Here is a 72,089-nt window from a genome sequence, read left to right as displayed (position 1 = left end):
TTTTTAATAGCATAGTTTTTGTATCATTTCCCCGGGGAATTTTATATTTGGGCACAGGATGTTCTGTCTGATGCAATTGCGATTTACAAAACTTGAAGCTCATGATGAAGATACAGAAATATTTTCATTCTTACCAATCTCTCAAAATTACGAGATTGTTTCAAATGCTCAACTGTTTTGTGCCATTATTACGCATATTGGTACTTTTTATGATTTTGAATGTTAATATTAAGTTTATATATTTATCTTTGTATCTAAGCAGGAATACACATTTTATGAATGCAAATTTTAATTAAAACAATGTATACATTTCAATTGCAATCTAATTTTCATTAAGACATTATGCATGTTATATATGGTGTCATTTTGCGACGAGCATGCTAATAAATTCAACATTTTAGCTTCTGATATTCATGCTAAAATCTTGTGATTGCTTTTTATATTTTACAGAATTACTTCAAGATTTATTTCTATTGTTAATTTCTATATACATTATTTATTTCCATTATTTCTAAGAACATATATACAATCTACACTGAACAATGTATAAGAGCACTTTTAAAAATGTTCTATTATATTCAATAAATTACAAACAATGTAACAATTACAATTATTGCAATTATTCTATCAGACATTTTATAATGCTGATAGTGCTTAAATACATATTTTCTCCTACTACACTGAAATTTTATTTATTCAAATCAGCTATAAATAACTTGCGTAATTAGGTTAGCAGCTTTCAGAAAAATAAGCCACCACACATTGTATCCTGTGAAAAGCTTCAGTAAGACTTCTTATTTTGCCGATGATATTTTTCTGTTATAACGTTAATACTTAAATACCGATTTTTAAATTTTGTAGAGTGTTACATTTAAAAATATAATATTCTATTCACTCATAATAAGAATATAACGTTCTTATTACAGAAAAATATAAAGCTGTATTTTAACTCGTTCGGGACCCTTCAAGTACTGAACTCTTCACTGATTTTCTTTGCGCTTCAACCTTTGTTATTTTATAAAATGATCATGTCAAGGAGCATTCCAACAGATCTAGTACGGAATGGCCATAGTAATTGTCTCCAGGACGTTGAGTGACTAGCACGAAACTGGCAAACTACGAGGTAGCAGCACAGTATTTAAGTTAGAAACAATTATAGCCTTGCAATACGGTACTTTGAGGGAGACATCCGTTCTGGCTGCCCCCTTCAGTTTCATCAACATTTCCAGTTAAACTGCACAGTGTCTATTACGGTTCAGACTATTAGGAAGAGCTTACGAAGTGAACTGTTTGGAAGAGAAAAATCCGTAAGAATCGACTCCTCTATTTGTTAATTTGATTCTTTTAAATCTCTTTTAATTCTATCGGTGATTAGGGCAGCGGAATCGCGATCGGAGGATGGCGGTTTCGATTCCCAGACAAGGCGCTGTGTGTCTTTATTGAGCGAAAACGCCTAAAACTCCACGAGGATACGGCAAGGGTGGTGGCAACCCCTGTTGTACTCTTTCGAACCAACTATCTCTCACACTTTCTTCCTGTTTCTTGAGTAACGCTGCGATAGACTGGCGTCCCGTACAGCTGGGGTGGAGGGACACATACGCCATAGAAACCGGGAAAGCAGACACATGAGCCTGGCTAGGCTTGAAAAGGGCGCATAAATACAATAAAAACTTATTCTATCGCTGTTTTTGCCGTACCGCTTTGCTACTGGAAGTGCAGAAATCAGCACCAGTTGTCAAACGATGGCGGAAGACAAACGCCAACACAAAAACACACACACACACAATCAGGTAAGCCTTTGCCATATATATATATATATATATATATATATATATATATATATATATATATATATAACAGTAATGGTAAGACAACAAAAGAACGAAAGATACCTCGATATTATGTAAATAGAGGAATTTATCTATAATATAATATGTGGTGACAATTATTCACTTGCCATAATAAAACTCCGAGTTTCGGATGTCGAGACAGAAAATCTGCTTCGGCATCTCTTCAGTTATTGAGGCAATCAAAATATGCTATGAAAATTACCGGTAAACAAAGGGTAATTACTATGTAATTGACCGTTATTAAGACAAAAGAGCTATTAGAATGACCGTTAAATAAGGGGAAAAAAACCGAAGAGGAGGAAGTAAAAAGTAAAGGAGTACAAATGCTCATAGCAATCGCGTATGTGCGCATGTACATACATACTCATGCGCGCACGCACACCCACGTACATGTGCCTATATGCATATGCTCTTTCACACACGCATGGAACACACACATGCGCACCCACACATACGCCAATAGATGCACATATATATGCAGCCATACATGTAGAGGTATACATATCCACACACCCGCGCGCACACACGCACGCGTGCACATACCCATACGCGCAATGCCATACTGAAATACACGTCTAAAATGCGCGCATGCTTTATGCTCACTCACACTCGCGTGGAACACACGTATGTACAGCCACATATTTATGCAACCATACACATGTACATGTATATATATATATATTATATATATATATATATATATATATATATATATATACACCCGCACACACGCAGGATGTACACATATGTATATCTGCACACACGCAGCTTCATCCTCTCACCCCCTCTTGATGTGACTGCCCCAAGACCCAAAAAGTATGGTACAGTTCCTATATACTTCTGTGGATGTGTGTTCGCCAACGGTGTTACCATCGTGGTAGTTATAGTTGTTGTTGTTGTTGTTGTTATTGCCATCGTTACCACCGCCGCTGCTGCTGTCGTTGTTAATCGTGTGTTGACATTGTTGTGTCCTTCCATGAAACTTCTTGTGTGTGTGTGTTTTTGTGTGTATGGGTTCGCTTCGTATGTTGTGTGTATCCTTGCCCTTTATATAGATGTATTTATTTATTTAGCCTATCTCTATATCTTATATTTATTCCAAGTGTGTGACAAACACATTTTATAATTGCGTATTTTTCTATTTATATATTTATTTATTTATTGTTATACATCTACCTTTATTTCTCATAAGTATCACAGGTAAGTGCATATTTGGCTATTGTGTGTGTATTACCCTGTATGTTTCTAGGTATAATTTACAATTTATTATTTTTTTTAGTTTTTTGGTCTCTCTTCTCACACATTGTTTTCAGTTATGTGGTGTGGTGATGGGTGTTGCTGTTCCATTCGTGTTTCCTATTAAGGCTCGGTCTTTCTACTGCTATGTGCGTAATCTATGTGATCTGTCTAAGTGTCGTGTCAGTTCTATGTGACGATAACACTTTAACCTCTATGCTATTAATCAAGACTCCCTGTCGTGCCTGAGGATGTTGGTAGAGCACTGACGAGCAAACGCACAAACAATGGCACAAACTGATGCGCACATGAGGATAAACACCTCAGAAGAACAGAATGGAGTAAGTGGAGCAAGAAAGCAGACGAAAACGAAAAATGTCGCTGGAGAGGTCACAGATGTGTGACGAAAGATTTCCGGACAACGGACATGAGTTAAAATAATAAAAAATAGGAACAGTAATAAACGAGTGAAGAAAAGACATATAATGCGAGTGTTTATTTGGCAAGACAAGAAATGATGATCCCGAAATACAACAATATCGGTTTCAACACACGATTTCACTCCAGAAAACTTGAAACGCAAATTGATAACCGTATATATATATATATATATATATATATATGTATATATATATATATATATATATATATATATAATATATATAATATATATATATATATATATATATATTATATATATATATATATATATATATATATATATGTATATATATATATCACCATCACCGTCACCGACCAGGCTATCAGATGTTGCTAGACATCGCTGGTCACAATGCTCTTCGCATTGTTTTTAGCCTTCAAATGACGCCACCCCGCTGGCTAAGCGACCAGGCCTATATATATATATATATATATATATATATATATATATATATATATATATAATATATATATATATATATATATATATATATATATATATACACATATATAACATATATATATAATATACATATATATTATATATACATATATATATATATATATATATATATATATATATATATATACACACAGACACACACACACACACATATATATATATATACATATTATATATATATAATATACATATATATAATATAGTAAATAGTAAGGGGAGAATGCATACTTTTTAACTGGGAGCTCAGATGTATGTAGTAGTTGTAATATACATAATTAGCAGATGACATGTGCAGTCATGAATATGAAACCATGAAACCAATAGATGGTTGCATAGAGACGTTACTATTAATTTCTCTCCCTCTCTCTCTCTCTCTCTCTCTCTCTCTCTCTCTCTCTGTATTGTTTTAAGTACCTATGTAATCGTGAACAGACATAGACTCCCTCCACTGGGAACTCCCATCTTTGACCAAGTGCAACATAGAGACATGGCAGCTGTAGATTGAGAGGCAAACAGACAGACATTTGTTTTTATATATAAAATAATAAAATTGAATTTAATTTATCATTAATGATGAAATTATTTAATTGTTCAATTTATTGTTTTTGTTTCAATTTCCAATTTATATTTATACATATTGTATATATAACGACATTCTTTCAGCTTCCATCGACCAGATTCCATCACAAGGCTTTGATTGGCACAAGGTTATAGTAGGAGACACTTGCCTTACGTACCACGAAATAGGATTGAACCCGGAACCATATGGTTGGGAAGCAAATTCCTACAACAATGTCACGTCAGTCCTATGTGGTTTTTATTTTGTTCCAGACATATAATTGTAGCAAATTTTTGGATTTGTTTCTGCAGTTCTTTCTTTTACTATTGTTTAAATTATGAGTGAGAGGCTCAGATGGAATGTTAAATATTGTAAATTCTTCATTAATCAAAATTATACTGTAGCAGTGATAATGTTAGAGAAATGAAGACAATATAGCCATGACAGAAATAATGTTGACAATCTTCGGTTGATTACCAAACAAACATCCTACTTAAAAAGGTAGACTGTCTACCACCTTTGCTAAAGGTGCTACTTACCACTAAAATATTATTTACATCTTTTGTTAATAACTGAATATCTTATCCGTCACTTGGAAGCGTCTGCGACCTGGAAGTATGTACTGCGGTTTCGTTGATTAGTTTAGGTACTTATGTAATCATGAGCAGACATAAACATCCCCCTGGGAACTTTCACCTTTAACCAAGTGCAATATAGAGACATGTGAGCTGGAGAGAGAGAGAAGAGAGGGAGGCAGAGCGACAGACAGACAGACAGAAAGAAAGAAAGAAAGAAAGAAAGAAAGAAAGAAAGAAAGAAAGAAAGAAAGAAAGAAAGAAAGGAAGGAAGGAAGGAAGGAAGGAAGGAAACAAAGGAAGGAACGAAAGAAAGAAAATAAATATAGAAAGAAAGAAAGAGGAAAAGAGGAAAGAATGAAAAAGAAAGAAAGAAAGGCAGAAAGACAAAGAATAGAAAGGAAAAGACACTGAGAGCTACTACTCAATTTCAGCTGATATACTAGAAAAAAACCGAAAGACGTGTCTTACCCCGGGAAACATGCGTTGCCCGCACCAGGAATTAAAAGCACAAATATATTATCGTGAACCGAATAACGTAGAAGACTCACTACTGAAGACAAAAGTCCGCGCTCCAAATTCGTCAGTTTCTTTCTGCAGGTTTTATGCAAAAATGTGATTGATTTTATCCATGAGTATGTGTGTGTGTGTGTGTGCGTGTATGAGTGTATTCATATATTAGTTATAGTTGTATTTATACATGTTTCAAATATGTTTGTTTATATGTGGACACTGTTTAGTGAGAGTATGGGTAGGAATACAATGTTAACAGTGTTTAGTGTCAACACATATGCATACGGAAAAATTAAGAAGGGTGTATGTATATATATATATATAAGTGTGTGTGTTTGTGTGTGTGCGTGCGCGCACGAACAGTCCACACACATGCACACGCACACATACATGCAAGCATAGTTACATTCATACACAGACACATTGTGTGTGTGTGTGTGTGTGTGTTTAAATAGGATTTGATAACAGTATTTTCTATTTTCCAAATTTATTCTATCATATTTAATTATATTTAGTTAATTTTATCCATTTCAGTTCAATTATTTATAGTTTGTTAATTGAAAATTTTCATTTAATACAGACGAAAATATTTCATCTTTTACAGGTATTAATAACATGGCATTTATCTTTCCTAGAATTATGTAAATGTAAAATTCTAATTCCAAGTTTCGGATTTTTTTCTTTTTTTTTACTCTTTTGTTTTGTAAGTCAGGTGATCCGAGGCTGTGTGTTGAATCCAACTCTATTTACTTTGCGGAAAGCCATCTTAGTCATTTTAAGAACTTAGAAATACGTTATATTCATTCTCTTTTTATTTCTGAAGTATCAGCGACCAAGGCGCAGATGTGCTTCAAACATTTTAACACGAAAATAAATGAGGAACGAATATCACAGACTTTTGTTTGATATTAATTGGCTACGATGACTCTTTCACGATGTAACTGTCAGTTCATTAGTTGCAATTGTTAAAATTAATAAAATTTAAAATTATTTGTTTTAGAAGATGTCACAGATTTGTATATTAATGTGTGTTATTTAAATTTATGAAAGAGGCAAACTGATAGAATCATCATATTGTCGTGAAAATGAGTGACGGCATTCGATTCGGTATTCGATCTTTATGTTCTGAGCTTAAACCTATCGAGGTTGACATTACAGTTCATCCTCCAGTGTCGATAGAATAAATAACCAATGGATTACTAGCTTTCATGATATTGTCTTTTCTTAGTCCTGTCAAAATTTGATGTCATATGCCTAAATCCAAATCATTGATTTTATTTAATCAATGATATATATAAATACATTGAGAAATATTAGACTCCCAAGAAACAAGTGATTTACCTCAGCAAACAGTTTTCTGTCGCACAGCGAAGTAATTTATTCCACTATATAATGTAAGATTTTTAAAGTAAAGATGCATGCAGGTAGGCACAAAGGCCCACGTGGAATGTCCTGACGAACCATTCTTTTCGAAATCGTTAATCCTTCAACCCAAACTGCCAATTTTCTTACTGTTTTTAAGTTGTCGACTAGCACCATATATTTTTATCAGTATCGTAGAGCCTCCGACGTTCATGCATCTGATCATCTGACCTCCTGACTAAGCCATAGGGAACAACACAAATGCTTATATTCTCTTGATTGTCCATAGAATTCGTTGTTCACCATCTTCAAAGGAGAATACTTTGATGATTGCACGTACCGATCCTTGACGTAAACTTTCGATTATAGTGGGACTTGTGAATTATTTGATGAAAAGACAAGGTATTAATCTGCATGGCTGTCTCTACACTCCCTTCTCGTGTTAGTTCTGGGGATATTTCACATTCGTATCTTCACTCTCTTCCAGCAGTTGGATGGCACTGGATTCAAATAAAGTTGCCTACAAAGGTAAACAGTTGGTAGCGATACTCGCCACTATTACAGCGTCTTCAAGGGGGCCTTAGCTGATCTTTGAACTACTTCTTCGATCAACCAGCCGGGGTTAACTATGGTGTAGCAGACTGTAGAACTTCATGCAGATGATAGAAGTGAAATCTATATATCCATGCTTTCTCAGGTGACGCGGCTAAGTAGTGGATTCAGTGTTATTAGTGTTTGTTCAACCAAGTAATTCAACCTGTGTAACCTATTTTGCAAGTAGAATGACAGAATCTTCTGTAGACATTAGATGCGTTTTAGACTATAATATGTCGATTGTAAGTGGTACATTTCACACATTCATATAGAACAGATGATACACATATTTTTCCTGATGATTGACAAACTAGAACTTGAGTATAGAGGCGGAGTAGTTTATTTGGAATGACCCCATTTTTGATACTTCCAACGGTTGCAAGGGCCTGTGTGAGGGATTTATGAATTTATGTAGTGAGAATTTATTGGAACTACAAAGATTTGATTAATTGTTGCTGTTGAAACGAGTAAATCGAAAGGGAAATGGAAAATTGTGCATACCGTTAACAGACAAGCTCATTTTTTATAAATGCTAACAAACAGATCCATCCTCATATATGTTGTTACAGTTACCCATTCGCTGGCGGGCAGGACAACTTCTGAAATGCGAGCTACCAAAGTGCAGTCATCAACATACTATACTTTCATATTCTGTTTATATCTAAGACAAGAAGTAGCTTGAAAATGTTTTCAACTTATAAGTTCATAATTAGTCTAGATGCATTTTCCAGCCTTCTGTATAAACACATGACTACATAGATTAGAAATTATTTATTATGTAGTACAAAAACATGCAATCCTGACTGAGTCCTGGTCTTACGCTCATAGTCTCAGATCTCATCTCCCGACCATCCAGAAAACCACTTGGCTCAAAAATAAATTAGGCGCCTTGTGAATGTGGACATGATACCAAATTTTCTGAGAACATCGTACAGATGGCCTCTGTTACGTTTGTTACAAGCTTTTCATAGTTCCACACAGTCAGTGAGTAATTCCTAGCATTCTTTCTTACAGTTCTGAACGTACCTTACGCAGAAAATTGGATCTACAGCACGTTACCGTAGTGGTGTAACGTTCTCCAAAATGGATCGATGTAGTATTTGAAATATAACTTTATTAAGGACTTTTCAACCCAAAGAAACGTAAGTAAAAGCAACACAGACACACATACAAAGGCAAATGACCTCTTAGAAGGAGTAATCCGGCTATTCAGACTCTATGTATACCTAGTTATTTCCAGCATCAGATATTCAACAAAGTTGTTATTGGACTAATGGTAACCAACTATACTATCTTTCAAAATTTATTGTAGAAATATTTTTATTAAAATTGCTAGTAGAGTGTGAGTCTACATGAAAGAGCAATGATGCAGGATCACACGACTGTGTCAATCTCACTACTATTAAATATATTTACGAGTATTTCTAGTCAATAAATCACAGACTTTGTTTCACAGAGAACACCCAGTGCTAGTAGATTCGAAAGGGATGGCCTCTGTATAGTTAACAGACCACAATCAAACAAACTCGTCCTCAGTTGCAGAAATATTCAATGGATAAAAGAATGACATAATAGAATATATTTGAATGGGAAAGAATAGCAAAAAAGACTTTATTATCATATTACGATAGAGTGGTATTATACACATGATGTTAAATACTGAACATAGAGTGCACATAAGATAGGTAAGCAATAAACGAACACATTAAAGTGACGAGAAAATATTATTTATGTACAGCATATTGCTCTCCTGCTACTACTCTCTTAACCTCTGTATCACATTCCCAGTCTTTTACTCGGTCTTTCTCCTTTAGTTTCTCTTCCTATACACACATATATATATATATATATATATATATATATATAATATATATATATATATATATATATATACATACATACATACATATATACATACAAAGATATATATATATGTATATATGTATGTATGTATATATATATATATATATATATATATATATATAGACACGCGCATATATGTGTGTATGTATGCGTATGCGTGGATATGTATGCAAGTAGACGTATTTTACCAAATTGTGGGATTTTCTTATCTTCACTGTCCTCTACACAGTTTAGACTTGAACAGCGTGGTAAGAAAACCTTATTGTTAGCCTTAGTTCAATCAGGTACAAGTACCATTACAATCAGCAACCCGGTTGCAGATGACTTGTCAAACCATGTGTGATACCGAATAGAATACGTTTAAATCACTGTCTTAAAATATAATAACATTTCTATCCATAGTGAATACGTTCTGGTAAATGTGAAAATTCTGATCACTTTTGTGTTTCGCCAACAGACATCATCTACTCGATTTAGATGTGTATTCTTAACACATGCGATTCCTGAATGTAAGGGAATTTGAGAGTTATCACCATGTTTCGACCTCATTGAGTTACTCCCTGCTGTACTTTATACGTATAAATTGACATACATCACAAATTAAATTTCAATAATATAGACCCAACACCTGCATATTTGAGCAAGTCTCAGTTATAGACACAATGTAACAATGGTAACACATCAGACTTTCGATGAAGTGTATAGATCCTGGCGATGAAGTCTATAAATCCCGACGATGATCTGTATATATCTCAACAGAACGCAACTGATTATATAGTAGTCTTTTGGATCCACTTTGCATTTTTGTTAATTTTATGCCCCCGTCAATATCGCAGTCGATCACTGAGCTTCCCTGCAAAGTCATCGGATTAAATGTACCCAACGATATGCCTCCGGCTCTAGGCTTTCATCTTCAGGAATCACACTACCCAAATATCTAAAAATATTTACCATGTTTACAGCTTATTTGTACTTAGGATGATCAGAGATGCATGTTCCAACACATTGGATTTATGTTGAATCAAACCGTCAGTTCTTCTAGTGGGATTTGAGAGATTCTTATGTCTTGGTTTGTTTTGCTTTGTTTTTTTTACATTTTATGACAGTTTTAAAGTTATCACCACACATTCAGTAGCTCGTTCCCCCAAAAGATATGTTATAGGTAACAAATATTACTATTACATTGATGTTAACACAAATCATTGATATGTACGAGCATAAACTTCACTTGTGATTTCGCTCAACATGTTTTCAACCGCGAAACCCAATAATAATAAGGCTGCGTTGAAGTAATTACATAGACCTGTCTTACTCACTAAGAAAAAGTCCAATCTTTCTACCCCATGAGATCTCCGAGTAGTTATAGCATCAAAGATCTGTTTGTCCCTGTTCACAAATTTTTCCATACTTTGGAAATCCATCTTGACACAATGGAAATTTAAACGCGCTTTCCTGTACACAAACACTGAACTTTTTCGCATAGAAAATGTCATAAAATTCTAGACAAGGAAACCTCCACTGAATTTCAGGAAGAATTCACTCGGATAGATTCTTGTAATTGCTTAAACAATATTTTCTCCGAGCCTTTGAGAAGGCAAGTTCCATAGTAATCTCTACATCCTTATCAGTAACCCTTCCGCTTGTAAACGGTGATTATGTGTGCAAACTTGACATGTTAGAGATGACTAACATTCCAATGTTTTTTTTTTGTTTAATTCAGGATGCGGGCAACTAAAGCTCCTATGTTCTATGTTTTTTCTCGCTGTCCTCAAGAGTTCTAACATTCCAAGATATAATAAAAAGTTTTGTTTCGTTTTCGATTTGCTTAATCTTCTGGTGTTGGGGTGAATGAAGGGAGCAATGTGAGTACGCAAATATTACGGTAGTATTTTCTTAACCCCTCCTGCTTAGGAAGAATGTAGTGCAATTCTAAACAAGACCGATTTGTCGTGAAAGGACGACACGAATTACACAATTCGCATATGTTGTGTAAAGTGGTCATCTACCTTTCATCATCTATGTGCGAAGTTCAAGCTAAGAAATTCCAGTGACATGCTTCACCTGTTCTCGTCGCTGTCTGTTCATCGTCATAGGGTTTTGTGGGGTTTTTTGAGGTGGAAATAAACGGATGTTGGTGGTATTTGCTGATAGTGTTTTACTGACCTACCTGTACATGGCTTTGTGCATAGTGGTCATTGCTTGTGCAGCATAATGCATACTATTTCTATCCATCTGTACTGGTGCAGAGTGGGCAACGAATGATTACTTACCTAATTTCAGTGGAATACATCCACTGGTTTTCAAAATAGGTAAATAATCCTTTGAACACACGGTCGGCACCGACGCCTGCTGGGTGTGGCTACTCTGCATTGATAAAGGGCAAATACTCTGAAACATATCTGCAGGTGTCTGACCAGCAAGGGGAAGCGGCTGACCTCCCCTGTTCGAAGGTTATAATGGACACAGGTTCGTGTGTGATATAGCTAACTAGAGGCGATGGCCTCTTGGAGCTAATCAACGGCAGCTTTAATTTTATATTTATGGACTGCCATATTAGCTTGGCGATAACTGTTAATATATATTTATATATATAGATATATACATACTCATATCCATATATACATCATATATGTATATATGGGATTAGTCATATATATATACATACATATATATATATATAAGAAACAAAAGACGAAGACAGGTGATGTAGAAAACCAGCAGATGCATTAATATAACGCTTGGGAAGTGAAAAAGTCTTTCACGTTTCGAGTATATATATATATATATATATATTATATATATATATATATATATATATATATATATATATATATATATATATATATATATATACGTATATGTATATACATATAAATTTATATATATATATGTGTTTGTGTGTGTATGTATATGGAAGAGCGTAGACTCGAAACGTTAAATACTTTTTCACTTCCCAAGCGTTATATTAATGCATCTGCTGGTTTTCTACATCACCTGTCTTCGTCTTTTGTTTCTTTTTGTGAACTCCCTATATATATATCTATATATATATATATATATATGTATGTATGTATGTATGCATATATCAGTAAACTTCCACTAAATCGCTTATTGGGGGCCTATGAATTGAAAGATTAGATTTCGTTAGATTAGATTGGGGTAGGATTATATAACAATAGAAACTCTAAATGCATCAACCAACATGCTTATCACCTCATTTTGTTAAATCTACAAACGGCAGAATTGCACCAAAACAAAGTAAATACGAATGAAAATCAAAGGAAATGGGAATACAGGCAAAATATCTATTGAAGTCAGTGTGTATTTACTTACAGCAGAAAATCAGTGAAGTTTTGTATTGTACAAGTATTATATCTCAATCTAGTAGTAATAACAGATTGAAGATTATCGGATTTGAGATGGCCAATGAATAGCAGTATTTAGAGAATTCAACGAGTGGCATATTTTATTTGTAACATCATAGAAGACTCGAGTTCATGTGAGGAAATGATCAATAGGTTTCTTTTGAATAAATACAAAGGTTTTATAAGCAAGAAGAGAAAAATTGGATGAGGACATTCATGCGATTTCCAAAGGGAATGACGATGTATGCGAAGTGAATTAGCTTCAAAAGAAGTGCAATACGATTCACGAACTTAACTCCTCTAGAAGTTAATACTTACTCTACGGCGCTTTCTATTATATGAATAAACTGAAAGTTAAAATCTGGTTGAGATGTTGGAAAAGACGACAACTAATTTAACAACTGCCCCATCCATTCGGCAGTATTTATACACATATACATTATAACGTGTGTCCAGCGTAACAATTCCCCCTGTCTAAAGGACGGCGAATACTCGAAGCAGTGAAAATTTGAGTCGTAATTTAAGAAGCTTTAGTTTTTAATAAAACATACAGACTGCTCTTTATGAACTTATAACTAGACCCGTTGTTAAATTCGGACAGTCTATTTCTGGTACTGTTTACCACCCCCTCTCTCTACTTGTATATATATATTTCAAGGGTTAAGAGGTACACATAAGAAAATATATGTTGAAAAAAATAAGGAACAGGAGAAAATGTTGGAGGACTTTGTCTCAGAAAACAGAACGAAGATACCTTTTCATACTGGAATGAAACGAAATAAAAATTGAAAAATATTAAATTTTCATGATACACAGTTCTACATATGCAGGGTAAAAAAAAGAAAACTTCCAGCTTTACCATTATTGTTTAACATTTCAACAACAAATGCTCGTAGTATAGAGATATAGGCAATGAGCTCACGATGAAGAATTAGCTATAGGAATATATACATAGATATATACAGCCTTGGCCAAAAGTATTAGGCAACCCCAGTGTTTTTGGGTTCTGCTATCTCAATGTTAATGAAACTCATGCACATGGTAGATTATGGTATATTTCACAATATACATTATTTTTAATATCTGGTTGACCCTCCTTTAGCATTAGTTACCGTTTTTATACGATTAGGCATTGAATCAACTAGTTTTTTGCAGGTGCTAGGCGCAATTTTACTCCATTCGTCTCTCAACTGATGGTAAAAATGCTCTTTTTTTAATTGTTGTGTTCCTGACAGCTTCATCAAGAGTTCTTCATAAGTATTACATCGGATTTAGATCGGGAAATTGAGCTGACCGGACCATGGGAATAATAATTTGTGCCTCAAGCCATTGACGAGTATTCATTGTTAGATGACATTGAGCGTTGTCCTGTTAAAAGATACTCCTGGATGCAATTTAGCAATTGATGGCTCTAAAACATCCGATAACATAGAAACATAGGTAGCTGAATTTATCCTTCCCTGGTATGATGACATTTCTCTGGGCCCTGTGGCAGACATGCAGGACCACACCATGATAGAACCACCCTCATGTCTCATGGTTGGCACCAGACATTCAGCGTTAAATGCTTCCCCAACTCTGTATATGTTAAAATGAAGAGAGAGGTCAAAGGAAAGGGTGAGAAAAGAAGAAGGAAAGAAAGAGGAAGTGAAAATGAAAACAATAAGAGAAAATGAAAAGGTGTAAGGAAGTGAAAAAAAGAAAACAAAAAGTGAAAAAATGCAAAAATGAAATATATGTGTATATGTATGATGTATGTGCGTGTGTATCTATATATATATGTGTGTGTGTGTGTGAGTGTATATGTATATATATATATATATATATATATATATGCATACATGCGTACGAGTTTACATGCACAAGTATGCAGGCCTATATAATAATATATACACACACATATATGTACATGTGTGCGTGCGTATATCAGTATACACTTCTTTTTTTCTCTCCGTTTCCTCTACCCACACTATTACATTAACCAGTAGAATAAACACATAAGTATATTTATAGAAACTTGACCATTCTTAGTATTCTTTCCTGCCGTTTTGTGGTTTACTACAACCCCACTTTCCTATACCTTTTATTATACCCATCCCTTTATGCCATTCTAACACATCACCCCACCTCATACACCTCACACATATTAATTACATTCTTATCTCCTCCTAAACCTCCCCTACTCTTCTCCCATCCCCTCTTAATATCTTGACCAGCAACTAACACTCTTTTTTCATTTTTTCTTTCCCTTCTCTTTTTTCTTTTCATTTTCTTTTCTTTTTTGTTTATTTCTTTTTTTCACTTCCTAACACTTCTTTCATTCTCTCTTCTTGTTTTCATTTTCTCCTCCTCTTTCGTTCCTTCCCTTTTCACCTCTTCCTTTGACGTCTCTCTATTCAGTTTAACATACACATCTCTTCTTGATGAGGGAATTACAAAATCTTGGTGCTCATAATAGCAGAGATTCCTTTGAAATACGATTTGAATATAGTTTCGATATCATTTAAAATTAGAATTGCCTTTTTAGGGGAATGGCTTATACATAGTAGTAAAAAAAAAACGCTTACTTAAATCAGGATACTTCATAATGAAGACAGACAGATACCATTTAAGATAAAGGCATAGCTTAAAAAGAACCAAAAGAAAGGAGAAATAATGGGCAATTTAAATATTAGAAAGGTATGAGATTTATTGTGCGATTATTGTAAACTACAAGAGTAAATCTATAATTACGTGACTTGGTTAACTTATGTGAACTTCCATCTACGTAATATCCTATTGAAATCCATACTTGAAAAGTACTTAAATACGTTTCTAAAAGAATGTGCGCATTTCAGAGCTAATTCGTTTCAGTGATTTGATAACCTGCAATTAGAGGTAAATATATGGATTATTTCTTCGAAGCATAAATTATATTTCGTGTTTCCAATAGTACACGGTGCAGCTCTACTAGATATTTCCCATTCAGTATCTTATTTAGTGGTCGTATCCTTTAAAGACCAGACACAACCACTCAAACTTGTATATTTTATTTTTGAAAGAAAAAGAGTAGCTACGCAAACTCTGCTAAAAGCCCGTAGAACATGATCCTATGTAATAATTGAAAATGCCATCAGCCTTTACTGTACATATACCAACTATATTTTTTCTGAGGAATTACCATTCAAATGGAGATACGTAGCTCTTTAGCTACAATTATTCTTACTAATATTAATCAGATGTTTGCTACTGGAAGAAGTAGTAGTTACTCATTCTATATTATTACGTATTACCTTATGTGTATTATTAGTTTCATTATAGGTTAAATTGAGTGTGCTGTCATTATTCGATTCAATCAATTCATATGAGTGTGGTTTGTGGACAGTTATCTCCATAACAATATCTTCCAAAGTCCTTCTATTGTTAGGCAAACAATTCTTTATTAGTCCGCTAGAGTCATGCATATTATGTTACACCATATCCGTATAGTTATTATTACCACCAGTCATTTTATTACCCATAATATCAGTTTTATTATTTGGGTTCACTAGGTTCCTGTTAGTGAATTCACTAACCCTCCTAAAATTGTGTGCTGCAATATGTAATTTGCGCTAGGTTCCGACTTGTGAAAGGGGAAACTTAATCATGTACCGATTGAAAATCTTATTGTACTTACTAGACTAACAAAAGTGCCTCTCTAATGCAGCCAAAAAATATCGCAGGTATGTTTGTGGCTGTTTGTAATCCAAAACCTGCATCATACCATAATATGTGTAGATTTACCTTTTTTTAAGGGGGTGGGGGCTGTTTTTGTCAACAGCCCCATTTTTGTTATGTTTTCGTAGAAGAACTATTATTATGTTTATTATGAAGTTCACTTATAATTATAACGCTATTCATTATGCGACTATTCTTATTTTGATTTTTGGTATAGTAACTGGAAATCACATTTTCCTTGCTTTACGTTCGCCTTTCCTTTTGATTCACAGCAGAAATCACATTCATAAGTTGTCTGATTTTAATTTTAGGGATATAAAATAATTTAGCATTATATACAGCTTCAGCTAGGACTTTATTGTCGTACATACAAACAGCCAGACCTATTTTTCATTTTGTTTACGAGCAGCTAGCCACAACCAGGCATTCCATTCATTTCCCAGCTCAAAGGGGCAAGCCCCGTCTTATGCTTAGGTCAAGGAATAGAACGCAAGTTCCTATATCAGCAGCGGGGCCCGACAGCATATGATGGTTTACCCATGCCGCATTATGCTGGTTCTGTACCCCTGTAAGCAACATCAAATTCATTCATCCATCCACAAACACCCTCAAGTTTTCCTATCATTTATAAATTCCCTTGCCTCTCTCACTCCAACACATCTAACCGCCAAAGCTTTCCTCACTCCATCCATCCATCCACACAAACTGAGTTCTGATAATTGTTCCGCTGCCTACCACTTCTGCCTTCATTACTTTCCTTACCATCCTCTGCTCATCCAACATCTCCATGTGGCCAAACCAACCCAACATTCGTCTATCCATTATTATCGTATGTTTTACTATTCTTGAATATCCCTTCATTAGCAGATAGTCTAGAGAAATATCTCTAACGATAGAACTACTCGTATTTTTAGGATAACGTAAGCTTTTGCATACGTATTTCAAGTTATCGCTGTGTTTGTGGTTTGGTTCTTAAGTTTTTGTGCCCAAAACCAAATTAATATCGAGAAAAATGTTCATTTTCAATGGATATAGTCGGACATAGATTCTTAAATAATCCCAACAGATTATTATTATTATTATTAAATTTCTGTACAGTAAAGAGAGTGTCATCCCTATATAATTCTCCCTACCCCAACTCCAAAAGTTCATTATTCATGCGTTTTAAAACATAAATTCCCACTAAGTCCGCTACCTGAACGGAATAGCTGGAACCCATGGTAATGTCAGGCAGACCAAGTCTACATTACGTTGCACAGTATTTTCCTTCAAATTCAATTATAGAGTTTCTAGCAACCAGTATAATATATATTTCTTTTTTACACAAGCTTGCGTTTCTCAGTGTGAATAGTAACGTTTTATTAATTAAAACTGAATTAATTGATGTATAGTTATTAGATATGTCTAACTGTATGAATTCAGTGAGTTTTTTATCGTTAATATCAGTAAACCAAAGTATAACTTCATACGAACTACACCATAAGTTAAGTTTAATTAAATTTCTAGGGTTAGGTATGTTTTTTCTATAATAAATTTACCAAATCTGCCTATATCCGATAGGCATATATAAGTTTATATGGAGGCGCATATAAGTTTAACCAAGGGATAAGCAGTGAAGTTAGGCTAGTAGTCCGTCAGGTTAATTCAGCGAGTTTTAGAGAGGTAGAGTTCTGTTCAACCTTCTAAATACAATGTCTTCAGGATTCTCTTTGTTTATAAGATCATAGGTCATTTTCAGAAGTATTTTAAAATTGATTCAGAATTTCTTTTCTAATTAGAGAGGAATATAGATTATAATCTAAGTGGTATATATTACAGGATTTATACGAGTGTACTGGAATTCCAGATTAATTTATCACTTACCTAACATAGTGATAGGTTCGCCATCGCATGCGATTTATAAAAGAATAAGTTTTATCATCAAGATATTTCATATTCTTTTTGTAATTTTTGGGGTGATGATGTAATGTCTTAAAGTTTTCTTGTATATAAACATGTGTGTGTCTGCGTGTGTGGTGAATAATATGAGACAAGAAAGCCAGGGCAGAGTGAAATTTCTGGGACATTCATAAAGAGACAGATAGTCTTACAGCTGTTTCAGGATATGAAAATATCCCATCGGCAGAGACGATATGAGAGAGATAAATAAAAGGAAATAGTACAGTTTAATATAAGAAGTTATTTTGGAAAGGTAGAGCTATAATAGTTATAAAGGGATATACAAGAATAAAAAATATAAAGTATATGTTGCTGTTCCATTATCAAAGAATATGCTGTGTAGAATGGTATGTAAATTCCGATAGAAGTCCATATTTTGTTATTACAAGCGGATGGTGTGCAGATATTTATTCCTTGTGCTGTTCATTGAAAGGGATCTTGCAGTGTAAATGAAATTTTGAGAATATACAGATGGGGGAAGTAGATAGAGAGACAAGAATAGATAAGTATGTTAGAAGGAACATAATTATCTATTCTCCTCTATCTAATTTCCCCTTACAGTATATATTCTCAAAATTCCTTTGAATGAACCGCGCATGGAATTAATATTTGCACACTATACTCGTGTAGTAACAAAATATAAACTCCTATCGGAATTTACATATCATAGACAAAAAGCCTCTTTACTCATTCTAAACAGCACATTCCTTGGATAATGGAACAGCAATTTTAATATCCCATATATAGTTTTTATATTTTTTAAGAATTCATATTTCCCTTTATACATCTTATATCTCTACCTCTCCAAAATATGTTCTTATATTGAACTCGGTATACGTATTCTTAAGGTGAATTTGGCACATATAATTAATATAAACATATATAACAAAACTGTGAAAGATAGAAGAGAACAAGGATGCTTCACGTCTCTTGTATATAAAAGGGTTGAATTTTGTCGCTAAAAGGGTGGGGCTTGTAGGATAGCAAAGTGGTCATATTTAACCGACCTGGCTCTTGTTTCGCTGATTTCAGCTACGAGGTTTTATGTAATATTTCCAAATTTTTCCTTATTCAAAATCATGTGTTGGTTAATGATTAGATAGGCATCTATATGCATGCATATCTCAGCGATTTTAGAATATTTGTGTTTGCAGGTAATTTTTTTTAAAGGGTGATGAGATAAAGGGTGATGAGAGTTTGATTTTGTATCATTTCTACTGATTCCGAACGATTAACTGCATAAGAGAAGTTTATTTGTTCGATCAAGTTATGATATATTTTTAAAAGTGCATAATACTTTTGGTCTGAATGTTTCATAATAATTTCAATAAAGAGTAAAGATATTGGTTTCTTATTACGCTAATATAAAATGGTACTTTTTGCATTAATCCTTAATTCTTTCCATTTTACTTTTTTCTTTTTTTTTGCAGTCAGTGTGATCTTATTAAATGCAACCCATGCTTAGATTTAATAACATTGCAATTATATAAGCTGTGATCTCGCAGTTAAGAACAAATTTCAGTCTTTTCATAATCCTCAGTCACGAAACATTTATTACTAAAAAGTAGCTTTTTCTTCAATTACTTTTTTCTCTTTATTTCTTTTGTTAATCTTTTCTTTACCTCGTAGTTTTAGGGTATCCTATTTTATTTTGCCTTTTAGCATTTTAATACATATCTTTAATATTGAGATTCTTAGGGCTTCTCGTCCTATATACGTATCTATAACTGACATACATTTGAACTGTTTCAAGTTAAAATTTGAATTAAAAAGTAACTACAAAGTCATTGGAGCTAGATACAACTTTAGAGACTCATATATAAATGTACATGCATACTTGTATGTAGATTTTTGCAGATTCTCATCATCCAATTAGTGCGATACAGATATTGAAAGCTAACCATAGCCACCTACATATATTCCAAATATAAAGTACCATTTGTTTCTGAATATGTTCTAAAAGTTATGAGAAAACAATCAGGTGCTTCACTTTCTACTAGCTTTGCAAATTTACAACTAATATATTATATATCTCTCCAAGTAATGCTGAGATTTTTAGACTGCTTCGGGAAACACTTGAAAGAATCTCGTAATAAAAGACATAGAATTATAATATCTGAAGGAAGCCAATCGTCCAAATAATCTTTGTTTAGTCAATAAGAAAGACCTGATGATCAGGATAATTATCTTCACGTACTTACATGTAGGTCTGCCTCTATCTGTACACACATAAACACACCTACATGTGCATATTTATATTTATGTGTTTGTATATATATATATATATATATATATATATATATATATATATATATATATATACATATTATACACACACACACACACACATATATAAGTATGAATAGTGTAATTATATATTATTATATAAATAATATGTAAGTACGTTTATTAAAAATCCTATGTGTGTCACTCTCTTTCGTATTTTATAGCCTTTGGGTTTGTTTACAAATTTATGATTAAATATGTGTGGGTGCTTGTGTATATATATATATATATATATACGGGTGAGTGGACAGTAGAATGAAAGTGGTATACGACACATTTGGCGTATACGTTGTTGCCCGCCTTCTTAATTTTTAATTATTTTGGGTTTGAGGAGGCTGAATCCTTCTCAAACACATTCACCTCTTCCTTTGACCGGATGGGGGAGGTGGCATCCAGTGGCTGTTCCAGGACCTAACCATGGTCCTGGGGCAGTTCTTTTTAATGTGGCCTGGCTGCAGGCACGAGTGGCACGGGGGGACGTCCCTCAAGTATCACCGGATACCTGCAGCCAGCCATTTCAAAAAGACTTTGACAAGCCAGATCTGTTGCGGCCGATGGGGTCCACAGGGTCAAAATCGCTTTTGACACTTCCTAATCGACTGCTGGCGATACCCTTACATTTAAGAGCCTGGGCCCGCCATCCCCCAGTCTCCGCTGGATGGTATCTTCTATCCAACCCGCCTCGGTGACTGGGGGTACACACATACCCAGGCTCTTATTAATATCCTCCTGCTGTACAATGGGAGGAACAGAATTTCGTTGCCCTCCAAGGGCTGGCTCGTGAAATTGCGAGCCTCATAAGGAGTTACAAACAGCAACCATACGGTTGCATTCTTGACACCGCGGGACATGTATTTCACAGTGCACAAATAGTCGTTCAGTTCTTTTTCTATAGTTGATTTTGGGAAGACGGTGATGGTATCAAGAACTTTAGAGTAAGTTCTAACCACCACCGTCCTCTCTATATCTTTTAACCACTTCTTGGGTGGGATAATTTCCCACTCCAAGGCAGGGTTCTTCTTTTTAAGTTCCTTCTCTGCCATGTCCGAAAAAAAACAGTTCAAAAGCAGTTCATAAAAACAGTCCATCAAAAAATTAAAACCGAATAAAAATAGAAAAACAAAATAAAAGTGAAAGAAACTGAATTTAAAATAATGAGAAAAAGAATGAACCGAAATTTAGAAAGGGAGAAAAATGGAAGAAGGGAAAAAGTAAGAAGAAAACCTCACAAATAGAACAGACAGGGAATCCTTTTGTATAATACTATAACAGGTAAATCCAATAGTCAGGGTTCTCGATAGTACTCCAGTTAGGTAAACTCCACAGGGTTCCATTTTTTCAAGCAAAATACGTCCACCAGAATGTATAAGTAATTTGGCGAAAAAATGCTACACAGAATTTTACACCTAACAAGTTTTCAAAAAATTCTCAGTCCACCGTTATGGCGATGAGAACACAATATTTATGCTCGCTAGATCGCGCCATAATTTAAAGCCGCCAAGGCAGGCGAAATCGCCCCAGAGCCAGGCAGAAACCTACTGAAAAAATGAAAACGCACAGTAAATTCTACTCAGCTCGGAGGACAAAAATCGACTAACCTTGACAACTTTTCTTTTTGCTCTTTGTTTCTATTCACGGAGCCAAAGCTCGCGTCTTCTCTCTGTAAGCACCAGGCCAACTAGCTATGCATGCTGGATAAGCAAGCTATTTACCACACAGCCACTACCGCGCCTCACATAATCACAGCTCCGGTACTACTGTAATGTAATTAGAATGTAGGGGGAATCACAAAACGGATTCTTGGAGTCGACCCAACTGCCAAGTTACCTAGGGATAGATCACGAACGAGAGAATTGGGTAGTACACACAGTCTCAGTTAATCAGTAAATCATACTTGAGAATCGAGCCGGAAAATATAATCTCGATTGTCTCTGAAGATGTAAGTGAGGAATCGTAACCCCCTCGATCTTCTCAGGAATAGTATACGGAAATGGATGGATAGTAGTAGTTCCAAGCAGTGGCATTACTATACCACTGGTCATTCACTGTTGAGAAAAGTTTTTCTCTTGTATATTCCTTAAAAAAACGAATGCGTTGTTCTCTTTATTCATCAGACCCCCACTTCTTCGCATTTTTACCGTGTCTAAATTTTCTATGGAAGTAATTTTAAATTCTTATTTACAGTTATCAACGACTTTTCCTGCTACATATAGAGGATCATTTAGATATCTGTTTATTATTGTATTATTAATGATTTTTAGCGTGTCTTTGAAGAGATCATTATTTTACAAGCGTATGATTGAAGAGTCTAATATTCAAATTTAAATTGAAACTAAACATAAATTTGTTTTCTATATAATCAATCATTCTATAAATGGATAGCTAAAAGAAATCAATTAACCATTTTAAAATAGTGCTCATAATCGTATACAATTATCTGTGTAGCTGGTTAGGTAGCTACCTAGATATAAATTTCACTTACACCACAAGATCTGTCGCAAACTATCCTTACATGTATGGTTTTTTTTTTTTCATTTACGCTGTATAACATACTGAGTGCTTAATAATTTACCCACCAGTCATGGTTCGGGTTCAGTCCCACTGCGTGGCACCTTGGGCAAGTGTCTTCTACTATAGCCTCTGGCTGACCAAAGCCTTGTGAGTGGATTTGGTGGACGGAAACTGTGAAGAAGTCTGTCGTATATATATATATGTGTGTGTGTGTGTGTTTGTGTGTCTGTGTTTGTCCTCCCAACATCGCTTCACAACCAATGCTGGTGTGTTCATGTCCCCGTAACTTAGTGGTTCGGCGAAAGACACCGATAGAATAAGTACTAGGCTTACAAAGAATAAGTCCTGGGGTTGATTTACTCGACTAAATGCGGTGCTCCAGCATGGCCGCAGTCAAAGGACTGAAACAAGTAAAAGAGTAAAAGAGAGAGTAAACATGGATGCATACATCTATAAGCGTATAAGAATGTATTTACCAACACTTAGTATCTAAAATGTATTTTAATATAGTGAAAGCTATCTGCAAACATCTTCAAGTAATCTAAGTTGCGGAAGTCTATTGTAAAGAAGAAAAAAACATGGAGAATTTCAATCCATGCTGGTTTTAGAAGCTTATAATGAATATATCGTTCTCTCATCATTCTTCGTCACTTCTAGAGAATAATACAGAAACAATTGAATTAATTTTATACTGCAACTCACACAATTAATGTAAGAGAAAATAGTCTATCTCCCAAAAGATAGTGTATCATTCAGTAAATGTTTGTTTTCCTAAGAATAATCAAATATAATTTTGTTTAGACAAAAATAAACACCTGGTGACCAAGATAGTTCTGCTTCTTCATCTATCTGTGTAGCTGGTTAGGTAGCTACCTAGATATAAATTTCACTTACACCACAAGATCTATCGCAAACTATCCTTCCATGTATAGTGTCTTTTTTTTTTGTCATTTACGCTGTATATCATACTGAATGATTAATTATTCACCTATCAGTAATTTTCCATTTTCTCTTTACTTCTACCTCCGCCCTTTAAACATATATTCATAGATACATACCGACAAACATACATAGATTCAAACTTGTTACCAGTTTTAAAATGTTAGATGCATATTTGAAATCATACGAAAGTCATTCACTGTAAGATGTCATCGGATGAACGGCTCTTACGGGGTCGAATATGCTTCAAGTATATCTGAAATGGCAACAAATTTGTATTTATACATATCAGAGTCAAATGTGTATGTGCGTTGTGTGTTTGTGTGTGGGTGACAGAGACATCTGTGTGCATAAGTGTCATCCAATGCAGAGATTTAGATACATTTTACATCTCATGTGTGTGTACGTATATTCGTTGTTGAATAGTTAGACAGACAGACAGACAGACAGATAGATAGATAGATAGATAGATAGATAGATAGATAGATAGATAGATAGATAGATAGATAGATAGATAGATAGATAGAAAGAAAGACAAAAATATTCAAAGTTTTATCATCCTTATCAAGATTCTTCTTATATCCTTATTCGGCATATATGTTTTATTCGGAACAGTGATTCTTTAAAATCCACTTATCTTCCATGTCGACAACATCATAATGGCATATTTTTGTTATTTATTAAACAGTTGTTATATACGTGTTGCCCTCGCATTCTATCTAGTCACAGGATCTAGAGAATAATTTCTCAAATGATAAAACTGTAAACGTTGGATTTAGAATCAAATAAGCTTAAATCTCATGATATGATGATATATTTTTACAAGTTGTATATTCATACTTTATTTGGGTTCGTATTTTTTCTGTTAGTAAAAATTCTATAATAATTTTAGATATTTTTTCGAAAGTTTTTCTAGTATGGAAACAAGCAAGACCTTTAAACAATATTATATGGGACGTATTGCTTATCAAAATATGTCTTTGTTGAGGTTATTTAAAATGCTTCTCATGCTAGTTCGAATATTTTTATTAATACATCTTTCACAGGTTCCACGTAATTGGAGCCCCTCACCTTGCTGAACCTACATTGCAAAAGCGTAAATTTTTGCAAGGGACCGTGAAATTTCTTTCGGCTGGAGGAGGATAAGGCCTTTCTCATAGTTATAATTGCCCCACATTGAGGTAGGCATTCCTAGGGATCTTTTCCGTCGTTTCTATCTCTTCATTATCGCCAGGCGCTAGCAATAATGCTGCTGGTTACTGTTTCAGGTTAATTTTTCTGTCTCATGATCGGCTTCTTGAAAACGAAACGAAACAAAACGTACCACTTTGACGTTTCCAATTCTGCACTCAATGGTGCTCTAGCAATAGCGGATTCAAGAATCTGCTGCTACTGTTACTGTATTTGCTCATCATAGCTGAGAGCGTATTTGTAGCAGCCAATTTTTTTCTGCTTTCTGTCACTGACTATCACGGCGCACCAGAGTATGTCCACAGAGGTTACGCCTAACAGCATATCACCAAATGCACTATGAGAGTAGTAACGAGCCAGTGGTCAAATAATTTTTTAAAAACTGCTTCTAGGTTCATTCATCACATTTCCTGTGGAGTTTGTCTACGAACATCTATGGAGTGCATCTACGTGGCTTGTCACTTCGTGCCATCTTGAGGTTTAAAAAAAATCATTGTTCCATATGTCATTAATCGACATTTCAAAGACATCTCATTTTATTTTAATGATCGTTCTAGCAATTCTCTGAACAGTACGAGAAAAATTGGAATCACACAAGTAGGTAAGCTGCATTATTCAATACGGTTATGTTGAATTTCCCAATAGAAATTCACCTCTTTTGTGGCATCAAGTTACCAAATAATCTTTTTGTTATTTATTTAACAGTTCCATGTCGAAAGATTGCTAGAGGCACGTTGTATTTGTAAATACAGAAAATAGCTTTTAACTTGACTTTATGTGTATTTTCATTTGTCAAATATCTATGTATTTATGATAGTTTTGCTTCTGTTATTTTTGTTAAATATATTAGTACCGCTCGTGTGTGTAGTATTCCATACAGAAATATCAATATATTCTTCCGTACAGAAGTATCAGTATATATTGTATGTATGTATTTCGCTATGCAATGTTCATAAATATGTTCTTTTTAGTCATTAAAGACTGTGGATGTATTTTCACGCTCACTCTTGTGGTTATGGCTAACAGAAATAATCGTCGCAATGCTATATACGTGCATAGGCAAAAGGGAAAATAGAAAAAGTTGTCTAACATCATGTTTTTGTCTTCTTCCGTTTCTTAAATTAGCAGATAACCAATTCCTTGTAGATTGGATTAATTGCAAAATAATACATTCTTTTCTTAACATTAAACCTTTTATAATTAATTATCTCAAACTTTTCTCATAAGCGTCCAGCACAGGTCAACATTTTATAATATGAAGTGATGTAAATATAAATCTCCATATTTGGAATAAACCCGGTAATATCACCAAATTGAAAACATACATAAGCGTAAATCAGATCTTATAAAAGAAGGATATGATATACCTGAGTGAAGTCTTGCATACAAACAATATAAGGAAGAAAGACAGTAAGAATAACTACTTTTCATTGCACATTCAATATACAACACTGACAACACGACATTTTATATAATCAAGACGAAATGAAATTAATGAACCAGACGAACATTAAAAATATACTAAATATGCTGAAGGCTAAATCAAAAAGTAACAATAGCAAGAAATAATTTGGAAGTGTGAGTTTATTACAATGTCAACCGAAGAGATCAGCGCACCACAGAGTTCACAATCTGTGTCATATCAAAGGTAACTCAATAAGGAATAGCCTGTTTCTTAATTAAGGCGTTCGAAGTAAAAAAAAAAAATTAACAGGAACGCTTGACTACTGAAAATTACGTTGGAATATTTAATGCATTCAATACAATAATGAAACACACATGACAAAGATAATCAAAAGATGCAAGTAAAAGTACAATAACTATAAAAGAGAAAAACACTCAGGAAGTAATGGAAAATTGAGCAATGTTTAGCGGCACGATTATGAATATTTACTTTTAACACTCCTGGAGGGACAAAGTCACCTTTTAATAAAATACCAAAAACGTGTATCTGTATATATAACGGAGGATGTCTGTCTGTGTGCGTCTTTATTTGTGGGCTTGCGTATACAGTCAACACTGTTTGTCTGATTTTCACCAAATTTCACACACATATGTATTTTGGTCCCAGGAGTGTTTCTGGTATATCGAGTTTTCACATTTTGCTTACTTTTAGCACAGGATGGGAAAAACCGACTCAAAAAAGGCATTTCAGGGCTTCTCTTATTTTGCTCAAATATGAAATAAACATACATTAAGCTTTCGGGCACAGACTGCAAAATAATGCACGCTTTTAGGGCATGTCCCTTTGAGAGCTAAAACAAATCGAATTTATATGTATACACGATCTACACATACATTTGGGCCTCAAGGAATGAACTCCGATAATGTTGCTTCGGAATCTGGCGCCACTGCGACAGTGGCACACGACTGGTTGTAAAAATAACTCTAACCAATGTCATCGAAGCGACAATTTTAACGGGATGTGGACAAGGGGACGACGTACTTATTCCAAGAATTCCCCTCATTTCATTAGGAGTGGACATTCTCTTTTCATTTTGGAGACCCAAATTCCCAATTTTTGTCAGCTTTGCGATGTCCAGCAACAAGTCCCAAGGCCAAACTCTATCTGTTGCTTGCCTTCTTTTGGAAGAGTTATGTTTTTCACATGGACAACTGTATGCTGACTGTTCAAGAGTGGGAAGCAAGACGGATCTTTATGTCTTCGCCAAAAACGGGAAAACACGGAATATTGTGTACAAGGAGGTGCTGCAATCGCAACAAGAAAGGTAAGAACTTCCCGTTTCTTGAACATTCGTGTTACAATTTTTCATCGCTGCATATCCAATATCATTTGACTTTTTAGGTAAAAAGCCCAAAGCGTTTATACTCAATTGGTTGAGAAAAGAAGGCACTGCTTCAGAAGTATGCCCGATCACGGGCAATGCCGGGATTTACAGCTAGTAAGGATGATATAAGAAGAATAAAATCATTAGAAATTCAAGCATACTTGGATATAATATGGAATGAAGACAATCAGCAGAGGGAAAATATACGATGGATGAGAAAAAATATCCTTTGTAACCGGAAAGGAACCCGTCGAAAGTCTGATTACTTGTGATTAACAGTGTCTCCAAATCCTGGCTGAAGCCCCTGATTAGTTCATATTGATATATGGCAGTAACATTCAATGCACGTTTACACAGAGCAAACTCAAGTGATTGACAGTTTGAGATGAGCAAAGACACCAGGAATCTATCTCATAAGCCTTTATATTTCGTCCCAGCAACATAAATCTCTTATCTTTAGACTATACATTAGGCTGGTTTCCATCTACGGGCTTTTAATATACTACCAGAGAAACAGAGAGAGTGCAAATATAAAAGAATGTTCCTTTGTCAACTTGACAGCCATGGATGAAAGGAAATTTTACAGAAGGCTGTGACAAAGAGGAAAACAAAACTCAGAGCATCTTGGATTATTTATCGAAAGATATGTGAAAGGATTGCAGACTCATTGGGACTGGAAACATTCTATATAAATGAAACCGCTCTATTATGAATAAAATGCACATCACTTCAAAAATGGCAATATAATCTTCCAAAGTATACTCAAGATAACCAAAGTCAACACGATATCTATAGAATGTCGGTCTTCCAAAGACAGTCTTTACGATCCTCCTCTTTCGACTTTAATTCTGTTAACAATCCGATACAAGTAAAACACAGGTGGGTGCTGATACAATGGTTAAGAGTATCTTTAACATATTTGCAAAGGATTTCGCGTGTGGAAAACGTACAACAAATTGTGCGTAAATTCAATTCATATTTTTCACAAAGACCCACTACTCCTCAGGCTCCATATGGTTCCCATCCTCACAAGCAGATACAATGAAACATCAGAGAGGGAAGCTGCAATTATTACCGCCACGTTAACAAAGGCGGAGGTAGTGGTTTTAGTCGTTTGTTTGTTTGTTTGTCCGTGGACACGATTTCCCAAGAACCGCTGGATGGACTCGGGTGGAACTTTCAGGGATGTTTGGCCTCGTGACTGTCACGAATTGATTAGAATTTGGGATCGATATTTTTCGGGGATTTTTTTTACTTAATTTTTTCAGAGCGGTCGGGTTCATTTGTAATATTCTCATCGTTGGTGTTGCCTTGGCAGAGGTTTGCGCTCTCTGAATGCTCTTGTTGTTATTGTTTTAAGCGAAATTAATCTTCTAGTTCTAGCAGTGTAAGCTACCACTGACCTTTTGAAATTGAAAACGAGGATAACTTTTCCAACATCTCCGAGGCAGGGCACTGTGATGCAAAAAGCAGACTGTTGCCTGCATCAGTGCCCTTTTCTCTTACTGATATTCTACGTAGATCTTAAATGCCATATAATGCAACATGTGTTACGGCTAAGCATTTTGTTCTAAATTATCACGCATAGAGATCGGGAATCGTTTTTTTTTTGCGGAACAGTGAGAACTCGTCTGCTAATGATGCTGTAGCCGACTGCCTATCATTGAAAATCCTGTCAAAGCTGACTCCCCGATCACATTATGCAGCAAAATATACCACAAGTTAGGGATTAACATTGTCAGACACATCATTAATGCTGAACCTCGTATTCCATCTTTACAAATAGTGTGAGATCAGTTTATAGGCAAATATAATATCACCAGCTGAGATTGTGCTTTGGCAGCGTCATCAGTATAAATAAAACGGCATATCGTACTATATGCCTTCCTTCTCTCAATTTAAATTTCGAGCTTAGGCAATAACTACAAGCAGAGAAGTTCTCATTCTCTCTCTCATTCCCGGGACATTATATTGCCATGCAATTGTTCTTTCAATTAAATTTTCCAAATCAAGTGTCCGTTTGAATAAAAGAACTTTTGCAAAGAACGAAGTCTCGATTGGATTTGAAATAATTTCAATACCGTTACCAATTGCGATAATCCGAATTCCTAGTGAATTAATTATATAAAGAAATACAAAGAACGAGATAAAGCGGTCTATATTCTTATTCGCAGTTTTCACATTGTTATGGTATTCGCTCTGAATCAGTCTCGTTGCGTAATATACGTTTCATTTACTGTAATAGAGAGAGACAACGTGGCTAAGTTACGCAAGTTTTGTTTGATTTTGTCAAAGACAATATGTTTAGAGTAGCGAAGATGTTTCAGTTGCAATAAGTGCCAGAAAAAAGATTTGACTATTGAAGAGTTGGTTAGATATGATACAGGAAACTCTTTTATTCATCTCAATAGCTACTACTACTACTACTACTACTACTGCTGCTACAGCTACTACTACCACTACTGCTACTGCTACCACTATTACTACTACTACTACTACTCCGATCACAACAACCACCACCACTACTACTACTACCACCACAACCTCCACCACCACCACTACTACTACTACTACCACCACAACCACCACAACCACCACCACCACTACTACTACTACCACCACAACCACCACCACCACCACCACAACCACCACCACCACTACTACTACTACTACTACTACTACTACTACTACTACTACTACTACGGCTACTATTGTTGCTACTACTACTTCTGCTGCTAAAACTACTATTGTTTAAATCTGCAACGCTATTGTGCGGCATTTATTGCTAAGATAGCTTTCACAGATACAAAAGAAAAAGCAGTAGACACACGTACCCAAACTCAGAAGCATACGCACATATCTAATATCTAATAGATGTTTATAAATATTGTCATACACGTAAAGACGAACGACACCCCCACACACACACTTATATATAGCGTATATTTAACAAGAATCTGCAGATTTTATTGCACTGTGAGTTATTGAGACGAAGGTCATATTATCTTGTCTGACACTATTTATACTCTCAATCCACGGCCCTACATTATAAAATATGCAATCAAATAGATGTACACCAAATGAAATTCTTTTTGCCTATACACTGACAATCAATGAATATCGGGGAAAAAAGACATTTAGAGAGGGGTTGATAAAGACAATAGTAATATTCTGATAGGTTCGTTTATTTTATTTCAAATCCTGTCTGGACAGATCTTTCCTTTCATCTACCGAGTGTAGATAAAAGAAATAACACTGAAGTATTGAGACTGATTCAGTTGAATATTCACCGTTGCAAAAGTTTCAGGTTTATAATTTTACTAGCAGCGTTGCTCGGGATTGTTTTCTTTTCGACTCTTTCGAATTGGAATTTTTGAAAAGTAAAAAATTTTGCATTATGTAGCTTGTTATTCTCTTTAAGTGAAATACACCGAAAAATGGCGACACAACAGTCAACAAATCGTAAAAAAATAGGGATTTTCATAGATAAAAAGCACCTTTTTGATGTAAATAATTTTTAGTGTTAACATGGTCCGATTTGAAATTTTTTCTTCCAAGGAAGGAAGAGCAAGCCTTCTATCATACTCTCAATTTTGGTCAACTTGCGCCGCAGGGTCTCGGAGGAGATAGTGTTAGTTGAAGGCTACCAAACCTGCCATACACAGACAACTTCAGCTTTATATATACAGAGATTAATAATCATAATTAATTCGTATTTCTTTAGATTTCGGACATCAACTTCCATACAACAATGTTTTCGGGAAAACGTGGTAGAAAGATTATAAATTTAGGACTAAAACTGCTTGAACAGTCAGCTTTGCAATTGTATAGCGTGCCAAAATTTTATTCGAGATGGATACCATGAATAACATGCAACAGTTCATTTCATGATAGCTTCATCATACACAAGCAACCATCTTCTGTTGCTTGTGCTATTGGACGGCGACAGATTCGACGAACAGCTACTCCATGAAACAAAAAGAACAGAAATTTATGAGCTGCTAATAGAAACAAATTTTTGAAGCCTTAAGCACATGTGTATGCCTTATGAAGTCTATTCTGAAATACTGTGCTCGCTTGCTTTATTCTTGATTTAGATGTGCTGTAACTGGCATCATATTTGGATTATTTCCAAATCCTTTAGCAGAGAGGCGGCAACGTAATTGAAGTAAACTAATTTCAACAAGAAGTGGGAAATGTATTACAAATAAGAACAAGCGTACAAAGCTAGCGAAGAATTGATATATTCAATGATTATCCGTTATTACCTGTAGTAGTAGTAGTAGTAGTAGTAGTAGTAGTAGTAGTAGTAGTAGTAGTAGTAGAAACAGAAACAGCTCTATATCACTTTCGACATATACATTTGTGTTGTAGATTAGTAGTTCTAACAGAATCACTAACAGTAGCAGTTTGCAACACTGCCAAATACCAACCTACTACATAGACGAAAGGAAGCATCAGTTATTTGCAACATCAATTTTCTTGGAAGTACCTTAATTCTGTTTAATACATTTAGATTTTTTTTTTTTCATATACAAATATCTTTCCCTGTTGAAATAAGTTTAAATCTTTAAAATGTTCACCATTATATATATTATTGTTTTTCTTCCAACTATATGCAAATTTTGCAATTGAAGTTTTGAATATAATATTTAATACTCTCTTTTACTTACTGTAGCCATACTGGAGCACCACCTTTAGCCGAGCACATCGACCCCAGGACTTATTCTTTGTAAACCTAGTACTTATTCTATCGGTATATTTTACCGAACCGCTAAGTTACGGGGTCGTAAACACACCAGCATCTGTTGTTAAACGATGTTGCGGGGACAAATACAGACACAGAAACACACACACACATACACACACACACGCACGCACGCACACACACACACACACACACACACACACACACATATATATATATATATATATATATATATATATATATATATATACACATATATACGACAGGGTTCTTTCAGTTTCCGTCACCCAATTCCACTCACAAGGCTTTGGTCGGCCCGAGGCTATAGTAGAAGACACTTACCCAAGGTGCCATACAGTGGGACTGAACCCGGGACCATGTGGTTTGTAAGCAAGCTACTTACCACACAGCCACTCCTTTATCTCTAAAATGTATATGACCGCACTCTTTTGGAAGAAAGGTAATAAAATACCAGTGATATATTCATTTATTTATCATCCCGTCTATTCGAACATACTGGACTTTCTTTACCTGTAAATCCTTTCCTAACGTACAATGTTAGTGAATGGTTGAGGAAATAAGGCTGCGACATCCAGCAAGTTGTGTTCCTGCATTGAAACCTTCGCTTGTAGGCTCGGAATAGTCTTACTGTTACCATGCTGAGTCATATACGACATAACTGGAGAACCATACTGACAGTCGTTCCAGCTGCGACGATTCTGCCCGATATACACGAGTAACGTTATTATATGCTATAACGTTTATGTGATTGTATGATTTTTGAAAGAATTTTGTTGCTATTTTCGGCTGGTTTAGCGATATTTTGTTTGTGTTGTGTGTTTTCCAAAGCATGGCAGGTTTTTTAATGGTTAAAGTATTAACTGTTAAAAGCGTGCTATTCATGCAAATATGAAGATTTTACACACAAATGTGAAACATGTAACCTGTAAAATTGTCTAAAAACGTATTTTCGATTATTTTTTGATTTGCAATTAGGATTCTCTGCATAATAATGCATTTCTTTCCGTATACATGACGCAAAGATTTTCATATTAAAAATAAAAGTATATTTGCGCTGTGCAGAGCGAGATCTAAAACAATGATTTTAACATTCGTCCTTGACATATCCTGCAGATTGGAACACAAACGATGCTTGTTGCTGTTGTATACGCCATAGGAGAAAAACTTCTTCCTTTTACGATGACAGTGTGTTCATAAGGCATTCGAGTCATTGACACAAGAGCTTCTGGGGTACCAGTGTTTCGGTACGTCGTGGCTCGTCAATCAGGTCCGGGTACTTCTGGCTCACATAACGTAACTTGTCGAAATACCGGTGTCTCAACGTACCTTGCGCCAATGAGCGGAGTGTGTTATGAGTGTTTCTCCTTTGACGTACTCAATAGCGACAAGCATGTATTGAGTTCGTATATATTGTGTTCGAATAAGTATACAAATCATCATTATCATATGAATCACTTGAAATGTATATTGTTATAAAAGTCTATTTACAGTTTGTCACTCTTTTGACAGGACGGGTTTTGGTTCAATGCTTGATTTCGAAATAATGATTAAATTTTATTATTTATTCTAATTAAGTCACCGAGCAGGTAGAATCGTTAGCAATATTTCTTCCAGCCTTACTTTCTGAGTTCAGATCGCGCACCAACCGACTTTGCTTTTCAGTCTTTCGGGGTCGATGAGATAAGTACCAGTTCAGCATTGGGATCGATGTAATCGACTTTTCCCCTCCCCAAAAATGTCACCCCATGTGCCAGTAGTAGAAAGGATTATTTATTTAAATTTTTCCTTATTGAATTTTCTCTAATTCAATGGGTCGTCCTGTCACTTTGAAATATAACGGACATCATTCAAAACTGCCTTCTTATATTCCCATTTCAAATTCTCCACACCAGTACTACTACTTTTTTCTGAGAGTGTATAAACACTGGTGGGCCATTTGAGCATTGGACAAAATATCATAAGATATCAATTCAAGATTTTTACATTCTGACTTCAGATCTCACTGAAAATATATTTGCGTTTTGATCGTAGTTAATCAATAAAATAAAGTATTACTAGTGAACTAAGGGCGGTTTACTCGAGTAACCTTTCCTCATGATGAGAATCAGAGCATTGACAAACAACAGACAAATATTTTATCCTGCTTATCCCTCTTTTAACGGTTGTATCACCAACACATTTGGCAAACAAGCAATTAATCTTTATATACCTGTTGGCGCATTTCAGGATGTTGAATACAAAATCTCTCCGGATGAACTCTCAACTTGAATTGGAAGGTGAGAATGGAGATAAACATTCTGATTTGAAACGAATTTAATGGAAAAAAGGTGAAATTTGCAAATTAGATACATAGGCAATGCCTATACGTTAACTTTTATCTGAATGTTACTGTCAAACAAGTGAACGTACACGCAGTTCAAAGTTATGTGGTCTTAGTAAGCCTCGATGTTCCCTAAGCGGCGGTTCCTATTCTGTTGAGAATGTTTTATACATAATGTATTGGAATATTTTCAATTCTTAATTTGTTTTATGTCACCCACTCGTTCGTTTATTGTATAGTTGTATCCTGATATATGGTATTGTGGACAGGGTCGAAAAAAAAAATGAAAGAAAAACTAAAAGCATAGACTTTCTCTGAGGACAGACAACCATCACCTTTTCACCATTGATTTGAGGACGTAGATAAGAGTAAGGATGGAAGGTTTGTTGAATGCTGTTATGTGTGGTCGGTATGGTCACACAGAATGGGCAGACTTTCAGCATGCGACTGCCAGCTGGAACAAACGGCGGCGACAGTGTTCTTGCCCTTGACAGCAAAGGGGACCCAGGACCAGTATGACTCCCTGATTGAGCCCAGATGGTTGTCCTTCCATTGGAGCATTGAACAGTTTCATTCCCTTTCGTTTAACATTCTACTGTTTCTTCAGTTTTCTCACACTCGTTTCCATATAACACACCACGTATATTCTAATGTCTCTTCCTAATGCACAATGTCGACTACATTAGTTATTATTATTATTGTTATTATTATTATTATTATTATTATTATTATTATTATTATTATTATTATTATTATTAATTATTATTATTATTATTATTATTATTATTATTATTATTAGTATTATTATTATTATTATTATTATTATTATTATTATTGGCGTTGTTATTGTTCTTATCACCACCACCAACACCATCATCACCATCATCGCCTTCATCATCATCATCATCATCATCATCATCATCATCATCATCATCATCATCATCATTATTATTATTATTATTATTATTATTATTATTATTATAATTATTATTATATGATAAATTATCTGTAATATTAGATTTGCGCACAAGTTGATGTTGTAGAAGTTACGGTAAATCTAGTAATATTGTCATTGGAAAACCATTGTATTTCTCACAAGAGAATTGCATAAAATTACATTCGGATCTCATTATACTGTCGTGGGAAACATCATCCCGTTTTGTCATTCTCATTATAAACGATCGATCTAACGTGTAACATTTCACATATACCAGTCATGTATAGTGCATCATTAAGGAATGGTTAAGCTGTCGAACTTTGAATGCTGCAGCTCTAATAGCATTAATAACGTCAATGCAACATTCACTGCGAAAAGATAAAGAAATACTTACTTCGAATGTGACACAGAAGAGACTCAGAATTCAGTGATTTAAAGTATGTCAGGCAGTGTTAAGAAACAGGAAATATGCTATGGCTCTTGTGGCGGTAGTAACTATTTGATGATAGTGACGACAATGTAGTAGATCATATCTTCCCACCCTCCCATTTCACTGTATTTGGTAGCGATTATAATTACCAGATCGATTCTTTCTACATTAGAAAAGGTCGACACACTGTCTTAATGACAATATTCTTATTGATATGGAATATCACGGCAATTATTGATAACGTTCTTTCTTTGTTGTGATGAAGACATTTCTATGAGGCTATTTTGAAAAAAATCAGGAAACCTTGCTGTTGCACTAAATTGATGCATACGGAGAGTTAAATTAATTTATTGTCATGACGCATAGCGGAAGTCGCTAATTACAAAAACAATTCCCATTAGAGTCTATCTTACTGCATTTACTCAGTCGGGAAACCTAGAAAATTGGTGTGGTGAATGTCAGTTACAATATTTTCATGAAAGAGTAAGTCTGAGTAAGTGTTCACTGATTTGTTTTAGAATTAGGAGAGAAATAATCTAACATTTCGGATATGTGTTTTTCTTCAGAGAATCAGTATAGAAGTGATGCTGAGAATGTCGAAATTTTGCTGTCTTCTGAAAGCAATATCCAGCAGAAGGCAAGCTAAAACAATCTTTGAATTGCTAAAAAAAAAGAAAAATTATACTATAACAATTATGTGATGTGATGCATAACAAAACAGTGACCACAAAACATTTTAGAATACTTCTCAATTGAGCAAGTTCAAGGTTTAACCTCTCTATTCATGAGGCATTGCATTTGCATTGATTATATTCATTTCATTGTGGAATCCTGGAGCAGCAGATTTTTTATGAGGAACCTCTTACTTCTCACTGTGATCAAATGAAATAATCCGAGTATTAATTTCGTTTTAGGATGGTAAGGACCATTTAATGTTGGAAATCGTAATCTCTAAACCGTTATATTTACTTTCCACACGATCAATCTTGTTAATATATTACAATTTAGCAGTAACGGATACATCTTGAACAGTTTTCCTGCACCACTGGCGAGTTTGTTATCTTTTTCTGTTACTTCTAGTTGGAAATCAAACAATAAAGAAATTCAAATAACATTGACTGATTAATAGTTAAATGGAAAGTCGTAGAAACATTTGAATATGACATAAACATGGGATGATGATACTGCTTGATAAAAATACTGATCTATAGTAGCGGAAAAGATCGATGATTGTAATAGAAGCGGAGCATTTTAATAAACTATGTACAAAAATGGAGTAAGGACTTGTTTAAAGCAATTAGGGTCATCTGTGTAAGCTCTTAACAAAGTGGGTTGAAAATTATACCCGTTATGAACAGCGTTGTATTTAATGCTAAAGGTAATAGGAGTCAATAAAACAAGGTAGGGATTTCATCAATTAAAAGTCTGCAGAAAATGTTAATTATGATTGAACTTTATTTATTACTGTTACACCGCAAGAAAATTTTCAATATATTAGGTCAGCGAAGTACATTCAAACATCATACGTATCAAATATTGTAATACAATCACACATGCATACATACATATATACACAGAGAAACACACAGACATGCACTCACACAAACGCGCACAAAATCGATTCCAGGTGAGAATGCGATCGATAAAGCCGTGGGAAATCGTTTTCTATGGAATAGAAAACAAATCTATCTTTATTTCTTCCTTTGCCGGTGTCTCAAATTTAGGTTAAATCAATGTTTCTCAAAGAGGAGGCCTATGGGACGGTCTGACAAGTTGTATTGAGAAAACTTGGTTTAAATATTTGACAACTCAGCACAGTCCATTGGACGGGGTATATATATATGTATATATATATATATATAAATACACACACACACACACATATATATATATATATACTTACACAACTCACACATTTCTTTAAATCTCTCTTGAGTCTTGCAGGCGTTATCCTGGCCAATTCAAACGATTTCATTCCACTCCACGCGTTTGTTTTCCATCGAGCTAGATCCTCTAGATCCACTGCAAGTAATTTCATGGTAGTCTTTATGCCGTCCACCTACCCTCTTTTAGGTTTACACTGATAGCTCACCATAAAACACCTGTTTGGGCGGGCGTTCATTCGCCATTTGAACATTATGGTCACACAATCTCATTTGTTTTTTCAAAACCATAGTTTTGATTCAGGTAATGCTTGAAGATACAAAGACATCTGTTTTTGGAGTAAAAGATGAAAGCATGTGAAATGTCTTTCATAATATGTCCAAGTTTCAGAAGAATACAACAGGGATGGTAACACAAATGATTTGTAAACAGCCAACTTTATATTGTTATTTATATATCGCTGGCGCCAAACGCATGGATCCAAGCCACATTTTGAATTCGCAGATGTATATCTGTATCCATATTTCCAACATTTTGTACAGAGCTTCCAAGGTTAAATGAAAGAATTCACAACGTCAAGTAACTTACCATTAACAAAAAGTTTTGTGGGGTTGCAAACAGCACCACATGCAGGTTGATACATTACAAATGTTTTTTTCAAGTTGATGGTGAATCCAAAATCATCTCAAGCTGAATCAAATGCAGATACAAGAGATTGCAGACCTTTTTCAGAATGACTAACTAGATCGCACTCATCAGCGTACAAATCATTTGTGTTACCATCCCTGTTGTATTCTTCTGAAACTTGGACATATTATGAAAGACATTTCACATGCTTTCATCTTTTACTCCAAACACAGATGTCTTTGTATCTTCAAGCATTACCTGAATCAAAACTATGGTTTTGAAAAAACAAATGAGATTGTGTGACCATAATGTTCAAATGGCGAATGAACGCCCGCCCAAACAGGTGTTTTATGGTGAGCACGCAGGGGGAAATGCTATCAGTGTAAACCTAAAAAAGGGTAGGTGGACGGCATAAAGACTACCATGAAATTACTTGCAGTGGATCTAGAGGATCTAGCTGGATGGAAAACAAACGCGTGGAGTGGAATGAAAGCGTTTGAATTGGCCAGGATAACGCCTGCAAGACTCAAGAGAGATTTAAAGAAATGTGTGAGTTGTGTAAGTATATATATATATATATATATATATATATGTGTGTGTGTGTGTGTGTATTTATATATATATATATATATATATAATATATATATATATATATTATATATATATATATATATATATATATATATATATATATATATATATACCCCGTCCAATGGACTGTGCTGAGTTGTCAAATATTTAAACCAAGTTTTCTCAATACAACTTGTCAGACCGTCCCATAGGCCTCCTCTTTGAGAAACATTGATTTAACCTAATGAGTGAAGTAAAAACCGTCGTTTTGAATATCAGTCTGGTCAGATTAAAAACCTTCCCAGTTGTTCGATATTTTATGTAAATACACTTTTTATGTAAATACAGTTTTGAAAAGCGTGAGACAACACAGCAGCAAAGCATATTGCAAAGACTATGGGTGCACCAAGGTCTCCTTGCTTTACTCTATTTTCCACGGCAAAAGATCCAGAGAGCCTACCAACAAAATTAACTCTAGCTTTCACATCTTGATGCAAAACCCTGATCATGTTTACAAATTTTTCTGGGCAACCTATTTTCTTTAGAATTAGCCACAGAGCATTTCGATTAACAGTATAGAATGCTCTGCTCAAATCCGCAATGCAATGGCATAGAGCAAGATTCTGTTCAATGCACTTTTCTTGCAATTGTCTGATAGTAAAGATACAATCAGCTGTGCCCCTAGAAGAACGAAAACCAGACTCAGACACCATATTTGGAACTATGAAAGTATTTAAACCTTCTAACAGGATGCGGGCAAGTACCTTTCCAACCACAGACAAACGCGATATCCCACGAAAATTACCACACAGATCCTTTGGTACCAATTTATACAAGGATATTGAAATGGCATCAATCCAGTCTTGAGGCACTTTCTCAGTTATCCCGCTTCAATTGTAGTCTATAAATGTGGAAATATTTTAACGCAGGCATTTTCAACTTTGCACTTCTATTTCGGACATTTACTTGTAAGCTTGAAATTATAACTCAGAACTACCCATAACGAAATAACATTTCCTATATCCTATTTTTTGTGCATAATTTCTCTCTGCATTTTAATATGTTAATATACTAACCGGCTACCTTCATCCGATAAAGTCCAGTAACATTTGTTTATCGTTTGTTTTCGTTTCCACTAATTGCTTCGTCCGTTGCTGTTCTCGTTCAGTCAACTACTAGTTAATTTGATACATATCTTACATATATTTATATAAAACACTAAATCCATATCCGTAAGTACTTTTGAACACCCATTCATTAGTAAGACCCCTTAGACTATTCATTCCTTAAATATTCTTATTTTTATTTTTACCTGTTTTGTACTTCATTGATAGTTGTGCGGACCTGAACAACGCCATAGTTTTCAAATATTAGCTGACCAATTAAGTTGTGGGATTAACTTTGATCTCACCCTACTAGCCATAGGGGTATTGGGATTAGATTTCTGTTAATAAGTGACAAGGTTTTACCTAATTTTTACCTAATTTTTCTTTCATTGATATACTTCTGTATTGAATTTCCCCAAACAGGCTCACAGTAAGTTAATTCTGGCAATTCCTTTTATAATGCTCTATTAAACAGGAGTTAGTCTCTAACTTCTGACCCCTGTGGCATGGATTATACCATTAAACTCACTAAACAAAGTCTTACCCTCACTATTTCCTCCAGTATATTTGAAACACGATGTACCCTTCACAACCTGCGGAAATTTCTCCTGGGGGTGACTGGCTTTTACCATGAGATGCAATACCACGGATTACAATAGAACCTTGAAATGAGGTTCTTACCATTCCTTACTATTTCTATTCTATTTTCATATTTTATTTTACTTTACTATTTTAATATTCCCACATGTTAATTTCCTAACATTTGGTCTCCCTACTGAAGCCTTGGGGCTCAACCATTGTCCAACACCTGTCAAATGTTTATTCGTCGCTGTATATCACTGGCGTGATATAGAAAACTTGCAAGAGTTGGCAACCTCATGGTAGAATCAATTGTAAGAGTTTAGTATTTGTACACTCATCTATTCTTATTCATTTATTATTATTTATATATTTATTTACATTTTATTTGTTTATTTGGATCAATTACACATATAATTGTAATCAATTAATAGATATGTATAATTGACTGATTACAGGCTGATGTTTGTCAATTACTTATCCTCTCCATTTTCTTATTTGCCTTATAAATCCTGGGTAAATTTTTGATTTACCCCCACCCATATATAGTATTCAATTGCGACATTGCCCTAAGCATTTCGATACTAATACATAGGTAGAGGGCCAATTGTATATTGGATATTTAATATACCTTAGATGTTTAATTAACCCCTAACTCGTACAAACATACACACACACACACACACACATACATACATATATATATATATATTATATATATATATATAGTATAATTTTGGTAGTAATGACTTTGTCCCTCTTAGTGTGAGGCATTTATGTGTAATAATGCCCTCTATACAATATAGATATAATTAATTTGTTCAAAAGAAAAAAAATTATTTTCGAATTCTTTTCTTTTATGAGGTTTTCACGCTAACTACCCGATAATTTCTTGTTAAGATCCCTTATTAAGAGGTTATCCTTAATTGTTAAACTTATATATATATATATATATATATATATATATATATATATAAACGATAAGGAGAAGACAATTTTTAAATGATCAGAAGCCGACAGTGTTAATAGCCAAATATTCGGGTAGAATGCTTCTTTGAAAGTACCATAACTTTATACCCTTCCAAAACCTTAGAATTTTACTCTATACTGAGAGTATATATATATGGAAGTATATATATATATATATATATATATATATATATATTATATATATATATATATAATTTCAGCAAAACAATTAGATTTAAATGAATATGGTACTTAACTTAGATGCACCAGAATTTTTTTATGGTATTACCTATAAAATTATGTGGGGTGATTATAACCAAAAAATAAGCAATAAGTTTGTACTAAACTACCGATCCATTCTTGTTGCTTATTTTTTGGTTATATATATATATATACGCACACATACACACACCCACACGCACCACACACACATACACGTGTGTGTGCATGTATATAAAGTAGTTCATAGTGTTTTTTCAGTCTAACTGTATCAATTTATCTCTGGACTATTTGAGAATATTATACCTATAAATTATAACCGATGCAGAAGAGCCCTAAAGCATAATGTTGTATCTTATGGCTATAGGTTTATTTCTGTTTTCTGTAATAATGTATATTGTTTCTTAACGTTTATAAATCCTTAGAATATATTAGTTTTTTTCTTCCATTCTGTCATTACAGTTTCTTTTTCTACCATTGTTTATCTACCATTGCTTTTGAATAAGCAGCTAACTTGATATATTGAGTTCCCTAGTTCAAATCTTTTCATTGTCGATTTTACCCATCATTCTTCCGAAGTTGTTACATTTGATTACTAGCATGCGCAATTTTAGATTTAATCAACAACACTCCTCTCTGAAAACGCAAAACACTGTGCTCGTGCTACAAATACTCATTAATAGTCGACTAGCAGTGTGTCGTAAAAACTGGTAATGTAACTGGTAATGTAACAGAAAAACTGTCCCGCTAAGTAGGTACAATGTGGATGATTGCCTTGTAGAATTTACGTCTGTCCACTACTGATAATATACACCAAAAGGGAAATTATCAAGACAAGGAGAAGACTCTAGGTAATCGTTTGATTTGGTAGATATAACAGCTAAATATCAGTAAAATCACATTATATATAAACAAGAGTATTAGCAAACACACATATACATATATTTTTATGTTTACATTCATATCGATTATATTCTATTGTTTCTCTTCAAATGTGTTTCATTTGTCTATTCGTGCACAAAAATATGTGTACTATCTCGGTAGCACATATAGCCGTTTCAGCTACACACATATCTTTATCTATACACTATCTTTATCTCCACGCTATCTTTATCTCCACATATACCAAACAATAACTGTCAGAGAAATAAAAACAATGATTACTTTACACTAGCAGACATCTTTGAAACGAACGAACAAAACATATTAGTTTATTTCTTTATTCGATTTACTGTTTTCTTTTGAAGTCTCGTTGTCTTATCGTTAAGTCCTTCATATTTTGTCCTTAATTCTAAATCTGTATACCAATAGTCTAAGCGCAAACGAAACTACTATCTCAAACAATAAAATTTAGTTCGATCCATTTCTAAATTTTCTTTGTAGATTCCATTAAAAATATGATTTACACGCATGCATACATACATACACACATATCATACACACAAATATATATTCATGGACAGAGTAAAAATATAATGCAAAAAAGTAACTCGGAGCTATGTTCTTATAGACACGAATAGATTATATAAACATAAATACAAGTGACTTGCGAGAGAAGTGTATTAGTATGAATATATGTTATATATGTATATAGATATGGTGTATATACTGACCCATATATATATAAATATATATGTGTGTGTGTGTGCGTGCGTGCGTGTGTGTGTGTGTGTTCGTGTGTGTGTCTCTGTGTGTGTTTATAATTTCAATACGGAGCAAATAATTCACGAGAAAATATTTTAATCCTTCAGCTAAAACAGAAGACGAAGACAGTTATATGACAACAAACAGGTGTATTAGTTTGATGCTCGGGAAAATGAAAACGTCTTTTACATTTCGCGCCTACGCTTTTCAACAGAAAGGAATAAGAGAAAATAAACCAAGCAAGAATGACAAAAAACTTGTTGATGTATCGGTCAAGGATGATGAATGATTAGAAATAAAGTTTGAAAAAGAGGTTGAAAGGAAGGGAGATAATAAAGTGCTGGTGATCCCAAATGAAGGCGTGTGTGCGTATGTGTGTGTATGTGAGAATGAGTGTGTGAATATCGGCTAGTGACTCTCACGTGTGTGAGTGTGCGCGTGTATAAGTATGTGCGTCTGTAACGTGTGGCTGCTCATATAGTGATATGTGTGGTGACGCTATTGAAGATTGTGTGTGGACGATGGTCTGTGATGTGGGTGCTGGGAAATGGTCAGTGCTTGTGTGTGTGGAGTGGTTTCAGGTGATGCTGTGTGGGGGTATGGGGGTGTGGGTTGTTTGTATCACTGAAGAGAGGAGGTAGTTCGGAGTGAATACAGGAAGTAGGTGTCAGATGAAGAGAGAAGGGGAGGTAGCGGAAGAGAGAAGGGGAGTTAGGCTAATGTGTGCAAAGGAGAGAAGAGAGATGGCGGAGGCAGGGGATGAACCAGACTGGGAGGTAGCGTCAGACTCGGCAATGACACCCCGGTCTCGCGCCATTTCTTCTGTACCGGTCATTCACTAAAACATCTCTCTGTGTTCAGACTGTCTTTGCACAGGGGTCATCCATCGCCATGAACATGAATTAATCTCTTCTCTTCATCTGACACCAACTTCCTGTCTTCATTCCTACCTACTTCCTTTCTCCATGGATACCACCACCACCACCACCCCACACCCCACACAACCTACCCCACACTACCACACCACCCCGCACCTTCCCTCACACATTAGCACTGACAACTCCCCAGCACCCGCACCACACACAGGCTTCAATAACGTCACCACATATACCATTATATGAGCAGCCACAGGTTACAAACGCACATACTTACACACACGCATACTCACACACGTCAGAGTCACTAGCCCCTATTCCCACACACACACTTAGTCATTCACGCACACATATACACCATTCTTACATAGACACCAAGGCACGCGCACCTTCATTTGGGATCATTAGCACTTCATTATTTCCCTTTCTTTCAACTTCTTTCAAACTTTTTTTTACTAATTATTCATCATTCTTGACCGTCAAGTCTACAATTTTTTTTCATTCTCTCTTGGGTAATTTTCTTTTATTCCTGTCTGCTGAAGAGCGTAGGCTTGAAACGTAAAAGAATTTTTCGTTTTCCCAAGTGTGATACTAATACACCTGTCTGTTGTTCATACACCTGTTTTCATTTTTTGTTTTGATATAAATTCAACTATATCTTATACGCTCACGTGGTCACCCCAGTTTCACCCTGCCTTAACATTCTACTCTTTGACGTTTTGAATTGCATATGTTAACCACTCACTGAACTTGTCAATGAAGAGATCACGGTCTCAAAGCAACAAAAATATTTTGGCAAATTAAATTTAAATGTTGAAGTGAATCTAACGGTTTTTGTATGTCTCTTCCACTGTGCATATATACATATATATATATATATAAAATATATATATATAAAATATATATATATATATATATATATATATTATATATATATATATATATATATATATATATATATAAATAATATATATATAAACACACAACCCTCTCAATAACGAAGCCTTCGACACCATCCTCCACACATACCCCTCCTAAAAAAAGACCACAGAATGAACACAATCCTCCAAACCACACGATCAAAAAGCAAAAGACAGCCTAGATCCATGAAAAGTCTCCTTACACAAGCCCGAATTCACTCTTCAACACAGAAGCCGACAGTAAAAAAAATGTGGAAGACCCAATTGCGGGATATGCGACTATCTAATCGAGGGTTCTGAGTTCTCCTTCAAACAGGGACAACGGTTTACAGTGAAAAGCAACTTCACATGTGCTTCGGAGAACCTAATATACTCACTAACCTGCTCCGGGTGTCAAGAGCAGTACATAGGCCAAACAAAAATTGGTTTGCGTAAACGAATGACCCTGCACAGATCCCAGATAAAAATTCCCCAAAACAGAAAAATAGCTTTTAGCAACACATAGATACTTGCGCCACAAAAAAACACCAAACTTCAGAATTTTCCCCTCTACCAATTTAGGGACGATACAACCTCGAGACAAAGAATAAGTAAAGAAAATCTCTTTATTACAAAATACAAGCCACTTCTTAAGGGTCTACGACAAACAATTAATATACCTCAACTTTAGAATAAAAGAAAAATATATATATACACACACAAATACTACACTCCATAGAATCCATTACTAATCAGCCCCTTCATAGCTATATTTACACCCATTCATATTCTCCCTTCTCTGTTTTTCTTCTTCTTCTTCTTCATCATCATCGTTATCATCATCATCGGCGTCATCATCATCGCCACCATCATCACCGCCATCTTCTCCTTCTCCTCCTTCTTCTTCATCATCATCGTTATCATCATCATCGTCGTCATAATCATCACCACCATCACCATCATCTTCTCCTTCTCTTCTCCTTCTTCTTCTTCTTCTTCTTCTTCTTCTTTCTTCTTCTTCTTCTTCTTCTTCTCCACCCCCTACCCCTTAAGTTTGTCACTAATGTTTTTAGTATAACACCTACGCTAATTCTATAAACAAGCCTGTCAATATAAATATTCTCCTGAATTGAACTGAGACTGCCAGCCGCCACTGACCATTCAAAATACGACCATCAGGGCACTCCCAGATTCTCCCACCCCCTTTCCTCACCAGCCTTCCCTCTACTACCCTACCAAGAACTCACAACTACCTCGAACACACAAGTGCAAACAAGGGAGTCAGAGAAAGGCAGAATGCCACTTAAATCTGAACACTACTATAGAAATATTCTTTTAAGAAAACTTTTCTTCTAATTTTTCTAAATTTAATTATTTAATCGTTACAGTTGAAAAGGTCTCAAAATGACCGGAACCGGTACTGAAATGTTCACTATAAAATTATTTTAGCATTTTCTATTTTTTACTTGTTTTTTCATATATATATATATATATATACAAAATAACTGCGTAGTAGACAAAAATATCAAACTAACCTATTTCTCAGTGGATTGAAAAGATGACGAACAAACTCAATAATTTTCAAATTTTCAACGCAGATTGGAATTTCATCCGAGGTGTTGAAATTGCATAATCAATCACAGATAATCAAATAAACCATCCGTTCATAAGCGCATCAAATCTAGTGCCGTCAGAGAACTGGACCAACTAATTTGCATACTATGAGTAACTCTATATTTAGTATTAGAATATTTTGTCACTGATAAAATTTTATAAATATCCACAGTAGGACTACAGAAATATCTGAGGAAATGTTACAGAAATATAAGTAGTTTCAACGCTCCGTAGCCTAATAGAAAGACCATACTACCTTTTAAGTGATATTGTGGAAACAAGTATCCACAAGAACAAATAAAACTAGCAAACCGTTGAAAAACAAACAGCACTGAACTGAAAACGGGATTACAAAACTATACATAAGACACCGACAATAGAAATTTCTACCTGGTTACAACTGAGAGAGTAAGGCGAACATAAGGAAAATAACCCAAAACATGAAGAGAAGTACGGTCGGTGACCAGTGATTGAAAGGTTTTGTTTCACAACCAAATTTTTCCTGCAAAACTACCGAATTCATAAAACAAATCAGAATACTAAAAATAGCTGCAGAATTTGTGAAGATTTTGAAGAGACAATCAATCATATTTTTGGTTTCCCAACTTTAGTAAACAAACCAAACGTATATATAGGTAGGGTAGGCAATGAGTTTTCATGTATTGGACTTTCTGCTACAAACTAATGAGATGTTATAAACATACAGCAGAAAAGCACTTAAAGAATGACAAATTGGCCGTATTCTGCGGTATGTCCATTTATAAAACGTCTGCTGTATCAATTACAACGGCCAACAACGCAAATCTAAAATACAAACGAATCTAAATGTAAATATTGAGAAATGCAAAAAAATGAATTTGGAAATTGGAAACAAGAGTCTCCGCAATAATGGAAACTTTGGGAATGATTTAAGAAGCTTCAGACAAATGCACAACGGATGACTGAGACAACGTTGTATAAAACTTGCTCGATAAGAGGCATATATATGGTTTCGAAGAAGACAATAAATCTAATGGTGACATCACAAATGGAGAAAAGCAGCAGATGGAAGAGACGGCCTATAAGTACTTGGGGATATTGGAAATGGTTAAATTGATGTAGAAACAGATGACGGAAGAAATTTCAGGTGGAATACTTGCGCAGACTGATACAGATCCTTAAGTTGAAATTAAACGAACGGAATAAGATTGAAGCTATCAACACCTGTACGTTTTCACTCTTTAGATATGGAGCAGGGGTTGATCGCATGGACAGTAGTCGTCGAACTAAACAGCTTAGACAGAAAGACAAGGAAGTTGCTGACTAGATATGGGATACTCCACCCAGAATGAATGAAACTGAATATAGGTGGATAATGAAAAGAATGTCTGGACAATTTCATAGGGATGTTGAGGATAAGACGGACAGAGTAAAAAGATGGCTATGGATGACTGAAATTGGTTTAAAATCAGAAGCGGAGGCTCTAATCTCTGTTGCCCAAGAGCAAACATTAAGAACCAGTTACGTCAAATACAGAATAGACAACACATTAGAAAGTGACAAAAACAGAATTTGTGGACAAAAAGGTGAAACCGTATAGCATATTACCAGTTAATATACGCCGCTAACCTAGAAAGTATATGAAATGTCATGACAACATAGCAAGGATTGTCCATTGGACAGCTTGCAACAAGTATGGACTTGACAGAGCAAAAAGTGGTACGAACATAAACCCGAATGTATCATCGAAAATGATAATCCTATGGGATGTTATGATTCAGTGCGACCATGAGATACAGAATATGAAACCAGATATAGTGTTAATTGAGAAAGAAAGCACACGATGCTGGATCATAGATATAGCATGCCCAGCTGACAACAAAGTATGCGATAAGGAAGAAAGAGAGTTTCGATAGATATGACAGGTTTGCTTGTGAGGTTAAGCAGTTGTGGTTGCTGAAAAAGACCTGGGAACAGTGAGTAAAAAGCTTCAGATGTACATGTAACAAATAGGGGCTGCAATAAGAGTGTAACATTTGAAGAAAACAACAGCTTGGTTCAATTCGAATTCTCCGGATTGTGCTCGAATAATAAAGGGTGTTTCCTCAGTTTACTGGTGGTGAATAGCTGACACCGTAATGCATCTCTAGCAATAGAAGCTGTGTAAAAACAACTACTAATATTATTATTATTATTATTATTATTATTATTATTATTATTATTATCATTTCAAATTTTTCCCACAGGAACAGCATGTGGGAGGTGAGGATGAGTCGATTACATCGACCCTAGTGTTCAACTGGTACTTATTTTATCGACCTCAAAATGATGGAAGGCAAAGTCGACGTCGGCGGAATTTGAACTGAGAACGTAACGACGGGCGAAATACCGCTATGCATTTCGTCCAGCGTGCTAAAGATTCCACCACCTTGATACTACTACTACTAATAATAATAATAATAATAATAATAATAATAATAATAATAATAATAACCCTTTCCAATATAGTAACATGGCCTGAAATTTGTCGTTTTCACCGACACCATTACTCACCTGGTACTTATTGTATCTATCCCCGAAATGACGAAAGCAAAGTCGGCCACGGCGGGAATTCATCTCATATCGTAACAAAATCAACAACAATAGCCATTAGCGGAACCCGTGGAAATTCAATGGTGTCAGTATATTTCAAATATTATGTTAGTACAGGAAACAAGCAAAGAATTTCAAAAAAAAATTTCTGTTGAAGTCCTGCGATTTTACTATAGTTTTAAATAGAATCGAGATGACCTTAGAAGGTATTGTTTACTTACCTTCTTTTAATATGACAGATATGATGTGCTTTACAGTTTAAGAGTATAAAAGAGGAATCAAAAGATTAATCCTTTTCATAGACACACACGCACGCACACACGCACATACACACACACACAAACACTCGCATATATATATATATATATATATATATATATACATGCACTACACTTTACGCTAACCAACGGCTACCAACGCATAGTCAAAGCTATTTACAAATACAGATGTTCATATCTTTTAATTTCATTTCAGTTCAGCAACCACATGCTTTATTAATTAATATATCTTTTTCTCAGCATATCTATTGTTGTATCGTTAAACTCACTTACGTATCCATCTATCTATATATCCACCAATCTATCTATCTATCTATCTATCTATCTAAATATTTATCTACCTACTCATCTATCTCTGTATCTCTCCAGGTGTCTGTCTAATTAACTATCATATCTACTTTCCTGTTTGCTGATGTACGTATCTGTCTATCATAATACCGATAAGCATTTAAATCTTCTAACAAAAGAAACAGTAATGGCGGTGCTCCGTCATGGCCAGAGCCTTTTGTCTGGACCACATAAAAGATAAAAGTTTAACATACACAGCTATATCCTTACTAAGTCTATGCCAATTTAATGAAACAATCTATCAGTACATCTTTTAATGCATAAATTTATGGATCTTTATGACATTGCTTTATCTTGTCAAACATTTTCATTGAGCCTGCGAAATGAACACACAATTACAGAATAATATAGACCTTCTCCCCTTCTCTCTCTCTCTCTTTCTTTCTCTTGTTTTTCCTCTTTCTATTTGTTTCACCTATTCTACTATTTCAGTTTCTTTCTTTGATCCCATTCTTCTTTTCCCTCTATATATATATAGATATTTTTCCATTAGAATTATTACTTCCCTTTGAGTAGAACACGGACAAAACAGCCAGATCGCAGAAACAAGGAGAAAACCAAGATAATTTCTAACTTACTTACAATACCTCGAAATATGAGTATAGTCTAAATGAATAAATATACGCACGACTATGCATTTCGAAAATTTACTTCTCATAATAAATTAAGAGACTGACAGCTTGAACAACTCGCGGGAATTTTCTGAGATTTCTATTTACCCCGCTAGCATTAATGATAATATAAGAAATACATATATATATACTGAAATCGATTAAATCGACTGGAAATCACTGATCATGATCCAAACAAGAAATAATGAAATAGCAGCCTGAACGATTGCGAAAGGGTTAGTTTCTTCTGATAAATCGTCACTATATCTCAATTTCAGTTCTTAGACAATTTAAGTTGCTTTAATAATGCAACTAAATCTGAGTGGGTGAAAAAACAAATCATAAATGAATGCCGTCGTTTATTATTTGCCCTCCAATAGAAATATACAGCATTTTGTTTTTTCAGTCGAGACAATACCAATATCACTTAAAGTCATGCTAGAATAACATGACCAGCAAATGTGTCTGAGGTGCGGAAACATTTTTTGTTTCTGTTTTTATAAATATTTAATCTTTTATTTAATCGAAACAGTTGAACGGTTGCTCTTTGCCAAAATTATTGCTAATGTTTGTGGGTGTTTTAATATTATAGCAAAAATCTATTAACTATTAAAACAAATTCTGAAATGCATTAATGCGCTAAAATAACCAAGGTAACTAGATGGCAGAGAAAAGATAAATGAACGGATTTGTTATGGTTATGCTGTTTTTACATTCCGATTTCAACTGCAGTCGAGATTAACGAATTGTTGTTTTTGCTAGAACTATAATCAGCAGACATATTACCGAATGTGTTCCGACTAATGACGTCCTCTTCCTTTTATCAGAAGAGTATCTAGACTACATTATCTGGTTGGAGAAGTTCGTTTCACAATCCCAAATCGCATAATCGAGTACAGTGTGTGTTATCTAATGAACAAATAAATTCATATAACGCGGTGTTTCCTCGGGCTGATCAAGCCTTAAAAATGTACCTCGTTTCACAGATCAAATGTAAAAGGACAACGGCTAGACTTCACCTGTAATTCAAAGTGCAACCTACTCATACACATTGCGTCGCAATGTTTCTGTCTGATAGTTACTTTTATGCAACACATGTCAGTGGAATATTCAATCACTTACACTTTAACTGAATAATAAAGTAATTCAGTGCATCAAGCAAATTAGTTTTAGGAAGTATATTATTTTTAAACAGAACACGTACATAAGAAATTGTATCTCCGGACGAATAATACAGTAAACTCCCTTTTTCGCGATGTAACCACAAAACGCATCCACCAAGCTACTGCAAAATGATCAGTGACACCAACGATAGATCACGAGCTACAATTTTCCTCCATGAAAAAATAATTAAATATCAGTTTCCTTTCTCACTCGTCACCCTTTTCAAGCCGAAACCGCGATCCTCCGACCGCAGGTCAGCTGCCGTAACTACTGGGCCATTGCGCCTCCACAATAAATGAGCCCTTTTTAAAGCCTATCCAGGCTCATGGGCCCGGTTTCCCGGTTTCTATGGCGTATGTGTTCCCTAGCTGGACGGGACGCCAGTCCATCGCAGAGTTACTTCTTTTTGCCAGCTGAATAAACTGGAGTAACGCGAAATGAAGTGTTTTGCTCAAGAACACAACGCATCGCCCGGTCCAGGAATCGAAACCACAATCTTACGATCAAGGTGCAGACACCCTAACCACTAATCCACGCGCCTCCACATCAGTTTCCTTTACTGGAGAAAATTTAGAGCTTAATAAAAACTACTTACGGCCTTATATGAAGTGAGAGAAAATCTCAGAATCATTCTGAGAACAGGTAAGTGGTTTGTAAAATAATGTTTTGTTGGACACTGAAAATGGGTATTGAAAATCTTTTTCATTGCATAAACTTGCAATTGAAAAACAGTATTTTCCAAATTTTAACCAAGTATTTTCTTTTTTTCGGTCGCAAGCAACATTCAACGTCAGTGTTATCTGCTCAATCGCCTAAAACCGACACCAATTAGTCAAAGGTTCCATAACGAATGACATGAAGTACAATCAAGCCTAACAACAAATGTTTACTAACCAATGAAGCCCAGGAAACTGCAACGTTTAGATCCAGCATCTTACTTCCGATTATTCATGCTCCTAATTCCTAAGCGTGTATTTCACCTTTAACTCCGTGTAGCAGGTAAGTGAATTATTAATGATCTACAAATAAATATAATCTGTGTCTGTTTCACATACCGAAAGCACGTTTTTAGTATTCGCAATTGTAAGAGTAATTAAGGTACGTGCGCGCGTGTGTGTTTATGTGTGTGTGTGTGTGTGTGTGTGTGTGTGTGTGTGTGAGTGCGGACGGTGTGTGTGTGTGTGTGTGTTCACGAGTTTGTGTCTTTGTTCACGAGTTTGTGTCTTTGTACGCAAAAGGATCAAGGTAACACGTCACTAGCAATGATGAACTAATGCGGTTGACCAACGATAACATACATGAGCACATATTAGTACACACCCGCACACATATACACACACACACGCAGAACTACACACACCACACTAACACACTCGTTCGTGCACATGTGTGCGGAGTAGAAAAAAATACAGGGGACAACTGATGAAGGGAATGTTCTTTATATTGCATGTCTCGTTTCTCTCTCTATTTGATCTTTTCGTTGTTCGAAATATGTTCATTTTCTATGTTTTTGTTTTTTATGTTCTCGTTTCTCATTCTGTCCACGTTTTTTTTATGTCCTGCACCCATATATGCAAGTATATATACATATTGTTATGTAGGTATGTGCATTTATGTATGTATATATGCATATGTTTATATATTATTTTATTATACATACATACACACACACACACATATATATATATATGATTGTCACTAAATTTGACTAAAGTTTTTAAGGCACCTACATTGCTAGAAATAAGAGCTAAATGCACTTATTTCTAGTATTTAGTGACAACTATATTTTTCCTTTGTGGTAACACATTGAGCATGGCTGTTTAAATTATTTTTTGTATATGTATTAGCGATTCGCTAAATCATACATAAATGACTCTAGATAAGCCCGGAAATAGCAGAATGAACGATCCTTACTGAAGAGGCTATGGAAATAGCCGAAACACCGTTCAGTATAGGGAATTCCCGAGTCGGTGTTTTTGGGCGTTTGCAACCGCTGTGACCATATAAGTATACAATTATGTGCTTTTAATACAGCATTAGAGCATTTTAGCTCTTATTTCTAGCAATATAAGTGTCTTGAGACCCTTAGTCGCATTTAGTGACAATTATATTTTTCCTTTATGGAAACACATTGCGCATGGCTATTATATTACTTTTTGTGTGTATATGTATTCATATTATGTGCGCGTGTATATAAACGAGAGATGGGGAGAGAGAAAGAGTTATAGCAATGAAAGTAATTTCAGCAAAATGCTTACACATATTTCCTTTTATTTCTTATCATTAAATGTAAAATATGATTGCTCCATTTCGTTCAACAGGAATCTTCCCTATTTCCTTGCTTGTACAGTTTTATCAACACAACGCTGAAGTGCGACAATATTTTCAACTAATTCATAGTAAACTATAGTTTAGGAGGATAACAGCGCACATAAATCTCATGCATACTTAACCGTATAAGACTTCTCGGTGCTGTAATTATCTCAGTTTCAGTACACAGTCTCAAGTCATTTTCAAGAATGTGTAGCTGCTTGTTAAATCTGCATGATTGTATGTGCAGGTGTGAGTGTCGGTGTATATTTGTGTATGTGTGTCTATCTTTTCATGAAGCATATGGGCTAAGAATATAAACATTGCTGGGAAAGCAAAATACGACCGAACATGTTATGAAGTCCATTCAGGTATTTTTGAGCAATACAGACACTCGTTTGTCATTCACTCTTTTATAACTGAAGCAAAACTATAATGGAACTGTTGGGAAAGTGGTAACGACGGTATTGTTTCATAATTGCGGTAGATCTAATAAGGTAAACGTATATATATTTATATATTCGGTGGCGTAAATCAAGACAGCTCCGGAGTGCAGAGACTATGACGCAGTCATACGAAATTACACCGCTAATATCATTGCAGGCATTATTCTTTCAAAAATTATTTCACAATCTATGTGTCTAATCAAAAACTACCGATTCAGTGACTACAATATTAGTTACAGATATCTGATTTGTATGAAAATATTAATGTTGCAAGCCATCATGCTGTATGAAATGAGTAACATACCACGCTACCTTATAATAAATCATAAGTTTGGTGGTGAAACTCTAGGTGAAGTTCTTTAATATATTTACTGTGCGTTATGGCTCAAATAATGGAGTAGCAAAAAAAAAACGTGAGGTATATGTTTTGATTTGTTTTTTTGTCTTGTGTTACTCATATATAATATCAACATAAAATAAAAATTCTTGTTGGAAAGTAAAACCGACACACAGTCTAGTTTACTTATAGATATACCAGCAGGTGATCTAAAGTTAGTGTGCACTATGAAAAGCAATATTTTTTATAAATTTCTTGCACACATTTTTGGCTATCTATATCCCGTCTGAAGCAGTGATACTCTGAATTCCATTAATTATAAACAAAACATGTCTATTTTACCAAAAGCTCCTGCCTGTATATATATATATATATTATATATATATATATATTATATATATATATATATATATATATATATATATCAAGCATTATGCATAGTTACATCTCACTTCTTCATACGACAAATAAGACTACCTTTTCTCTACGAACATCTGTCCCTGAACATCAGAATTTTCTAACAATATGTGTGCGTAGTCAAAATTATATATGGTTAATCTATTGTAGTCATGTTTCGAAAACGGTTTTCAGTAGAACATCCTTGTCCTCCCAAGAAGCTGGAACTGTGCCATTTACATTGCTACTTTATTTCAGCCAATTCTGCGCGTAAATATGAATGCAGATTGACAAAAGTGAAAATTCATATACTGGGTAGATATCTTATTTATTTTTCTTTTACGCATCGCAGTTTGAAAAATTTAAACGACGTATTTCAGCTTTAGCGTATCAGACATCTGTATAGAATCTTAATATATCATTCCGTACATAGTGTGTATTTAGTGACTAATCTTTTCGTAAAGGATTGGTAGTCACTTGAAACTCTGAAACCTCCCTGTTATCATTGTGTTACGTATCTTTATTAAATATATAACCAATACAACTTTTTAGTATCTAATTTCATATATATTTTGACTAAAATATTCAAATGCTTCATTTCTTTCTTTCTTTATTTTTTGTCCCCACTCGCTCTCTTTTATGTTTCTTCCCGAATGAAATTGTCTAGATTTTGACAGTCTCATTTAATAGCTTTCTGTTTTTTTCCCCAATTTCTCTTGGTGCTACTTTCTCAAAGTGACTCACGGTTCTACTTTGTCTTTTATATCTTTCTGTTACATTCCCTACATTATTAAATCTTTTTGTCTCTGTCCGTGTCATTAATTGTTGTTGTTTGTGTTGACGCCGTTATTTTCTTACCTTAAAAAAAATGCAACCATTCAACTAGTAACGCCGTCATCATCATCATCGAATACTTCCAATCTAATAGTTTCGTGCTTAAATATTTATTTTCTAAACCAGCCTCCCAGGCAGAAGCAGCATTTGTGCTTACAATTATATCTTCATTTTCATCAGTGACTCTCTTTACTTTGTTTCTTTTCTTTTCGTCTTGCTATATTTTATTTAATTTAATTTTATTGTATTTGATATTTTCGCTTTGTACATTTTTCACTTTCTCACCAGATAATCAAAGTTTTTTTTTCTCTCCCTCGGATGTCTCATCAAATTCTCAAGAGATAAAGTTAAACAATTTTCTTCAATACATCTTCCTAATTTGAAAATATCGCATTCATAGTGTGATTTTCATAACCATACACACATACACAGGCACACATTCACACAGCTATACATATTCCTATACACATATGTGTGTGTATACATATGTATATAAATATCTATATATGAAAAGATACACACATATATCTATATCTCTATATGCACATAAACATATACATACACACACATACATATATATACACACTTACATATGTACGTATGTATGTATGTACTGAAGAAGATACTTTCAGTACCACATGTAGGGAAGTCACATTATTTTTTTTCTTCAGCCATCAGTTCGTTAGTAACACTTCAAATGATACGTTTGTATTTATCTTTCTCTGTTAAAATAACTAACGTTAGTCATTTTTCTTAGTTGTTGCCTGATAAATATAACTGTTCGCTTACACACTCCTCGAATGGAAGAAAATCAAATAATTTGAAGCTGATAGAAGAAAACCTTAAATTTCTCAGTAATATATTGGTTCTCACTTTTAAGTAGAACGCTTTCTTGTTTAGGAGGATGGCAGAGAAAATATTTTCGCATTGTGTTGTAAGCATTAATAACATAAATTGAAATGCATTTGAGAATAAAAACTGAATACTGAATTCCATTTATCATTTTCACTGTACTCACCTACACACACACGCACACACACACACACACAAACGTGTGTATATAAATATATATATGTGTGTATGTACGCATGCGCACGTGTATGCATGCATATATATATATATATGTATGTATATATGTGTGTGTATGTGTGTGTGAATATGTGTGTCTAGACACGTAAGTATGTATATCAGGTCAGACAGGGAACTTGTAAGCCGGTGCACTGCCTGCTACAAATAACAGGTAAATGTCCCAAAAATCGCGCATAAAAATCTGAAATAATAATGATGCTTTCGACAATATATTCCCAGACATACTGAAAGCAGATAGGATGGTGTTGGTAGGAATAACTATTTCCATACATTTACTTGATCGAAAGAAAAAGTTAAGAGGGAAAAAATAAAATTCATATATTGCAGTAAGACTTCAAAGGTATATGAATGCGTCTTTAGGATGTCATTTTTAGACGTTACTGTTTAACAAACAAATCTGAGAGGAGAGAGAATGAAAACAAAATTATAGAAGAGACACAAACACTTTCGCTGCTGTCTATCAGGACTGAAATGAAGATGCTAATTGCAGCAGCGTGTAGTTATTCTCACGAATCAGCTTTGGTTGAGTTATATTCTCTAGATTACGACACTGCAGTAAAGAATTATAAATGAAGTTACCACACAATATTTTTAGGTTTCACGAAGGAAAAGTGTCATTAACGCCAAATTAACCAAGAATTCTATTCTCGAATTTTCTTCTACATAGACTCTAGAAGTAGTTAGTTGCTGAATCCTTCAAAAATACACATATATAAACATTAAATAGCAGCTGAATTTCATCCACCAACATATATGATGAAAATTACCTAAGATATGGTTTTGAAGAATTGTATCAACGGAGTTGAAAACAAAGCACGCGTTATTGAATACGCAGGCATGCACACATACATAACATAACAGAACATCATGTATATATATATATATATATATATATATATATATATATATATATATACATATATATACATTCTGCCATATTGTAATTTTCCTCTCCCACATATATATATATATATATATATATATAATATATATATATATATATATATATATATATATATATATATATTGGAATCCATAAATAAGCGGTAATAATTTAATTTTGTTATTTTGTTCAATAAAATTGCAAGCTCAGATACTTCCTATAAAAAAAATACAGTGAAACAGAGATGGAAGACAGGCACGGAGAAAATTGTTTAAAGGGCGACAACTACCAAGTACTGTCTACCGAGGCTGCCAGGAAAATTATTTATTTTATCAAGCCCGAATGGATGAAAGGTAAAGTTGACTTTGGCGGAATTTGAACTCAGAATGTAAAGACGAACGAAATGCCGTATTGCATTTTGTCCGGTGCGCTAACGATTCTGCCGGTTCGCTGCCCTGACGACTGTATAAATATTTCTACGAATTAGCCGCTGGTGTTTTCTAATATCTACATTCCATGGAAGGATCTCTGAATAAGAAAAAACTACGTACAGTTTTTCCTAGTTCTGCACGTGAATAGTCAGTTAAAATTTACTTTGAAAAACAAAATTGAATAATAAACTTTAGACAATACTGCAAGTTCATTCTATTAGGAAAGCTACGTAGTTATATTAAGATGTTTCATTCAAGATCGAAAATGAGGAGAATAGTTTAATTTGGAAATTAACAGGGCACAAGACCGATCTTTGGAACTATTAATCCAAGAAATTTTCAAAAAACTGAACGAACACATCTGCGACGATTCGAGCCAACGATTAGATTAATTCATTCTTCATAAATGCCTATACCAAAAGGAATTCAAGGCACTCAATTTAACACCACCATTATTGCCATTTTAAATATTGCATCCAATTGATGGGTTGGGCTCCATATACATAGGGAAGATTTTTTCACTCTCAGCAATATTTAAGAATTTTATCTTTTCTACAATGCTAAACACCACACAATGCTTAACCTACACTCACGAAATAGTGATATAAGAAACAGTGAATGCACAAGACATTTATAGTGAATGATTTTGAAAAGTAGATTGTTTGGAATAACTAATATCGTAGACAACATTCGCACGGAACAAATATATTAATATTCACATACTTAACAATCCAAAATTTTAAAAATCTTACTTGAAATAAATATGTAGTGTAAAGAAAGCAATAAGGATAACGATTATTATTCTGTTCTCTCTGCAGTAAGGACTGCAGAATACACCGGATATGTTCCAATCTTATCATCAGTGTGACATAGTGTTGACCAGATTGTCAAAATAATGACGAAAGTATAATTAAGTAGCTTGGCATGGAGATGTTTAAGAAAATCGATAATGAACGGGTACGACGTTGTCTCTCATCCTTTCTCCACTATCATCACCACCACCAGCAACAAAGAAAATAATATCCCTCATAGAGTAATATTGATTTTCCTAAGCGTATAATAATTTCTAGTTAGAGTTTTTCTTTAATCCACCCCCACCGCGTTAAGTGAATTAAAACTATCCGTACTAAATGATGCACGGATTTAATTTATGGCATTTATTGCAGCATCCCAAATTACGTCATCTACTCTACGTTTTATTCTATCTACGTCAATAACATCAAAAACAAATACACATAAGAACTGGTTAAAAAGACTATTCATTTTTGTAATATATAGATGGTTTTGTGGAACTGTAAGATATTATTTCTCGCTCTGAGCTGGTACCCTGCCTATATCTCATAGCAAACTTCCGCTAGATCCAAAGAGCACGCAAATTACAAACTTCAACTATAGACAATGCACATTATATATGATGCTCTGAGAATGAGAATGAATGTCATAAGATCTTGTTTTCTTTCTCATTATGATATAGGGGTTCATTGTGCGAGTTGAAAGAAAGTCAGTATTTCTGTCATGCACATAGATTTGCTATTAAATAACAACACTATAGAAAGCATAGAGAGAAGATCAATAGCTTTTGAAAGACATAATACACAAATCCACACTCATCGACGCACATGCATACAAGCACATGCATATCAGGTGAACACACATCCATGCATATACATAGATATGGCTATACATGTGCTTTTGTACATATATATATATATGTGTGTGTGTGTGTGTGTGTGTGTGTGTGTGTATTATACATTATATATAAATGTGTATGTATGTATATTATATATGCACTTATACATAACAAGACTTTTTCAGCAAGACATTTCGAATTTTATTTGAAACTAAAATCCATTGATTCTCTTCTAAAGAACGATGACGAACAGTCAAAAATTCGTTGAAAATGGAAAGAAGAAAAATACCTGGAACGAAAAGATTATTGTGTACATCAATTTCAAAATGTATTGTCTTTCATTGTTGTTCTCTTCGAGCTTTGATATTAAACTAATAAAACATTGGATTTATAAAGCAAAGTTTTGAAGTAGAGTTTTCAACGTATTGAAGAAGGCTGAGACAAACAACAACCTAGTGCAAAGTATGTTTCGCTAATTGCCAGCAAATACAAACGCATATATGGAAGAAAAATAGTGAAATATGGATATACTATTAAATACATGTGCATATATATGTATATATATATATATATATAATATATATATATATATATATATATATATATATCTATGTAGGTCCCGGGTTGATTCGGGTTAACCACAGTAAATAAGGTACTCAATACATAGCAGAGTAAAATTAATTTATTATATAGAAGGAGCTTCTACAGGACTAGAAATGTTTCATTCAAGAGAAATCTTCAGGATATATATATATATATTTCGTTTTTGGATTTGGTATGTAAGATTCTTTATATTAGTTCGTGTGTTGAAGAAGATGCTGTTGTGTCTGGGGAGAGACATTTTCTTTTTGTGCCTTATAATTTAACACACTAACCGGCAAAATTTCTACTTATTTCTTATTTTCCCGAACCGCTAAGTTACAGGGACGTAAACACACCAACATCGGTTTTCAAGCAAACATATAACAATACACATACATACATTATATATATATATATATATATATATATATATATATATATATATATAATTATATATATACATCATCTATACGAAGGGTTTCTTTCAGTTTCCGTCTACCAAATCCACTCACAAAGCTTTGGTCGGCCCGAAGCTATAGTAGAAAACACCTGCCCAAGGTGCCACGCAGTGGGACTGACCCGGAACCGTGTGGTTGGTAAGCAAGCTACTTAGCACACAGCCACTCCTACGCCTATATATATATATATATATTTAGAGAGAGAGAGAGAGAGGGAGAGAGAGAGAGAGAGAGAGAGACATTCTGCGCCTATAATATATATATATATATTCAAAGTGTTGCGTAACTTTTGAATAACAAACCTTTCGTTTACAAAGTAATTACTTGAATAGACACGTGTTACATTCCATAACTCCAACGCAGTATGTTTCGTTTACAGTTGTTGTAATAATTATGCATACTAATATAGCCCATAATTATATGACGCTTCGGATTATAGCTCGGTAAATTACATCGTTATGTATCACAGACATCTGAAAGATAATGAAATATCCGTTCTAACGATATCAAGCTCATGCATACAGGAAATTTATCAATGTGTATACGTGCAAATGTATGAGTGTTAATGTATGTCCATTTATCAACACGTGCGATATGTTAGAGTGCGTGGGGTTTTTTTAAGGTCAGTGTATCTCAACTGCCTAGTGTGCTGGCACATGCCTAGGAGTCGCCTCAGCTTCGTTATGATGTTGAAAATACTGCATTTCACTCATGTATTTATGACTGTAATAAAATCATGCTTCTTATATAATATCACTTTCAGCATTCTCAATAAATTATAAATTTGCTTGCAATAAAGTTTCACATTTACGATTTTTATGACTATACACACACACACACACACACACACACACATATATATATACACACACACATATATATATATATATATATAACAAATTAATAAATAAAACATATGCATATATACATACATATATGGACGTACCTACATCTATAGGTATATATACATGCATATATGGGTACAGGACACCAAAAAACGTCGGACACAATGAGAAACGAAAACATAAACACAAAACCAAGGAAATGGACATTTTTCTTAAACTGCGAAAAATAGATTACAAGACACTACGACAAAGGAACATTCCCCTTCTTCAACCGCCTCTGTTTCATCTACTCCGCGTTTTCGAAGGTAATATATATATATATATATATCTATATTATATATATTATAATATATATATATATAAGGAAAATATGCACACTACATAGCTTAAATATATTTTAATATATCGACCGGTTTCGCTAGCGCTATTCATGATATTATGTTTTACTTGTTTGAAGATGTATTTTTTCTTAAGGAGACATTTTGTTCATGTTGTGTGTGACGATATTTACGGTGAATGACTTCACAATTGGAAAAATATGATGAGGTAATTGGTTATTGAGGTTATTGTTATTTTTGTGGGTAAGGGATATAACAGTTCAGCTTTCGGTAATTGGAGGGAATATATATGTACAGACAAAAGCAAGTTTCGAAAACTTTTTTAGTGAGGGATTTATGTACAGTGATGTAATTGTGGATTGAAATATATGTGAATTGATATACCTAAAAAGATAAAAGTTGGTTATGCGTGCATATTAAAACGTGTTCTGTATTTTTCAATGAAAAAAGTTTCTATATTTCAACGTTCTTGTGGGAAGATTGTGTCATTGCACTGGTAGAAGGGGAAGACTGTGAAATTTGGTTTGATGTTATCTGCATATTTTTATATATGTTCACTGAGAGGAATTTGCTTGTATTGCAGGAAACGGATTTGCCCTTTATGTAGAGTGGTTCTCTTTCTGAAGGTCATACTCGTTTGTCCAATACAGTTGTGTCCGCAATCCGGGCAGGTTATTACATAAATTAGGTTCTCAGAGGCACAAGTAAAACAAGTTTTAATTGTGAACCTCTGTCCTTGTTTGAACAGGCAATCCGAGGCTTCAAATAGGTTGGGGCAGGTCCCAAAGTTTGGACGTCCACATTTTTCAACCGTTCGTTTCGTGGTTGTTTTGTAAAGCTTCGCATTTGTTAGTAATCTCTTTAGCGATTTGTCTTGCTTTTTGTATTTGATGAGTTTGTGTGTTTTCAGGATGTCGTTCATTTTTGGATCTTTAGTTAGTAAAGGAAGATTTTGCACAGTAGTGTGGAATGCCTCATTGTTTTTGAGGTTGTGTGTTGATATAAATTGTAATGTTTTGAGATGAGGTGTGGTGTTATGTTTTGCTGTTCTTCGTGTTTTTATGTCTAATTGTTTGGCACGTTTAATTCCCTCGTCGATAAATGAGGATGAATATTGTCTTTCAATAACCGTTGCTTCGATGTCTTGATGTATATATATATATACATATTTTGTATTTGGTTTGCAAGATTCTTGATGTGGAATCATTTTTTTAAACAAATTTGGAAAAGTCATTATACCAAAAATAATTGATTCGCGCACAGGTTTAATTCTACTCCTTTATTACTTTTCAGTTGGTTAAATATCTAACCGACTAACTACCCGTGACTCCTATACTCGCTTCAATGCCCGCTGAGTCAGTAGGGAGTCACAAGCCACTGAAAAGTTTGCGAACAGCAACAAAAGAACTTTAACGGGTAAACAAACGACCGATTGATTGTTTAACAAATATATTAAGCAAGAAATCGATTAGTTAGTTGGTTAGATGTTTAACCGACTGGATTAAACCAGTGCGTGTGTTATTATTATTGGCGTAATAACTTTGCCACGACACCCACATCTTTACACCTACACATACATACACATATCGCATCACAACACGCCAGCCACACACCCATCCCCACATCTCCACACCCACACATGCATACACACACACGTCCAGACCACCAGCCCTCTTTCACACGCACATACATACTCTCTTATACACACACGCACCTTTGTGCTGGAGGCATCTCCGTTTTGGAAGTCACTTGACCCTGTTATCTCCCCTGACCACTGTCCGAAGTCAGGACGCCATGATAGATCGTCAGCTCCTACACGCATTTTTTTTCTCTCCTTGTTTTTCTCCTTGTTTCTTTTCTGTGTATCTTTCTGTCGAAGAGCGTAGGGTCGAAACGTAAAAGACTTGTTCTATTTCTATTCCTGAGCGCCATACTAATACATTTGTTTGTTTGTACTCACCCTGCCTTCGTCTTTTGTTTTTTTTTCGTAATCTTCCCGTTATATATATATAATATATATATATATATATATATATATATAATATATATATATAAATAGATATGGAAAGAGAGCGAGAGGAAGGAGATGGATAGATAGATAGATAGATAGATAGATAGATAGATAGATAGATAGATAGATAGATAGATAGATAGACATTCATCCTTACATGGTGCTAATTTGGAGAATTTATATTTAAAAAATACTTTTAAAATGAACACATTTACCGAGGGTGGACTATCGCTCTATCTTTCACTTTCAAAATCCCATGGCAAAACTAATTTATACACACTCACACATACACACACATACATATATATATATATGTATGCATGTATGTATGTATGTATGTATATGTATCATTCAATATGTCACCGCGTGTGTATCGTTGGCGATTTTTTTCTCCGTCTTCCCTTCCTTGGATCTTTCCTTTTTCTATGTTTCTTACGAGATCTTCACCCGAAACTTTAAATCCTCCTTCTTTCTTTCCTTTCCTGAGCTTCCAATAAAACTATACTTGTTCCACGTCCTCGCGGCGTTGTGTTTTCGCTTTCTCCATGTTTGGATTAACTATATATGTGTATATATAATTTATGTAACTAATAATATATCTATATATAACTAATTGTATATATATATATATATATATATATATTATATATATATATATATACATATACATACATATATATATATATAATATATATATATATATATATATATATATATATATACATATACATACATATATATTATATATATATATATATATATATATATATATATATATATTATATATATATATATATACACAGATATATATATATATACACAGAGATATATATATAAGTATATATTTCATATATTTTGATAAATTTTATGAAGAATACATCACACACACACTCACACACACTCATATACATATATAAAATGCATCCTTTGTAAAAGCTTGTCAACATTTATGAAATATTTCCTAGTGGAATTAGAATTTACAAATGTCAGAATCTTCACCGGAATATCTGCTTCCGTTCCCAAACCGTCAATTATTCGTTTTGCACTTCAACCTTATGTAGAATGAGAGATCTAGTGAGGATTAGTTTTCCGTACTCATCTGCATATGAAATCTATTTAGATAAAGGGATCAGGTTCTTCCCCGTATAAAAAAAAATTGGTACTTCGGTACCCCATTTTATCACTTTTAATTCATTTAGACTTATTTAGAACGGTCTCCTATGCATCATCAGAAAGCATATAGCTTGATTTAAGATTTCTCCCCTGATGATCGTTTTAATTTAGACACAAATCCAGCAGTGGTGAAGGTAAGAGTTGTAGTGGATTACATCAATCACAATAATCACAAAACTTGATTGGTGATCTATATCACCCATGGAAGAATAAAAGACAAAATCTCGCCAAGATTTGAACAGGAACTAATAAACCGGCATTCTTACAATTTTCCTCTTATTAATAATGACAGCTGTAAATCTGATGCCTACATTACTCTTTACTCTTTTACTTGTTTCAGTCATTTGAATATGGCCATGCTAGAGCACCACCATTAGTAGAGCAAATCGACCCCAGGACTTATTCTTTGTTAGGCTATTACTTATTCTATCGGTCAGTTTTGCCGAACCACTGAGTTACGGGGACGTAAACACACCCCCATCGGTTGTCAAGCGATGTTGGTGGGACAAACACAGACAAAACACACACACACACACACACACATACATATATATATATATATATATATTATATATATATATATGTATGTATGTATGTATATACATATATACGTATGTATGTATATACATATATACGTATGTATGTATATACATATATACGACGAGCTTCTTTCAGTTTCCATCTACCAAATCCACTCACAAGGCTTTGGTCGGCCCGAGGCTTTAGTAGAAGACACTTGCCCAAGGTGCCACGCAGTAGGACTGAACCCGGAACCATGTGGTTGGTAAGCAAGTTACTTACCACACAGCAACTCCTACGCTTAAAAATCTTCATATAAAATCTTCCATAAAAACTCAATATTTACACTAAAATATATGTACAAACTACCCTTGTGTAAGGATTAATATATTTGCTGTCAGTGGAGTTGCAAAACATGGGCATTTTGAATTTTACGATAATCTAAGAGTTGGCATTTTTTTAAGGGATTATAAAACTATATTAGATTTTCATAAAATCTTAAGACAGACTGTGGCTTATGTTACGATAAATACAGGTTCATTAGAATTTCATCTATTATTAGTCTCTTTCTTTGAGGACTTCAATGAAAGCAATACCTATTTCTTTATTACCCACAAGGGGCTAAACACAGAGGGGACAAACAAGGACAGACATAGGTATTAAGTCGATTACATCGACCCCAGTGCGTAACTGGTACTTTATTTATCGACCCCGAAAGGATGAAAGGCAAAGTCGACCTCGGTGGAATTCGAACTCACAACGTAACGCAGACGAAATACCGCTAAGCATTTCGCCCGGCGTGCTAACGTTTCTGCCAGCTCGCCGCCTTTCTGCCAGCTCGCCGCCTTAAGAAAGTTGTGGCGAAATAGTCAGCAGAAGTTCGCCATTACCTTCTGCCGGAGCCGCGTGGAGCTTAGGTGTTTTCGCTCATGAAACTAGTTGCTTGTATAAAAATTCTGGCTAATTTGCCTGCCTACGGTCTTATTTCCTTTCTTTTATGTTGTTCAACGTTTTCTGTCAGGAGAGTTTCCTTTGCCTCGTTTGTTCGTGTGGCTCTCTTGCCCTATCATGTCACCTACACGTCTGTACATATGCGATATATTTAATTTTCACCTCTAAATATGCACAGTCATATAACCTACCGCATACATTAGTTATATTTACAGAAACTAGTCATTTCACGCCAAATTTATACCACCTCATCACCTAATGTCGTTCCTAAACCAATTAAACATGTCTCTAAACAGACCGTCTATAACTGTCCATTAAACTCAAATAAATATATTATTACGAAGTAAGTTCTACATATTTTAAAATTGTATTACAAATTCTATCCGGAAATGGACATATATGTGAACGTTTTTAAGTCACTTCCTAGCAGCGTGTCATCATCTTATTTAATACAGAATAAATAGACGGCATGTATCCCCCACCGTCATTATTGTGTTCATGACCTTTCGTATTTCTGGTCAACATTTTTTTTCCCCTTTTCTATATTTCCAAAGAAACATCTGTGGTTATGTGTATTATTGCTCCAATATGTTCATTGTCTATAAAAAGGATTTACTTTTAAGTATATTCGCAGATTTTATCATTACAAGCAATTTAAAATCAGGCTATTGAATTATATTTCATAAAGTTAGATGGTGCAGCATTAATATGTATTCTCAAATATAGCTTTATGTGATGGTTGCCGGAAGTATCTAAAAATATCAATACTTAAAGTTATATAGTTATATTATTAGTGTCTAAAAATGACATAAAAATGAGTTATATAGATACAATCGCTCAATGGTTTTTCTTTCATTTTTTTTTTTTGTTCTTATGGCTGGAGATTCATTCCTGGAAATGAATATTGATATTTATAATATATAAATGTGTATGTGTGTCGTGTGTTTGTGTACGAATTATATATATATATATATATATATATATATAATATATATATCACTTACACAAAAGTATATTTTTAAGTATATTTATGCTGTATGTATATATGTACATGTATATATATGAGTGTTTGTGTGAGCGCGTTTGTGTATATGTGTGTGCGTGTGCGAATGTGTGTATGTGTGTAGGTATGTGTGTGAGCGCGTTTGTGTATTTGTATGCGCGCGTTTGGTGTGTGTGCGTGTTTGTGGTGTTGCGTGTGTGTATGTGTTTGTGTGGGTGTAAGATTCGAAATATCTCTGAGATTGTAATATTGAAAAATTCTTGTTTTTTTTTATATCACGAAGCCTTGAATGTTTTATCTGCTTGCGTATCTGGAATATCTTCCTATGTAGCAGCATAAAATAATGTAAAAATATTGCATATAAATAATATCTGTAAATTCTTTCAAGTAATTTCTCCATATTTCCTTCCACATTTAATCGTTGAAGCGAAGTAACTTATCTATCCGAAAAAGGAGTTAACCGTTATAGTGGAGGGAAATATGCGGTCTACTCAAGTTACGATAATTTCTCTGCATCTGATAGATCGTCTAAACATGTATAAGAAAAGGCGAATGTTAATGATTCGGGTCTACTGAGGCATTTTAGCATGCATGAGGGCTTAAAGAGCAGGTATATCAGTTGTTGGAATTTCATGGAAATAGAAAATCCCGACAGAAAACTGCGAAAGGTGTGTGGCAGAACATAACAATCGAAAATTCTACTTTTCCGAGTGTGCTTTCGCCACGCTCAATATAGCTTTATATTCTTCTAAGAATACGTAAGAACTTGAAATTCGCTCCTGTGCTTTTAATGTAAATGCTCGCATACATTATTACGCCCGGAAATTTACAGCAGGTTTAGTGATGCAACGACAATCTTTCTCTCTCTCTCTCACAAACATTGTCTCTCTCTTTTTCACTCACACACACACACACACACACACACACATATATATATATATATTATATATATATATATATACATATATATATATATATATATATATATATATATAATATATATATATATATATATATATATATATATATATATTATATATATATATATATATATAAGTAATTAAAGAAATTACAAGGGAACAAGGGCTTGTGTAATGAACTTCAAATTATATATCATAAATATTTTCTTTAGAATATCATTCCGGTAATGTTTAATATGAACACTGATTTGAAGAAGATAAAATGTGAAAGAGTCATCATGATAAAGTTATTCATTTGCCAATTTAAATCAACTAATAAAGGTATTTGTATACAAGTTTTAAGGCATATTCATCTGTACTGCTACACACATCTCAGTAATATTTTATATAATTTAGCTACATACGAAGCATATGAAATCAAATAACCTCGATTTACTCAACCAGTTGTAACATGCAAACACGTGACCAATTAGAAATATTTGTTGCGATTAGCTTCAAAATTTAATTTCAGCCGTAATTCTGATTATAAGTTGTATATCAAATCTTCCAGTAATATTTGGTTGTTGTCTTTTTCCTTCGTACATAAAGACGGTGATATAGCAATGAAAACAATATGATATTACAGTTGAAAACAACTTCAAGGACAATGAAAATAATACTGTGTGTACATGTGTCTTTTTTTTTTTTTTTACTATACATGCAATTGTAGTGAGATTTCCCAATCGTAAAATAAAATGATGTCGACGTTTTAAGCAATTTACCTTAACAAAATTTGATTAGCATAAACTGAATAGGCGATCTGAAAATTTTGAATATTTATCCTTTAAAATAATTTTCGAAAAAATTATCATTTAGTAGCATTACATCTTGGTAAACAAAGTGAAGCATTTATAAATGTCAAGCATATTCAATTTACTGTTCTTAGAGAGAAATGTAACGTTTCACTTTACATGATGCGGGATTTCCCTTAGATTTTGAGAATGTGTCCTTAAATTCAATTACATAAATTTTATGGACAGAAAACGATTTGGCTGAAAACTATGTGGACATGTTTCCCTGTGTATGAAGTGTAGATAGACACGCTAGGAGAAATTGAGATTCGAAAATTAAAACCTATATTTTCGATAGCAGACTCTGGCAAAATTATATTGAACTTGATCCAACCAAATAATAAACGACCTAATCAAACTCTCAGAGACAGGACAGAATGACCGATGATAGCTTTATATAATCGGACTCTGATAAGGAATGTTACGCTTGTGACCTTTAATGATTATTGAAAGCTATTAATATTTGATATTTAATTCATTGACACTTGCAGTTATACTATTAAATCCTCATAATCCTTTATAACTTTATCGCAAGATGACATTATCTGTTGTTCGTCCTGTTGCCTCTGTCGCACCTAGTGGAAATCCAAATCCAGATGATAATTTCAGTAGGCGAGCTGGCAGAAACGTTAGCACGCCGGGCGAAATGCGTAGCCGTATTTCGTCTGCCGTTACGTTCTGAGTTCAAATTCCGCAGAGGTCGACTATGCCTTTCATCCTTTCGGGGTCGATTAAATAAGTGCCAGTTACACACTGGGGTCGATATAATCGACTTAATCCGTTTGTCTATCCTTCTTTGTCCTCTCTATGTTTAGCCCCGTGTGGGTAGTAAAGAAATAGATAATTTCAGTAGGCTATAGTTTAGAAGGTATTATTATAGGCAAGAAATATCCCTACTAACACCAGTATTTCACACGAATCTTTGAAATGTTTCCTTGTTTTTTTTACACATTCCTTTTGCACAAACTTCTTTAACATATTTATTTGATTTTATTTCGGTCTTAATGGATTCGATAGATTTATTGTCATTGTGTCTATTTCAGTTTGTTTTTATATAGTCTTAATTTTGTATAATGAATCACTTTTCTGTGTACAGTACTATAATATTTGAATAATGCATTTTGGTACATAAAATCCTGAGAATATCCATTCAAGAACATTTCTGTGTCTCAGTTGCGTTAATATATTACACTTGCTAATGTACATAATATGTTACTCCGATATGTTAGTTCCATAAATAATTTTAACGTGGAGATTCCATATAAAATCTCAGTATCTGTATATTTCATGCACATCAACCAAGAACAAATCACTCCGTCCCAATGTACGTTTATGAAAAAATTTTAAGCTAGGAAATGTCAGGTAATGACGACTTCATTATACAGTATATTCGTTGCTTATGGTTGTGAGTTATATGCAGCTGGACTCAAATAACCGAAAGTTATGACGTAACTGCAGATACCGCGTAACATCGGTGAGATGGGTAGAATGATAATGTTAGCAAGCCTTAGCTCTTAGATTTTAAAATTGAAACAGTACGGATTCTTAAAGTAACATA

The sequence above is a fragment of the Octopus sinensis genome, linkage group LG1, assembly GCF_006345805.1.
Source record: "Octopus sinensis linkage group LG1, ASM634580v1, whole genome shotgun sequence".
Lineage (NCBI taxonomy): Eukaryota > Metazoa > Mollusca > Cephalopoda > Octopoda > Octopodidae > Octopus > Octopus sinensis.
This window is presented reverse-complemented; position numbering follows the sequence as displayed.